Genomic DNA, 72,089 nt, shown 5'->3' with positions numbered 1-72,089 from the left:
CGGGGACATTTATGGGAGACGCCGTGCTTTTGTGCGAGCGTGAAAGTTTTCCGCCGCACGATTGTCCTATTGGGGGTTTGTGCATAGGTGCGTGCGCGTTCAGCGGAGTGCGTCTAACGCAGTGCCTCCATCGTCTGTTTCGACAAGTAAGTGTGTTGCTGTGCATGATGTTGCTTTATAATTTTACAGATACCCCCATTCAACTTGGCCGCAATTGATTGGTTATGTTTGCATGGAGCAGTGGGCTAATATGTCACCAATCACGACCAGCGATTGATTGATTTTGACTTCATTGGTCTCGAGAGCACTGCTCGTTCTTTATTCTTCAGCCGGGCTCCCATTGACTGAGCTTTCTCCTTCTTACTTCTCTCTTGCGCTCTTGCGCAATGGAAAAATGTTTAAAAGACGACATTTCTTTTAAAAACTTAGCGCATATCTTTGATGACTGAGAATGGATCAGCTTAGACTAAAGCGCTCCCAAAATCGGCGAGAGGGAATTTTCGGCTCGTTTTAGGCGGGAAATTACAGCGAGCAGGCAAGGGCCGGCAGGGTCTACAGTGGTGTGCGTTAAGCCAAAGCCACGGCTCTGGTGTTTTTGCGAGCATTATGGATAGGTTTAATGAGGCTTGCCCCTTACGAGACACCAAACGATCAAACTTCTCAACACTCACAATCCCTCGGTCCCACTCATACCGCTAATTGGTCCCGACTTGGACGGGGGAGGAAAAACATCGAGGCGGATCAGGCTGGGCGCAGGTTCTTGGCCAAGTTGAAGTTTATTTATTTGGAATGGGACCAATACTCGACCTCGCATCTGTTAGAGAGAATAAGATAACACGCGCGTCCAGCTTTAAAGGAGCAATCAGAAGCGAAGACGCATTAGTTTTAATGTGTTAACTAAAGCTTCTACTGTCAACATTTTAGTCAAACATTTTGTTGATCTACAAAGACGCAGTATGCTTCACAGAATTCAACATCATGTTAAGACTGCCCTCTGAAATGTTTTGCGTTTTGTCAGAACCAACACTGTCAGTTGTTATATTCTTTATTTCGACTCAACACCTTGTTACGATAAGGGGAAATTGCGTCCAATTGTAGAGTATGCAGTTGAAAAGCTGCAACGTCTCCAACCCAACCAAAGGTGCATGTCTAAAGTTAGTCATACGTCGACGCAAGGCATTTGATTATACCAGTTCAGTAACATTATTATTTAATGATTTTTTTAGATTTAAAGGTTGCTTCTGACAACGTGTAAGCTTGCCCATGGTTTGCCAGAGTTGGAAATACATGGTGAATGCGAACTGGCTGCAATGCTGAAAAAAGACGTTCTCAACATAAGACGAGACACAGACCCTTACTAGGTCTTCTGTACGGAGAGAAAAAAAAAAATGAGTGAACTAATCGACTAAAATTATTCAGTATTTGCTATCCACTGGAAATATCATTCGATAAAAAAGTCCAGAGCAATGTATGGAAGTCATGCTAAAATATTACATGACCACTGCGCAGATTCAAGTATGCCTACATTTTGTATTGTTCCCTAATTCCATAGTCATGATAGTACAGAACGACAGTGGCGTGTACTCGTCTTCCATACTACCGTAGAGGGCTCACTACAATATCTGCAGACAGAATGCACTAACTTCATTCAAGCTAATACTAAGTAGCGTCTCTGTCACCAATCATCATACAGACAACATGAAATTAATAGAACAGATGATTACGATGAGAAAATATGGCAAACAATCATCATTAAATGAGTTTTGATTTTATCTCTAGCACACATCGAGGACAATAGGTAATGGGTACTCCTTTCTTACACAAACTACACAGTTGCGCTCAAACTTTTGCTAAAAGTGCAACAGATATTCCAACATAATACGTCAGTCATTACTCAAAAAACATGAACAGAGAGTCGGCAAGACAAACAAATCAGACATACTTGTTAAAGATGGAATCGAATGAATGAAAGAATAGTAGATCGATAGAAAGAATGATGGATATTAAAACTCTAGAATTTAAAAAAAAAATGTTAGAAATGGATCGACATCTAAAAACAACAACAAAAGGAATACAGATCTAGAAAGTCATAAACGAAAATGAAAGAGAGAATGCATTACTGGTTAAATCTATAAAGAGAGAAAGAAAGAATAAATGAATGAATGAATGATTGATTGAGTGAGTGCATGCACTACATGTGTCATTCAATCAAAAAAAGAGGAATGAAAGTGAAAATGAAATGCAGACAGATAAGATAGTGTGACAGACAATTATTTTGCTCCACAGATTGAAAATCGATGGAGAATATTTCCATCATCCCCTCTATACTCGTTACCATGGCAACATTCCTCTGACAATCAGCCAACAAACTGACGATAATTTTTCACACACCATCACTCGCACGTTGATGTGGTCATATCAGTCTGACGTTTAACACTCCACGCAATAAACAACCCACGAGTCGAACGCTAAATTTGCGATGGACTTTTTGAGGCTGATTTGTACTCACCGACGTGTCTTGTTCTGAATTCTACTCCGATTGCGATTCGGGTGAAGACAATCATGCCGAGACCTTTGTTTCCCAGCCCAAATCCTTTCAGCTCCGGAGCAGCGCTACATTTCGGATCTTTCGTTACCATTTAATTCAATTTGGGATGAACCAGTTTCTGCGCCTGCATAAATCTCCCCGTTTTGGCTTCCTCGTCTTTTTACCCCTTCTTCTTTCTTCTCTGTCTTCATCTGGCTCTCTTCTTGATGAGTCTTTCACCCTCTCCTTTCCACTCTTTCTTCTTTCTTTTCAATCTATCACTCTCTCCTTCTCTGTTCTGTAATCCCTCCCAGACTCCATCTCGCTCTGACCTCCGTCTCTTCCACTTGACCTAAACTTTTCTCTGCTTCAGGTATTTTGGCGCTCGAAGAATCAAAGCAGGAAAGTCGGCTGCCTGCATGGGAAACTCGGACGCGCAGGTGATTTGTGTTATTGAACATTTCAACAGACTTAAAGGCATCAGCAAACACCTGACGGAGCTACATTTCCAGGCCTTAACTCTATATTTACGATGAGCTACCTGTTTACACACGATGTCAATGACATCTTATGGTTCTGATTCGAAGATGACTAACGGGAAACCTGAATGAAAGACGATCATTATGCCACAGCCACTATCTATATCATGTATTTTTTGCTAATCGAAGAAGTATTTTGACTTTGATTAAGGTTTTGCTAAAATTTGATATATCTTCAAAGCTCACACAAGAAACAGTCTTTAGTTTAACCGCCATACAGATTTAGTTTTTAGACGATCAAAAACTTTAAACTTTGTAGCTTTATAGGATCCCATGACTTTTCTTTAAAGGGAAGATAAACCCCAAGAGCAATGTGGATTGAGTGAAAGCAGCAACATTAGTAGAACACATCAGTGAAAGTTTGAGGAAAATCAGACAATCGATGCAAAAGTTATGAATCTTTAAAGTTTTGGTGTTGGAACCGCTGGATGAGGAGACTACTAGAGGATATGACGTATGAGTGGACAACAATACAAAGAAAATATAAAGAAAATTCAACAAAAATTCACTTTTCTAGAATCATGAAAGAGCAATGGACCAAACTCTTTCAGAAAGCAGGGGGAATAATTGCTACCCTTAACATATGTCAATATCAAGTTGATGGAATTTGTAATTTTCATGAAAAATGGATTTTTGTAGAATTTTCTTTATATTTTCTTGGTATCGTTGTCCACTCATACGTCATAACCTCTAGTAGTCTCCTCATCCAGCTGTTCCAACACCAAAACTTTAAAAATTCATAACTTTTGCATCGATTGTCCGATTTTCTTCAAACTTTCACTGATGTGTTCTACTAATGTTGCTGCTTTCACTCAATCCACATTGCTCTTGGGGTTTATCTTCCCTTTAAATCATAGCATTGAGAGCCAGATAGACACAAGCATGCAACATTTCATTTCCCACCTGGGATAGTACACCTGCAATTAGAATGTTACAAAATTGCTACAATTAGTGGCAGACCATGCTAAGAGAAGATGATGCTGTCAGGACGAGCAGCATGAGAAAGTTAAAAAAAAAAAAAAAAAAAAAAAAAAAAACATAATCGGCAGTCAGTGGGTCGCAGTTGCTGCTGGTAGCTGCACTACGACTAAACCGTATCCGGGCAATTACCCCCGGAGGGCAATTACCCCCCCCCCCCCCCCCCGGCCAAATACTGGTTAGTGGTAAGGTGAGAGTAAAGATTAGGGTTAGGGTTAGGTTTAGGGTTAGGAGTTTGGGTTAGTGTTAGGGTTAGGTTCAGGATTATGATTAGGATTAGGGCCAGGGGAAGGGTGCGGGGTAATTGCCCAGGGGGTAATTGCCCTAGACCCAATTTTTATGAGACATCTTAGATGAGAAACAAACATTAATCAAGAAAAAAAAAACGACAGAGGAAAGGAAGTTGACCTGCTGAAAACCTGTCAAGAGGAAACAACCTGGTCATCGGGTGATTCTCTTGAAGTACCTCTAATTTTGTCTCGCACAAGACATCAACAACATCGCTAACAATAGAAAACGAACAAACACAAAGATTACCAGAAGCACTCGGGGAGCTGTGCTAATATCCTTTAAAAATCCTGGTTCTAGATTCTGAACCGGATCAACAATAATATTGAAAATGATATTGACAGTGAAACAGTACAGTATGCATACCGACAATGGCAATACATGCTAGCTAAATCGAATCGTTATTCTACACTCTTTCAATGAAATAATTAGATATTAAGACTCCATACATTACAACATTCACTGTGGAAACCACTATTTTTTTTTCTGATTTTCATCAAATGAATGTTAAGACCACAAAGCCATGTTCCTCGTCTTCCGTTTGTTACATTTCTTGTAACTTTTAACTTAGTTTCTCAAGTGTCTTTTGCTGTTGCAATGCTTTTCTTTTAATGTGTTTTTCGAGACACGAAGTTTGTTCGTCTTAATCACTCTTAAGAGTGTTTCTCTAGGACTAAAAGTCCGGCTGATTAGTTTTCATACAGGTGAATTTCCCCACTGAGAATGCTTTGAGTAATGATATAAGTTCCCGTCAGAAGCCTTCATTTGCTTGAAGGTTGCGGCCACCTGTCTGAAAAAAACGATCGTATCCTATATTGGCTTAAATTACGTAGAAAATTAAGAATTCCTCTGAACAGATATGAATTAATAAATTGATATTAATGATTTACGAAATGACTGAAGAGCTTATAGCGCATCCCCCCCCCCCCCCAAAAAAAAAAAAATGTTCAACAGAATTTTCAACAAAAAAAAAAAAAAAGAGTTTGACTGTAAGCCCCGTGACCGCGTGAGTGACAAAGAATTACAAATAATTATTTGCGTAGATGTCTTATGAATCATGAAGAATGGATTGACCCTCGCCGAGACGAGTTGTATTGAGGCTGATTGGGGGCGCTATAATCTGTTTTCTCGAGCTATCCTGATGATATCACTCTCAGAGCTGGACAGGGCGGGTTTGCCCAAGAAGATTCATGTTCGCTCAAAGATTCTTATAGACATGTGTATTAATAAAAACTGGTGGTAGCATTCGCAGTGAACGAATTATGAACAGTTTCCCTGAATGAATGCAGACGACAACACGTATAATTGACAATCACGTCACAATACACAATGCACACAACGTCAGTCTTCAACAAGCCCACAAAGAACCAGCACACGTGGATTTGTTCTTCTGACCATCTCTAAGTGTTGGCGTTGATAAATCCGTGAATACTTCTGGACGTGACCACTTGAACGGTGTAGATTGCATGCGATTTAAGAAAAAGGGGGACACAGGAGTGCTGATCTTACGGAGATGGGGGATGTTGGTCCCCCCACACGCACTCCTTCGAACAAGAAAACAAAAGGACGAACTTTTCAGCAAAGGAACTCGGTGAGATCGACTGAGTAAACATCAACATTAGTTCTGCGATGGTTTATGTTGGCTTTCGCCCCCTAGTCATACCAGGCGAGAGGTAGACAGGGCGAAAAACGGGAGCACAGGCCCTCTCTGGATGACAGTGCCCGGATGATGTTGCTATGGAAACGCAAGGAGGCCAGCCTCTTAAAGGCACTGAAGAGACACAAAAAAAAAAATTCTACATAGAAACTGGTACTTCACTTATATATGCATTATGAACAATCTATATAGACTTTGTATACCATACCATTGTTAAAAAAAAAAACAACAACAACAACAACAACAAAACAATAATAATAATGATAATGATAATAATAAATAAAAATAACGCCTGTCCCCTGCTGATTTGCCATATTGAAGTTGCTACACTTTAGAAACTGATCAAGTTGAAATACTGTATATATCGGGGTTAATTTGAAAATACATAGTTAATTTGAAAGTTACATAGTAAAGAGAGTATTCAGACTGCATGCATGGAAAGTATAGCTCCATTTCCACTACGCGCACTTTCTAAAAAAAAAAAAAAGGAAAAGTTTATGTTTCCTGTAAATATTTAGAAAGAGCGAGAGGGGAGAGGGGGTATGTAAAAACTGCCGGTCTATCCAATCCAGCCCTACTCTACACTGCTGCAATGGAATCTTTGCCTACTACACGGGTAAGGTACAACTGGTCCAAGTAGGCCTATTCACCACCAGCCTTCAGAGTTGTTATCTTATCTGTCGCCATGATTACACCATCTTCTGAGTGTCACTAGATTGAACCTAAAGAGGTGATAAGATTCGAATCGATAACGCGGATCCATAATAAATGGAATCAATCGTGACTCTTCCACTCACAAAGGTAGAGGGTGGTTAAAACATGCTTCCATTGCTGTTGTACTTGTAGTTACAGTGGTAGTGAATTTAGTGGAAATGAGGTGTACAAGAGCAGGTTACTTCGATCGAGACTCACAGACTTCAATGTTAGTATCTTTATCAAAATCAGATATGAAATACATACATAATTCAATTTTAAATATATACACACTGTTTTACCAAATACACTAATATTGCTCACTAGGAGAGGAAGATGTCAGTATTTAACACTATAGATTATACTGAAATCATATTTTATAGATGACTTAGCTGATTTAACCTTTTTTCAATATAGACAAAAACCAAATCGTTGATAAATTGATAGCAGACCACAATGATTTACTATAAAGGACACACCTTATAATCTTATTGATTTCATGTCTGGAAAGGAACTTGAGTGAAGATGTGTGTACAAATGGGAGGCTTGTGAAGTGATTTCATTCCATTTCATTTCATTCCATTTCATCTCAGGTCCTTCATTTCATTTCATTCCACTCTATTTGATTTCATTCATTTCATTTCATTTCATTTCATTCCATTCAATTCCATTCTATTCCATTTCATTTCTTTTTTAATTTCCAATAAAGAATATACACAACATGATTATCCAAATACAAAGTATTTCATATCATTTATTTCATTTCACTTCATTTCATTCAATTCCATTTCATTCAATTCCATTTCATTCTATTCCATTTCACTTCTTTTTCCATTTCAAAAAAAAAAATATATACACAACATGATTGACTGAATACTAAGTATTTCATAGATTTACTTCTGCACAAACCAACACATAACAAATAGAGAGATGAAAGAGAGAGAAAGGAGTATACAAAGCGATGTGTTTACCAGAATGACTTTGTGCCTATATGCGAGGACCTACTCACACAGTAGGTTACAGCTGGTGCAATGTGGTTGTCTTTGTGGCTGATATAACTTAGAAGACTTCAAAGAGTTTTCTCAGTAATGTTTTCTCATTCAAGAAGAGAATAAAATACCACTGAATTAATTTTGGTCAATTATATAGTTGTCTGAAAAAAGTTGAGCTCATTATATTTTTTTATTTGTCATGCAATCAATATCATACAATCAGTTCAATGCTTGACTTTAACACCGTAGCTTACAACATTCTATCATAAATATGAAGAGTTTGATAGCGTGTATTAAGAGCAGATGGGCATATTTTCTGTTGGCTGGCTGGAGTGAATTAAAACTTCCGAGAGGCAAGGCGATGAATTGATGAAACGGAAACCGTTGGATGCATTTCATGAATAGAGGCGAGGAGGAAAGATCTCGAATATTTCGAGTGTAACGCTGCATGGTTAAAGCGTTCCCGGAGCTGGGTTACTGGCTCTCATTGTGCCCGGTGTATAAATCTAGGGTTACGCATCACCCCACATTCTGTTCCACTCAATAAAAATGAACCGTCCTCGATTTTCTCCTCATTTCAAGGTCATTTAGTCTTCTCGAGTTTTCTCTCTCTTTCTTTCTTTCTCTCTCCTCTCTCTATTTTCTCGTCTTTCTTTCCTCACACCATCAATGAAGCACATTCAGAAATATTGTCTGACACACGTGCACCTCAATTCCGCACAGCGCGCCGTTTATCAATCGCCCGCGCGCAGGGCTTTTCCCGCTGTCTAACGCTGCGGAGCCTCTCTCGCCGCGTGCACTAGGCGGCGGATGGGCAAAGTTCGTTGGGCGAGCCGGGATCGGGTGTTGAAAGACGCGGGAGCGTAGGGGGAGCGACACGTTGAGGAGTCGGCTAACTTGCGCTATCGTCCTAGCCTTACGAGATCTGTCGTTGTGCCACCCGCACGCTAAATCCCCGGATGAGAATGTGTTGACACCGTGGACTTATGTCTCAATCACTCTGCACTTGTGTTATCACACTTGTTTAAATGTCAAACTCACGTGCGTGCTGCATTCGATCCCGTCTACACCACGCGAGAATAAGAATTTCATCGAGTGCCCTCTTGGCAAGGTATAAAGGGAATGATCCTTAATCACTTCCTATTTCTATTTTCAGGCAGCATTGTTGTTTTGGCAAGCTTCGGTCAAGTGATGGCGCTGTGGCAAACTAGCATAAGACGGTTATTCTCCAAGATATGCGCATTCTCGTTAAACCTAGACATAATAACCAAGAAACCTGGAACGGCTTGTTATCAGGAAAAAAAAATAGTATTCAGTGCGTGAAAATACTTTCTATGAGTTGACTTAATTCTAAAACTTTTGAAACTTTGCAAAAAGAGACGTGTGAGGAAACGCTCAGCACACACACACACACACACACACACACATAAATATACATATATATATATATATATATATATATATATATATATATATATATATATATATATATATATATATATATAATTATGATTTCAATGAGCCTAAATTTGTTAACACTACTACAGTCACTATCAAAGTATTTGAAACTGTTATTCTAACAATATGGGGGTGGTGTTTGATATCTCCGGTCACACACAGATTTTGAACTTCTCGGAGCATTTAGCGATCAATTTCTACTGCAAATTTCCATGGCTCATCATCTCACAGTATCTAATTTACCTGAAGCATATAGGCCAAAGACCAGGGTAGTCAGGTTTGTCTGGTTTTTTTTTTTTTTTTTTTTTTTCAAACTGGATGGAAACGGATTTATAAAAATGTCTTTGTGAGCCTACAGGAAAATATGAATAAATCACCAGAAACAACTGTTCTTCCTTCGTCACCCTCATCCCTTCCGATTTCTGACAGCAAATCGTCTTTCCTGACAAGCGATGAAACATTCATTTTCCTCTTTTTTTTTTCTTTTTTTTTCTTTTCTTTTGTAAGACGCCTGGCTCTCGAGCATTTAAGGCAAAGAAGGATGTTGAGCAGATCTCTCAAAAAGTTCACTGACATCATAAAAGCGACACTCTCATTCCAATGAGCTATCGCCTTTCTTGTCGAAGGTGTTAAGACTTTATGGATAATGTTAATCGAGCCTCCTACTCATTTGTGTTACATCTTACCGCTCTGCGCTACGTCCGAAACCAGACAACGGACGCTCGTAATCACGGCATCGACGACTCGCAACGCGCACGGCGCCGTCCGAACCATTATCAACCTCCCAATAGCTTGCAATAGTCACGTCCTGGCGGTAGAGTTGGCGGACGAAAGCGCCGTACGAATTACTAACTCGCCGCCGGAATCACCCCACTGGGGCTCATATCAATTCTTGGCTACCCCCGCCATCGGTTCAGCCTCCTTTTTCTCCCTTTCTCCCGAGTCTTGCAATGTCCTGCAACACTGCCCTCCCACGACCGTGTCAATAAACACATCAAACCTAGTGGAAGTTGACTTTATTGGTACAATGGCCGCTAACAGGGACAAGCAAATTTAAAGTTTTATAGATTTGGTAATTGCTCAGCCACTTTCATCTTTTTTCGTTAGTCTCCGTCAGGCCAAAATTGAAGATTCTAATCCTGTAGCTTTCCCCTAGCCAATGCGTTAGACGACCTTTGTTCGACAGGTTGAATGGAAGAAAGATGAACATTTGGTTTCGGTTCTTGTTATTTCTTCCATATTTTTGTCTGTATCTAAACAACACCAAAGAAAGATAAAGTTATCGGGTAGAAGAGCCGAACTCATTGGTTGAAACCCGGTTGTCATCATGTCGTAACAACAGTGCGGCATCACACAGGACGAACATCGCATCGTCAAGAAGGTCTGAAATAGTTGAAATGCAATCATAGTCAGCATCAGTAGCCACCTTCGTTCTATGCCATTCATTCCTTCATTTCTCTTCTTCTTTCCAATTATACCACACCGTATTTTTGTTCGCTCGTTCTTTTCTTTGTTTGTTTTATTGTTGTTTGGTTTTGGATGCAAATAGAGGAAATACAGTAGTGAATTTATAATCTAAATGTGAACAGTCATTAACCGAAAGTATGAAATACGTGTGAGATCAAATACTGTAGGCCTACATAACGATGATGTAAATGATATAAACATATATTATCTTAGTGATTATTCTCATTAAAAGAAACAAACAAATTATATCAGAGACAAGATTTGACAACAACAAACCCATAAAACAGACGCTTTCATGTTTGTTGTGTGCATTTTTTTCATAGCAGAGGTTTTCAACTCCTCATTTTCTTATGCTGCAGTCTTCTGCATCAGTCTCGTTACTGATTTGTGCTTACTTGACATCTCGAATTTATCAGCAATCACACGATAGTAAAGTTGCGACCTTGTGCAGCGTCATCTGTCCGTTTTCAAAATCGGTATACGGAGTTTATTTTATTCGGTTCATTTTGGTCTTTGTACTCAAGCGGCTTCGTACAATTCAAATCTATAATTATGCCCAACCACATCCAGTTCACGAAGGGATAATTTCTCCGCATATGTCTTTTATGACGCGATCGCCAGACGGTCAGAGGAACCATAAATCTAATCCACGCCTTTTCTTTTGGTGCGTCAATAAATAAAATGGATTCTAATTTCGCCCTAATCAGTTTGGTGTGTTCTATTGTCATGGAGCGTTTGACCAAAGCTGGTGGTAATCTGTATCGGAGTGATATATGAATGTCGACAGTTGCCGGTAGCGTTTATCGTTCGGCAGTCTAATAGGAAAGTTTTGGCGACCAATAGCAGTATCGCAATAAATATTCATTAAGCTTTCTAACCTTTTTTCCATATCTTCCTGGCTAACTGAATGTTTACCTTTACCTATCTACCCATCCATCTATCTACCAACCTACCTTCCTAGTATCTATCTATCTATCTATCTTTCTACCTCTCTATATTTCTTCCTATCTATATTTCTTATCTATCTATGGGCCTTATTCTCTGTTACCGAAGAAAGTGAAACTTATATATACGTTCGTGGTGAAAATGAAAAAAAGTTTTATATTTATCAATCAAACTATCTGTATGACTACCTGCCTATCTATTTGTCTATTAATCTATCTATCTTATACTCATCTATACTTGTGTATCTATTTGCCTATCCGTCCATCCATCCATCTGTCTATCTATGTTTATATTTATATGTATCTATCTGTCTATTCACCTTTCTATATCTATCTGCCTATATATCTGTATATTTCTCTTCTAGGCCTATATATCTGACTATAAATCTTAATGTGAAATTAGATTTTCATTATCCTTCTTTCTTTCCCCCTATCTAAATATTCCTACATTATCCCTAGGGTTTTTTTTCAGCTTATTGCTGAAATTCTTTTCTTTTCTTTTATTTTATTTTTGTACTCATAATTTAGGCCTAATACTATAATTTAAAAGGAATGCTTCTTGTTTTTATCTCTATTTTTTTTTCAGATCTAGCACTGCGAAAAGGAATCTATATACTGCAGATAGTTTTAAAATATATAAACAGTGTTTACAACAAAGTTCACTTGTCTCAACATGCTATTATCGTAATCATTATTGTTATAATCATCATCACTAGTATTGTTGCTATTATTTGTACTTCTCTCATTATCTGTGTTTTCATAATTTCTTGCTATTTATAAATTATTTTCTTCTTCGATATGCTCATCTCCTTTTTCCCCGTGAAACTGAGATCCCATCAAAGACTTCCACAAGATTTCACCTCGCCCCATGCCCCTACTTGTCATTGTAAGTTCTCATTGGCAACCTGTCTATTCCAATTACCGAGGCTCGTGCGCTGCCTTTTCGTGATTCATTGCCTGATAATTGAAGTCTCCCTGCGCGTACTCACAGCGGCACACGCGCGCACGCGAGTCAAGTGCGACTATCATAGTCTTAGAAAGTAAACCTTTGCGTTAAAGTCTGCGTCAGTCTAAGTTTTGAAAAATATATTTACAAATCCTCAAATTTCATTTAACTTTAAATATATGTAGCAGTATTTGATGAAATTATATTTGTAGAACTCTTGGACGGTATTTTTGGTAAATAATGTTCAAATTGTGACTGTGAATGACAGCTGGTATGACAATAAGGTCTTTGTTTGCAGACTAAACCATCTTCTGCCGAAGCGGCCCAAATTAAGTTTAAACTCTTCGTTATTCATCAAGTGGATTGCCATGATTTAAGACTATCAAAGTCAGAACTGACGTGAGTACCACTTGAGCTCTATCAAATATCGATTGGTTAACCATCTTTGGGCAAGGGATGCGGAATGGGCGGCTGAAGAGGCGGAGAAGTAGGAAAGGAAACAAGATGATGATGATGATGATGATGATGTCAGATGGAGCAAAAGAAGAGCAGATGAGAGAGGGGGAGAGGAAGAGGAAGAAGGGATGAAGAAGAGAAAGAACAGATAAGAAGAAAGGAAGAGGTGGAGAAGGATGGATAGAAATAAAAGAAAGGTTGATGAGGGGAAAAGAATGTGAAGACGAGGAGGAAGAAAGAGCAGAAGTAAAAAAAAAAAAGAGAGAGAGAGAGAATTTAGTGATAAAACAAGAAAAGGAGCAGAAAAAGAAGGAGTAAAAAAATATGACAGGAAGAAGACGACGAATTATAAGAGATAAAAACAGAATGATATACAACAAAATTGTTAATCATCTGTATACTTACGTGGCAGACTCGTTTAGTTTTTCCGATATGATTTTTATTTTATTAATTGGTGTAGTGTCTCCATCATATTACGTCTTTGTTTTGTTTTGTTTTATGTTTTGTCATGTATTTTAGTTTTTATTATCATATCTAGTGTTTTGTAAGAGCTTAGAATGTCATTATTCGAGCGCAGGACAAACAGCCAGCATGACCAGAGACTGCGTATACACTGGCCATCATGAAGACACACACATACACATAAGTATACCTATGTATAAGATATCGAAGAGAGAAATAAAAAGAGAAAAAGAAAAAGACAGACAGAGAAACATGAGATTAATCTATATTCTGAAACGGATAATGATTAAGTGTTTGTCAAAACCAGAATTAAATGATAGCATTTACTGCGTGGTTTAGACGTCTTCCAAAATTTAATGAGAATTCGTCCTACGACGACTCTACTTTGTCTCAGAATATAGTGCGCGATCCGGTGCATCAGTGAAGCCTCAAAAACTAAGGTCATTCCTGGATTTTTTTTTTTTTTCATATCCTATAAATACAGATACAATCTTCTGGAAAATCCCATCATAAGAGTTACCTGAAAACAGCAATACAAAATTTACTCACTTTTACCTATACATCAAAACGAGTGATGGCTGATTCAACACATTTTATCAGAATGAATATATGAGTATTTTACATGCATAAACAATACGAAAGACCAACAGAAAATCTGTTCAACATATTTGTGTGTAAGCCCCAAACTCATATTACCATTTTTTTATACGGGGAACCCTCATTTTCTACCACCATTGCAAGAAAGTCGAGTTGCGATTAATTGCAAATATCTATTGCAACTTTGCAATAGATAGATCTATTGCAACTTGCAATCAATCGCAAGTTGCTGTTGCAAGAAAGGAGCTTGCAATTAATTGCAAGTTTCTTGCAACACCCCCTAAGTCAGTTCTATCCTTGTGTAAAGATACAAGTTTGTACTGAATTTTCCTTTTGACTTCTCTTGACTTGACTCATATGGAGAAAACATTTTTCATTTGATCAAGAGTTCGTTGTAAAGAAAAATAATTTGATCTAACACTCAAAATTAACCCGTCCTTAGTCTATAAGACATTGACCTGAGAAGGACTTCACTTCCATCAAGTCACATGATTCAATTTTCATCTTGGAAATTGATAATCATCCTCTCAAGCATGAATGTAATTATACTCACAAATTGTCCTCTCGTGAGTGTTTTCAAAGAGTGAACATTCGATTGAAGTTCCCAACCTGCTCACTCGCACAGCTTCCAAAGTATCGCCCTCAACGAGAAAACCGCAAGAGGAGATCGAGATCATATCTCCCTATATCATACTACTCACAGTATTTTCCCGATGGCCATTTAAGGGAGTGTCTTGGGGAAGGATGCCTGAGGTCACTTGGGGTTAGCAAAAGTGAGGATGCATTTGATGCTGGTGACAGAATGTTTGGTGACGAGTCGAGGGGTCTTTTTTTCGGTGGACAGTCCCTGGTGTACCACAGATGCCCAAGCTTAGGTAGAAAACATAAAGAGGGAGCGCGTGGCGGGAAGGAGAACGACAGAAGTCACATTCCTTTCTTCAAAAGAACCACAGCCATTAGACATAAGAAACATTCAACAGTTCAACGAATTGATTGCTAATCCCTCGCTTTTTCTTTCTCCTTTCCTGACCTATACGGACTCTCCCATTTCACTTTAATTTGGCACTGTTCTCGTGCTCTTACTAATCCGCGCAACTTGAACTAATGCACGAAAAGGTCTCGTTGCCGACTTGCCCCACTCGTCTTTTCTTTTTCTTTTTTTTGGGGGGGAGGGGTTTGGAGGCTTTCTTTGTTGTTGTTTTTTGTCTCAGGGTGGCGCGAGAGGTTTAGAGCCAAAAAGTTACTCCGTCACTGGTCTGATGTTACGCCTGGGTGCACGGCTTGACTGGTGGCACGTTCCCGTACCAGTATCCTGGAGGAGCTCAATCGAGAAAGAATTCTGAAAGACCGACTGAGGTTAGAGGGTGCTACGACCATGTCGCCCCCGGGGCCTCACCCCGAGAGTGGACGGCGTATCATAGCTCAGGGTACCGCCCTTTGTATGGTATCCAGATTCTATCGCTTTCAGCTCACTCGGTATAAAAAATAGGATAATAATGAGTGGGAACGAATCTGTCAATATGTCTTTCTTCTTTGACGATTTTCCCGCCAATGCGTCGTCTGCATCGAGTGTGATGCCTCACCAGATCGGGATTCTGATAACACCCAATTTGGGGATGCTAAGTCTTCGAATCTATGGCGAGCGCAATCTGGAGGATTTTCAAAAGTTCAAAGCGATTAAATAAGAGTGAGTGCACAAGTTTGAAACATAAGGCTGTAAAGAGGACCAGTTGGCGATTAAGGGTCAAGCACCTTTTTCTGACTCAAGAGGTAAACATTTTGCGAGATAATTGCGCAGGCACCACGCAGCACAAATTGTGTGTAATTCTGAAGCATGGTATCTGTTGAAATGTGACGAGAAATGCCACTGAATGGGCGTGTGATGGGTCAGTGAGAAATACATTGCATGTCCTCGTGCTATAAAGTGATTCGAGCAGAGTAGTGAAAAGGTGCTGAATGAAAAACGACAATTAGTATCACAATTTCGAAGAGAAATATAATCTAGAAATACAAAGAGACACTAAACACAATGCGCACATTTTTCCTTCCGCCCTAAGACGATCAAAGCATTTCATGTTTGTCGGAGATGCCCAGGGATATGGGCTTACTTTGACATCAGTCTTCACATTATGGACCAAAACATCGGCTTGTGAAAACCCTAAATCTCGAAAGCTCACCATCTCGCCCAATAAAGGCTCATTCCTCGCCAATTTCGCCTTGATTAACGCCGAATTAAGCGACCTGCTTGGGAGTATTGGTAACAAGGAAAACACCGTCGCGCGCCACCCCTCGCTGCTAAGTGCTGAGAGGAATTTAACAAGCTCCACTCTGTCGGAAGGAGGTGGGAGGAGATAAGTGAAAATGGAGTGAAAAAAAGAGAGAAGCGCAGCGCAAGAAGTGTTATCGTTTTCTCCTCCATATGTCCATCTGAGGAATAGAAGGTACAATGTTTCCCATCTCCTTGACTACGTACACTTCTATAAAGTGAGAACTACTGACATACGAACTTTTTAATTGGAAGACGACATTTCCGGAATGATTCTTGTTGTTGTTTTTCTCTATGATGATCAGGGGGTCTTTCTGTTGATAGCATGGACGTCATTTATACCTCATTCAATTTCGACTGTGTAATCTACCCCCAGAAACATCATGGTTCTATGTCCCTATATTTCCTGTACGTAATCCTTCCCCCTTTATTTTTCTCTCAGATCATGAGTAGACTGCGATTGTAAATTCTATAAATGGATTTTACATAAAGTTCAGATATGCAGACTCGCGATATATGGCAGCATGATGAGACATTGGTTGCCACTATTTCCCCCTTACCATCATCATTTTCTCTCTCTCCCTCTCTTTCTGATCAGCGCGCTCCTCCCGCGCCACAAGTTCTCTGCGCCCTGCCCTGCGTGTGTCCGAAACAATCGAGATACAAGGAGCTGCGTTGACGTTGAAATACGAGACACCGAACGCGCACACCATTTGGCGCGCACGTCCGACCGACGGCCAAGACTGACGACCAATTTACTTCTGATTAATTCAAGCTCAGCCGTCGATTCGACTCCATTTCTTTTTTTCTCTCCTCCTTTTTTTTTCTTCCAATCGCGAAGGGAGATGGAGAAATGTCGAAGAATGAAATAATTATGCGTATTATGTAGTTCGCTGGTGAATCGCAATATGGAGCGAGAACGGATGAGTTAAACCACGTGCCTCTTTTTTCCCCCTCTGTCTATTTTTTTCTTCTTCTTTAACAAGCTCTTTCGGCGGTTCACGTCTCATGTTTATTTAGTATTCATAACCCTGTTTCGCAGCGCACCTCCGCTGTATTCAAAATGAATGACCTTTACACACAAGTACCAGTGGTGCGCACGCCAACCTCGCGCGCCTACAACATGTCGATGGGTTAAACGGAGCCGGGGAAAGAAGCACGCCCAAAGCCCGCTACCAGCACGGCGCTGACTTAAAACACGCACAGCAAGGGGAGAGAGAGTGGGCGAGCAGAGCGCGTAACAGATTGCGCTGGCGATGCGAACAGAAGTTTGTGGGTTTTAAGGCCAGCTCGCCTTTGGGGGATTGTTTTCGCCCCTCTTTTTTTCTTTTCCTTTTTTCCCCTTCTTTTCCTTCACTGGCTTTAAGAGCAACTCAGTTTGAATTAATGATAATGATAATAAAAAATGGCGCTTCACCGCTCTGCTTTTGAGTAGACTGACAGCTTTTTGAGCGTCGCTACTTTCTGGTCGATGAGCTGAGTTTTAACACCGTTGATGAACAAGACACACGCGCTGTATTGTTTTGGTATGACAAGTTATCCGCCGCCGCAATCTAATCTATTAAGCGAGATGGAGAATCGAGGGAGAATTAAACCCAGTGCTCCGCTGGTCCCAGCCCACCCTGCGGCTACAGCTCCGGCTTTAGACGATTGGTCAGAGACTAGAAATCGTGGAGGAAAAAGTTTTCAAAATATTTTGCTCTTTGAAGATGAGATTAATGATGAGAAGAGGTGCCTCTTTTTTCCGGAGATGTTGGTGGTTGTGGTGGTGGTCGCTAGATGATGCCCGCCACTCAGAGGACGAGCCCATGGCATCGATCGAACCGTTCGGTAACGGTTAAACGGCGGAGCGATGACATATGTCCTTGCTGCGTCTCATCCTACCACACGCTCCGCACGCTTCCTACATCAAGCCGCTGACGCAATATTGACGAAGCTGTCCTCTAGGGTGCTTTTAGCTGGGCCACTTGACTCTCGGTTCCTCCCCTCCAACAAAAGCCAAAGTCGCTGCAAATCCCTCTATTAGCGCTAAATTGGTATTCGATGGGCTGAGGAGGGTGCGGAGGCTCAAGTCAGGCGGGGGGATGCGGGGTGAAATCGCTGGAGTTGCTGACGGAAGGGTATGAGCAGGGCACGGGTGGTCAGAAATAGCTGTAAACTCAACTCTTAGCTCTAGGCTTTTCCGCTTTTTCGTGCCAAACTTGGGCTCTGCCAAACACACTCATAATGCGAGTGTAAACAAGGATACATTAAGATCCTATACCCCCGTAGCGCAATTATAATTGTTGTTAGAGTAACAGACGTGAAGTGACAACTTGGCCGGTGAATATAGTTTGTCCAGCATTCCCCGAAGCCCTTAAAAACAAAGAAACAATGAAATAAACCGTCACGAAATAACAGAAGCAAAAACCACTACCCCCCTTTTTCCTCTCTTACTTGAAAAGTAACAAATGCACGGTTCGCAAGCTAGAACAAGTGCCAATGAATAATTAATATTAGATTTTGTTCATATAGGGGAGCGGTGGACAGTGAGAGCAGATGGGGTGTATTTGTTCCGATTTGGCCCGTCTCGCTTCCTTACTCCCAAGCCCTTCTACGTCAATAATGAATAAATCATTGTCATCAGACCTTATCCATCCCCTCAAAAAGGGGGAAAAAATGACAGTCTGCTCACACAACCTGTGGATCCCGAATGACTTTTATTATACTATTATACTAATGGATTAAACCAATAAAATCATTGATTGTCGTATGGAACAGAGAGTATAAGAGAAAGAGGGGGATGGAGAAGGGAGAGGGGGAGAGAGAGGGGCGAGAGGAGAAGACACCCAGACACTGATAGGGTTAACGTTAACTGTTTCTGCTCTTACTGGTGGTTAGATTTTGGTCACATTCAAGGAGATGGCGGCGGTAGTTTTAGTGACAGCAACCTATAGCCTTCAGTGTAGGGATAGAAGTAGATATATAGTATAGAGAAATATAAAGTGACTGTCCCGATATATGAGGCGTAAGTGTTGGAATAGGTAGTTGCGATGGCAGTGGTGGTGGTTCAATTAAATGTAGGCCTAATAATACGTTGTGGTATTGTGATACTAGCGGGGTAATAGTGTTGGACTTAGCGGTGTAGTGATGTTGCTGGTGGTTATTGTCTTGTTGTGGTGAAGTGATGATGGCAACGATAATCATGATAATTATGTTGGTGACGATGAATGTGATGATGATGGTGATGGCAATGGTGATAGTGATGTTGTTGGTGAAGGTAATGGAGACGGTGATGGTGATGGTGATGGTGATGGTGATGGTGATGGTGATGGTGATGGTGATGGTGGTGGTGGTGATGGTGATGGTGATGGTGATGGTGATGGTGATGGTGGTAGTGACAGTGATGGTGATGGTGGTGATGATGGTGATGGTGATGGTGATGGTGATGTTGGTAGTGCGATAGTGATGGTGATGATGATGGTGATGGTGATGGTGATGATGATGATGGTGATCATGATGGTGATGGTGATGGTGAATGTGATGGTGGTGGTGATGGTGGTGGTGATGGTGGTGGTGATGGCAGTAGTGATGGTGATGGTGATGATTATGGTGATGGTAATGGTGATGGTGATGTTGGTGGTGATGATGATGTTGGTGGTGACGGTGATGGTGATGGTGGCGATGGTGGTGGTGATATTGGTGGTGATGGTGGTGGTGATATTGGTGGTGATGGTGGTGATATGGTGATGGTAATGGTGATGGTGATGGTGATGGTGGTAGTGTTAGTGATGGTGATGGTGATGGTGATGGTGATGATGATGGTGATGGTGATGGTGATGATGATGGTGATGGTGATGGTTGTGGTGGTAGTGATAGTGGTGATGGTGAGGGTGGTGGTGGTGGTGGTGATGGTGGTGGTGGTATAATGGTGATGGTGATGATGATGGTGAAGTTATGGTGATGGTGATGGTAACGGTGGTAGTGGTGGTGATGGTGATGATGATGGTGACGGTGGTGGTGATGGTGATGGTGGTGGTGATGGTGATGGTGATGGTGATGGTGGTGGTGGTGGTGGTGATAGTGGTGGTGGTGATATAATGGTGATGGTGATGATGATGGTGAAGTTTTGGTGATGGTGATGTTGGTGGTGATGGTGATGTTGGTGGTGATGGTGATAGTGGTGGTGATGGTGGTGGTGATGGTGGTGGTGATGGAGATGGTGATGGTGATGGCGATGGTGATGGTGAATGTGATGGTGATGGTGATGGTGGTGGTGATGTTGGTGGTGATGTTGGTGGTGATGTTGATGGTGGTGATGGTGATGGTGATGGTGACGGTGACTGTGATGATGATGGTGATGGTGGTGGTGGTGGTGGTGATGATGGTGATGATGGTGGTGGTGATTGTGATGGTGATGGTGGTAGTGATGCTGATGGTGATGAGGATGGTGGTGGTGATGGTGGTAGTGCGATAGTGATGGTGATGATGATGGTGGTAGTGCGATAGTGATGGTGATGATGATGGTGATGGTGATGGTGATGGTGATGGTGATGGTGGTGGTGGTGGTGGTGATGGTGGTGGTGGTGGTATAATGGTGATGGTGATGATAATGGTAAAGTTATGGTGATGGTGATGGTGATGGTGGTAGTGGTGGTGATGGTGATGATGATGGTGATGGTGATGGTGATTGTAATGGTGATGGTGATAATGATGGTGATGGTGATGGTGATAATGGTGTTTGTGATGATGGTGTTGTGGATGGCAGTGCTTTTGGTGATGACTTTGTTGGTAATGATGCTGTTCACGATGGTGCGTTGATGATTGCGATGGTGATGACGATCATGTTGGTTGCAATGATGAATAATGATTGTGGTGATGATTATGATGATGGTGATGAAGATAATGATGGTATCGATGATCATGGCAGTGTGAATATTGATGGTGTTGATGGTGGTGATGATGGCGATGTTGAAAGATGATGGTGTTGATGATAATCATATTGGAGATAATGGGATAATGGTTATTTGTGAAGAAAATATATACTACAATTTTTTTTTTTTGTAATAGGAAAAGTCGTAGGGAGTTTGGTGGTTGCATTTGACATTCCCTCTGCTCTGTCTTATAACACTATTCATCCACGTAATGCATATTACAAAGAGCGCCACCTGCACCCTATTGCATTCTAAACTTTTCGACGTGCATGACTTAAAAAAAAAAAAAAACGTTTTTGGCCATAAGATCACTATAATATACATGGTATGATATGGTGTGAGAATACTCAAACGCAAAAAAAAAGAAAAATGAGTGGCAACGCACGATCACACATCAAAGTCAAATACAACTGAACCCCAATCAATAGTTCATCATCTCTTTTGAAAATAGGGCGCACGTGTCCGATGATCAAACAATAACTACAATACATCACGTGATTGCATGATTCTCTTCTGTGATTATGAGGTCAGCATGAGAAGGTCGCCTACATAATTCCGCTATGAATTATTCATTTTTATTAACTTTAAATGCATAACTTGTGCAAAGCCCGAAACGATAGAAAAGGGCATATCAGTTTCGCACACAAAATCAATATCAGGCAACCGATATTTTGTTTATCTTTGTGCTTCTTCACAACTTTATTATTTTTTTTCTGTAATGTCCACTGAGCACCCCTAAAAAGATTATGTTCATGGCTAATATTGTACAATGCTATGACAGGATAGAAAGATTCTGGTCCAACGAAAGCCTGCCCTGAAAAGAGGTAAACCAGTCAAAATTTACGAGTTCGTAGACAGCATATTGTTTAAAGGAAACGTTTTTACACTCTTAATAGAAGGTAGTATTCGTCTGATTGTTCCGTCTACGAATATCTCAGTGAAAGAAGTGCGCCTCAAACGAACAAATTCTATTCACTTTGTATTTCATTTCGTTAAAAAAAATGATGAATGGCTAAAGATGTCCCCATCAACATTCATCAATTTCATCTGTCGAAGGAAAGAGAGGGAAAAACTCAACGATAACACTGAAGGTTAAATTGCCGTAGAGTACCTCATTGATGCAAATAAGTGTCAACACGAGAGGCTATTGATATGCTTGCTTTCTTCTTAACAGGTTGCTCCACTATAGACGCCGTCGGCGAGGCGAACCCTGGATGTGCGATTGCGTCCAATTACCGCGAGGTTTAAACCCTAATAGCTTCGGCTCAAAATTGATTGGTGCGTCTGTACACCAGGCGTTACCACATTAGCTGAAATATGTATCTCCCTCAATCTCCGCCTTCCTCAGAGATGTTTGAACTCATAATGCGTCTCTTTACATACGCACATGACTACCACTATTGCACGAAACCGCTGGATTGGGCCCCCAGATGTAGGCCTACATAGTTTCATAATGTAGCTTTCGGTAATTTCGCATCTGTATTGAATGAGGAATACTTCGTTTGAATATGCATTGACAATGATGAGTTATTATCTCTTGATATCAGCAGCGATTAACATTCAGACTATCATAATTCAGATCGTCTGAGAGATATAATGGGAAGAGTGTGGAGCCAAGGTATAAGAAGCTCTGTTTTGCGATCCTCCAAAAACTCCTCCAAGGCTATCTCAAGATGATGATAGTTGGTCGATCAATGACGTCAGATATTGACTCTATTTTATGGTAATTTCGTCTTATGGCTTTAAGGAAGACACTAGGTCTTGAAATTCCTGCAGTTCTTTACTGCCTCGAAAGAAACCTCATAGAGATTATATAGTAAAGGAGACGTATAGAAGGTAGGTACTCATCTCAGTAAAATTGAGGCTGAATGAACGTAAAATAAAGTGGTGGTCCAGGGGCCTGTCTTTCTATTCCAAGTGGGAGAAAGGACCAGGGACACCCCTCTCCCCTCCGCCCTCTGGAGAGGAAAGTTCACTCTAAAAAGTCCCGGGTCAGAACTGACCCGGAACTGTGTCCATTGGGGTCACACACCGTTCCGGGTCAGAAATGACAAGGAATGGGGTCAGATATGACCCCATCCAGAGTCATGTATTGGGTCAGGGTGACCCAATTCTGGGTCTTCATGTCCAAATTCCAAGTCATTTCTGACCCGGAACGGTGTGTGACCCCAACGGACCCAGTTCCGGGTCAGTTCTGACCCGAGATTTTTTAGAGTGTTGGGCAAAACCGCCGCAAATCCTGATTTTTTTAGTAAATGGAATCGTAATATTTCCCCGACTTTTTTTTAATCGATAAAAGGCAAAATGGGGGTTTCTGTTATTTTTGATTAGCCACGAGTATGTGTGTGTATGTGTGGGGGGGGGGTCTTTGTGTGTGTGCGTGTGTGTAAAGTCCTTAGCTCCCTGTCTCTTCTTCCTATGTGTTTGATTTTTTTTATTTCAAAAAAGACAAACTTCGTTGATAAACTGAGAGAAACTGTAAACTGTACCCAAAAGCCTGAATAAGACAGACTCCTTGCTCTTCAAAACATTTCGACATCAACAGTGATCGAGGGGAAAAAACAACAACCAAAAAGCATACGTTACAGTCAACGGCAACGAGAAATAACACAAATCATAGGTTTCTTTTTCCATATACTTAAAGACAAGCAAAACGTTTTCCTCGTGTTTTAGAGCATATTTGAGCAGTAAAAGAGAACCAGTCTGAAAGGAATTGATAAAACAGGCAGAAGGGTGATGGCGACTCGCTGAAAACCTGACCGACGTTTGCTCTGCGTGAAATCTGGTATTAGAGAATGGCGGAAACCAACCAGGCATTGTCCAATCCATCGCTCGCTTATTTGCGGTACACTTCCGACGTTAATAGCGCCTCGAAAAGTGGAGGGGAGGGTGGAAGGTACACCTACATTTACCAAGTCAATTCACAAACGAGTAAATAAAGAGGTAGCGATTCCGCCATTTCCCCTATAGAATTGGGAGTGTTGATAGCGCGCGGGACCCCCAACAGCGGGGCGGTGCGGAGGAGGGCCCACTCGCGTGCTCGCTGCTAGTACCTCGGCTGGTAGATCTACAGCCTGCCTACCACTCCCGCGACCATTACTTGATGCGACGCCGTGTAGCATTCTTTTATACAGCGTCACTATTCGAACGTACCACATGTCACATTTCCCCCCTTGCTCACATGCTTGGCTTCCTGTATTTGCTCAAGAAATATCCAATTCTTATATGTCCTTTCGACGGAATAGCTAGATAATTGAAACCCACCCGTGCTTCAGCGGGTTTGACGGCTTGACCGCTCCCGCGCTGATAGAATATTGATCTGAAGTTGAAGACTGTAAACTATGGGTCCCATGCACGGACAATTAAAGCAATTCAATATCACATATGTTACCGACTAGCCCGGAGACTGAATAGTCCGTAATGACAAATGAAATACACTTTCATGTCGATGCAGTGTAAATGAAATCTTTGCATGTCTCTCTTTATTCAGAACGGAAGCACATTTTTTTCCTTTTATTCAACGCACGTCGACTGCGGAAAATAGTCGCATTGTGCACAACAATCACGAGTTACAACACCAAACTGTTCACATTGCAATGTATTGTATCACTGTTACAACGTACAATGTATTTTTTTCACAGTTTAAATCATTGAATGAGCAGACTAGCTGCACATGAGATATGATTCGATGACTTACGTCTTTTATGCATTGCGTTACTTTACTGACAAATATAAGTACTAGAATTCAGTGCCATTGAACTGAACAGAGTTTGGATGTTCTACTTTTGTTTAGAATTATATTTGCTGGTCTCTTAAAATTATGTCTGCTTCAGTTCAGTTCAATTCAATTCGATTCTATTCAACTCAAACCATTTCATTTACATGTTATTTTATTTGAGCTCCATTTGCAATGACAAGTGGATACTTGTATAAATGAATAATTAAAATAATGACTGCATGCATGACAAACAATTCAGACGCGCTACGAAATCAATCAATAAAAATTACATTTTCTTGTTCGTTATCAAAACTGCGCGTCAAATGACGTCCAATTTCCCGTAGAACAAGACACATTTACAGCTGATAGTTATGAATTATACACGACTTCATGTCGACTTTCGTAGCTTGTCACAGCGAGACTTGAGCTTCCTGTTTGATCACTTTTACCTTTCGCACATGAAAAAAAAAATACAGTAAGAGAAAATACAATTATGGCCCCTGTTTGGTGCTACATGAAATACATACAATACAATAATGCTATATACACGGTGCCATAAGGAACACATTCCAGAGCTCCAAAACCATTCTGTAATGATAACCAGAGTAAAAAAGGGTTTAGCAGTCCACAATCTTGAGCCCTGTGTGGGCTAATCACACAAGGCGCACGAGCCGACACTGGGCAAAAAAGCCCACGAGACCGACACCGCGTACATTAAGCCCCATGATGTAATGAGTTTCGGACTCGTGGGCCTTTTTTGCCTAGTGTCAGACTCATGGGCCTTTTTGCGTAGTGTCGGACTCGTTGGACTTGTTTGTCTAGTGTCGGACTCATGGGCCTTATTTGCATTTGTCGAGATCGTGGGCCGCATGACTGGTGAGTTGTACGACTCGTGGGTGTCGCACTCGGGGCGTGTCTTTATTCTAACATAGACAATTAACTAATTATTTCTCTACCATCACTGAGCAAATCTCTTTAGTCTGTATTGTTCATATGCGTTCATTTGTATTCTACAGCCATTGAAGGAAGCCATACATTATTTTCCTTTAGATATATCAAGGAGCTTAAAAAACAAGCTCCTTGGATATGTAATATCAAGGAGCTTCAAAAACAAGCTCCTTGGATATATAATCATCTTTGATTCTTGTGTAGCAGTCATGGTATTGTATTTTACTTTTTCTTGCTGATGTGCAGTGCGTGTGATTATTTTGTTACTGTGACAGCGGTACCAGCTTATGATATACGGTACTTGTGTGTGTTTGTGTGTATGTGTGCGTTTGTGCGTCTACTTTCTTCTTCTCAACAAAAAGGTGAGAGGAATACATTTTGAAGTGGCAAATATTGTCCTCATTTTTTTTTTTTTTTTTTTTTTTTTTAGGGAGAGGGGGTGGGGTTGCTAATAAAAGGTAGTGGAAGAGACGTATAGGCAAACGTTATTAGATCATGAAATGTGAAATTCTATTAGTACACAAAGACGTCTGTTACATTGCCTGGCCACGCCTTGACCAAACTACTTGTATCTCCGGCTCGCTGTTCAGAGCTACACGTGCGTGTATTGGACGCACCGTGTGCTGACGTGTGCAGCACACTCGACGCCTACCACCTACGGAACATCCACCGGACCGAAACCATGGCAACCTGCTGGCCATTATGTCTTCACTCCACACATCTCTTACCAAATGTTGCTTTTTGGAGGGCGCATGCATACACCTCTACATTGTCTATTGGGTTTTTGTCATGCTACTAAAACAAGCAGAACATACGATACTGTTTTTGCAACATTCTGTCATTTCTCTCTCTGAATTTCGCAAAAGTTACTGAGTAAATTACGGAATCTGAAATCAAATTCAATGAAAAGTTAATGGAGAGATTAATTGAAGGTGATATTGAAGAAATCAAAGCAATCGAGCTTGAAGAAAGTTACAACAGCTAAAAGTGCAGTGGCAGCATGTTCAAGTCGAGTTTGACAGATAGAGTGGAATGATACAAACAGAATTGTAGAAATTCTATAAAGATAATTCTATGAAAGACATAGGAGTAAAATGAAATGAAATAAAGAGTGTAAAGTTTTACAGTTACAATTTAGTATTCATCGGAATACTGACATTAAAGTTTGTTTTTTTTTATTACATGGAGCGATGCCCTCAACATATCACTCTCAACGCACCTACTGGTAATTGGTTCGTGCACAAAATATTATGAAAAACACTTTTTGGTTGATAAAGTCGCAACGACAATTCTTTGCGCCCCGGTAGCAACATTGTTTGGTTATTACAACGTAGAAATGAATTTATGTAAGTGAATCTTTGTGATTCATGTAAAAAGAGGAACTTCAATAACTTTGTTGCAACCAAAAGTGTCCGTACAATAACATTTTATAGAAATCTAAATTCATATTTTCTTGTACTTAAAACAAGTACACGTATAAATTTATGATATGATTTATATCCCTAGCATCATATACATGTATATCAATTTCAAATGTTTTAACGGAACATAATTAGAGTATTGTCGTTGTTGTTTTTTTCAAGTGATCTACATTTTAAAAGCTTTGCTTTTTCAATAGAAGATCACTCTTTTTCATCGCATTATTTTTTTTAATGCAAAGTGTGCATTGTTTTCCCTGTTGTAGTTATCCGTGTATGTGCTACTATATTTTATGATTTGTATTTTTCCAAATTGATCATAATTATAATACGACAAATGGATACTTTGCATTATTTATTAGATTTTTTAAAAGGAAATAAACTGAATTGAACTGAAAAATTGACATTGCAATACATATCATTTTGTCGCGTATATGAAACGTCCTCTCTGTCGCATTCTCTCGAAAGAAACCAAAAACGTTGAACTTTTGCACAGGTTGAGTGATAAAGGATGTTAGTATTTTTGTATGATGAGATTTGTACTAAGAGGGAGACTTATGACGTCATGACATAACTGGCGTATGATGTTTCACATTGTGAGGAAACATGTCTAACAACCGCGTTATTTCATATTTTGATGAAGCAACTTTCCTTGTTTGCCTGAATTTACGCTCTTCATTACTAAGTACTTAGAGGAATTGGACACATCGGTATCGGTCTCGTGAGAGTGACGTCATGTGTTCAGAAGTCCTCATTTTATTTTCATTGTCGCAGAAGGACAAATAAAAATGATGTGTTCTTCTTCAGGGGTGGGTTTTTTTTTCTTTTCTTTTTGTGCACATCAATTCCAAATATTCAGCATCCTTTATCGCTTAACAAGAGTGCACACTTTTGGGGTTTCTTTCGAGGAAATGCGGAGAATGTGACATTTCGTATACACAACATTTTTTGTTTTTGTTTTTGTTTTTTTGCATACAACTTCATATTCGTCAGACAATGAAAGTATTTTTGTTTGTCTGATTGCTTTTCTTTATTTACAGAGGCGTGATATTTTTCAAACTGTTTCAATCTTTTTCCAATCTTATTTGAATTTTAGTTGATGTCCGTCTCACTGCTTTTGAGGTCTCTCAATGACTCGTGTTGCTTCTTCCTTTAACACGACCTATCCCAAGCATGTGACGATCAAGCAGGGAAAGCGCTCATATGGTTCAACTTTTGCAGGTTTTTCAAATCCTTGTTGATATCTCATGAAGACAGCAAAACAAAACAAAAAAATACCACGATACATGATTTTCAAAGAGAATGAAAACTTCTTAATGTGGCAGACAAGCAAGGATGCAAACAAACAGGATATGAAAAATCTACTCTTTCATTCGATGTTCGTGGAGTTTACAAGCAATTGAATAACAGGTACTAATGAAATCTGGGAATGATGACAAATATGACGGGAAGGTGGGTTCGTTTTTATGGGATAATATGGTTCAGGTATAGCGGTGGTAGTGGTGATGATGAGTTTGATGATGACGACAGTGACGATGATGGTGATGGTGATGGTGATGGTGATGGTGGTGATGGTGGTGATGGTGATGGTGATGGTGGTGTTGGTGGTGATGGTGATGGTGATGGTAACGGTGACGGTGCTGGTGACGGTGAAGGTATGTTATAATGACAGCACCACTACACGGATGTTTGGTAGATAAACTGGTATTGACAGAGTGAAGATAATCAGATAATAATGCTGGTGGCAGTGGTGATGTTGGCGATAAGTGTCAAGTGAAAGCAATGGAGACGGGAACAATGATCGGATGATATAACGGTCTTCAAAAACAAAAACAACAACAACACGAGCTGACATGACACACAGTGGACACTGACTTAAAAGGTATGGCTAGTAACTGATCAGTGGGAATCAGTGGGAATGCTGGGGGATGATTGTTCCAATCCTTGTGGGATTCATTTAAGAGTACATTATATATCTATTGTTGTGAAAATTATATGCTTCAGAATGGTCTCATATTCAAGTAATGTGCAGTTCAATGTTTCCAGGTTAGCATGCCCGTATAAAGTGTCAGAGCGATCGTTAAGAGCCCATTAACGATCGCCCCGTCACTGTACAGGCATGCTAACCTGGAAACATTGAACTGCACATTACTTGAATATGAGACCATTCTGAAGCAAAACATTTTCACACAACAATAGATATATAATGTACTCTTAAATGAATCCCACAAGGATTGGAACAATCATACCCTAGCATTCCCACTGATCAGTTACTAGCCATCCCCTTTAATTTCCTCCAACAGCGAAGTCTTGGAATCTAGCAGCATTAAAAAGGAGAAACTGGAGTTTTCTACTTCTTTTATGCATTTTTTGATATGACGCAGTGCACACATAATCATGCATCGCGTTTTTGTCTATAATTGTTATGAATTAAGATTACAAGTGTAAATAGATGTGACAGAGCCGTATAACTTTGCAAAGTATGTTTTAAATTTTATTTTCCAGGGAGCGGACAGACGCTGTATGAGTACGGGACAAGTAATCGAGGCATCATCATGGGGTGTGCATGAATGCCGCGCCGGGCAACTGTCTGTCGTGTCTCAGCGGTACGCCGATCAATCACACGGGCCAGTTGCGGTGAGGGAGGAGTTGAAGATCATCAGCGAGAGTTTAACATCGTTTAACACGGAACATGAACGGCGCTCCAACACTTGCTCATGTGATCATCCAAGGCATGATTTTGCAACAATATCAACTGCATGACAATGGCGACATGTAAACCTTCGTGGGAAATATTTGCGGATAACCCGACAGAAGGTCTTTTCTTGATTTGAATGGAGAGGGGAAGACAGGAATAGAAGACAGAGAGAGAGAGAGAGAGGGAGAGAGAGAAGGGAGAAGAGTTGAGAGCAGTATTAGAAAATAAAGCAAAATCTCCCGTAGTTGATGGTGAGATAACGACATAATAAAGTCTTACACCGACCCCTCCCGCCCAGTTAAAGGACGGGTCCCTTCCCGCGCTGTACGCGCGTATCTCAAGAAGGTCCAATTGACACTATTCAGTATGTCCCCCAAAAATTACAATCGGATTTCCGCATTGATAACCTTTGATATATGATTAAACTGTCTGAATGTTATTTCAAGGTCTGAAAATATAACGTCTTACCTACATTTTGCAGAAAACCCCATTCAATTTACTTAGGGGGTCACAGAGCAATGTGAATCGTTGTAAAGCATGTCATGGGTATGTATCTTCCAAATTCAACACTTGGATGCTCTTTGAACTGCATACTAATGTGTGAAAAGACTGGACAAAACTTGGAGGGAAGGGATTCCTGACATGCTCTACAAAGATCCTCATTTCTCTCTGACCACTGAAGAAAATCGCATGGGGTTTTCTGTAAGATGTGGGTAATAAGTTATAGTTTCATACCCTAAAATTGTATTTGGATTTATTCACTATTTTTAAAGTTATCGTTGAGGAGATTCCCGCTGGGTTTTTCTTTTTCTTTCTTTCTTTTTTTTTTTTGGGGGGGGGGCATACGGTATCATACGGTATCAGACGGTACTAAGCGTAAAATTCGGCGGTGGCGCTTGCACCCTAGATCTAAAAAGATCAATGCCGTGGGCGCTTAATGGCTACCTGTTCAACCATTGTGAAATTGTTTTTAAATACAGCTAGTTTACAAAGCACAACATCATGCACGTTCAATCAGACGTAACATTTTTTTTAATTTATATATTTGGCAGCATTTTCCCTTGACAAGACTTTGCTGGAAAGATCTGCAGATTCTGACAAAGCGGCATATGTCAGTGTCTCTTTCGCAAGGCTAGTGGTGCGTGTGCGTACGCGCTCGTGGATACACGAGCAAAAAGTACCGTCGCACTATTGGTACGGAGATATTTCTCCTTTAATACAGGAACTCCTCATCATTTTCCTTTAATTTTATTGTCGGTTGTCATACACACACAGACATATAATGACATAATCATGTCTGTTATATACTATTACATCACATATATGTGTATTATACATGTGTGTGTGTGTGTGTGTGTGTGTGTGTGTGTGTGTGTGTGTGTGTGTGTGTGTGTGTGTGTGTAGATAGATAGCCAGACAAACAAGCAAACAAATAGATAGATGGACGTATTGACTGATTGATTGATAGAAGAAACAGAAGAGAGAGAGAGAGAGAGAGATGGAGGAAGATTGTATAAAACAGTGCACATAGTTGGGATTTTAAATTGAACCATATTTTAGGGGAATAACGGATCTTATATATGCGGAACCTTGCCTTCTTTTACATGATAGGTCCTCAAAATTTGAGATGTGGAATGATCCAGGATATTTTTTATTCCGACATATGATGGCAACCTGTTAAATCTGCGCAAATGAAGCGAATCCCAAAAAGACAAAAAGAGATGGAACAGAAAGATAGGGAGAGAGATGGGGTGAGAGAGAGAGAGAGAGGGAGATAGATAGTGTTGAGGGAAAGAGAGGGAGGGAGGGGTGGATGGGGACGTGGCGCGGTGTGCGTAAATGGAGTGTATCGGGCCAGAGCCGCCCCCTTCTCACCACCGATCGGCCTCAAGAATTGAGCTGCAGGCTGCAAGACCAGCGACATGAATGACCAGAGTGACAAAAAACGTGGATTTTGCCGGAAACCCGCCTGTTTGCGGTTTCATGCACGATTACGAGAACAACTTCACAGCTTGTTGAAGGTTCCGTGACAAAGATAAATGAATTGTTTTGAAATGGCAGCCCGTCTGTTGGGACATAAAATCAAGATGTGCATTTTGGGGAGTTTATGTTTTATTTAGTTTTCCCCCCTGTTTTTTGCCCAGTGTACGGTTGAGAATGTATTTGCAATATTATTAGGAGACAGTGTCAATAGCTGAGGTTGGATTTCTAGACAGATGGTGTGTCCTTGGCAATGAATTCGTTATTTTCACTGATTTTATGACTAATGGGGATGATGGATGGGAGAGGACCCATGATTTTGACAAACATTCACCAAGTATTACTCATTGTCAGGGACGTTCGACCTACGCAGTGATTTATGTCGCTGAAAATGTTGACCGCACAATTAACATATGAGTATTCTTCTTGTAACAACTTTAAAGGGGCATATTCCAGACAACTCAGTCACATCACAAGCATATAAATCGATTTAGCAATGTATAGATTTGTGGAATTTATTTTGGTCCTTGAGTAGATAATTAAACCAACCCTGTGAAAAAAACCTTAAACATAACACACTGAACAATGATGATGTTGAAGGAAGAGATGATGAAAGAAGAGGCTCTCATATTCCAGTGATACCGCTTGCTTCAACAAGTTCACCTTTGTAGAATTTATTCATGCTTTCTTCTTTTGTGCTGCCTCCTTGAACACACAATCATGTGTCTTTATGTGAAGCTGTTATGTCATCATCGTTGTTCTTTGTGATTTGTTATGAATTTTGCAAACATAATTATCCCTCATCCCAATCTCTACAGATTCTGAAACTCAGCATTAAAAAAAAAAATCTAGAGATTCAGAGGTCTCCTTTAATATCAAAGATACTTTCAATTCACGGATTCCTACAGCAACCACCATGTAAAGACCAGGAAGGTGCAAAGTTCCACCTTTAAAGGTACTCAGTGGTCTGAAAGGTACCAAGTTGCACTCGTAAAGGTGCTCCCGATGTGACACTGGCAAATGTGCAAAGTTGAACCTATTTTCCTTCGAGTGTATTCTAAAGATAGGATTAGTCTGCAGAGCTGAGATAAAACCATAAAACAGAATGACGCGATTTTCAAGCAAATTCAGATAACGGAACACTTTTCCCGGAAATAGTCACAACCACTTATGCAAATCAAATAAGGACCAGGTTGTGACGTCAGGACCTCTCAAGTCTCCCATCAACCTGCACTCACATCTTTACTAGATCTCCCTTCTTAAAATGATATTTCATGGACAACATTTGCATCAAACCGTCGTTATGATGATTACAAATTAGGAATAACGACATGAGGAGGGGATGCGCATGTAGTTGCTTATAGTTAGCAAGTAACACAAATTAAATCAGTGTTTACGAGTGAGCACCTCCGTCGCAATCACTGAAAATGATCCCACATTGTCCTCCGTCACAATTTATTATGTTTACGTTTATTGAGAATCAACCTACAAATTTCCGGATTGATTATAATGACGAGAGATGTTGAGCGTCTTTTCACATATCTACGAGTGTAATCTATAGTTAATGTGATGTTGCGAAGCTTTTATAGGGTGAATGACGTTGAAAGAGCCATGTCATTATTTTGTTAGGCAGACGTTCTGTTCTGTTGCCTTCCTCACGGTCATTGCCTGCTCGCTAGGAAGCCATTCTGTGTCGACACGGTCTGTGGCGAGTGTCGAGTATGTGAAGAAAATACCGAGTACTATTTTTGAGGCGTTTTCATCCGGTGGCCCAGAATTTGCGTCATTATCCTTACAATTCCGACCATACAAGATACGGCTTCATCGACTGAGGGCGGAATCCCGCATTCGCGCAGCCTTCTAGACTGAAGGTTTTCGAACATAAAATGGACTTCAGATTTACGACTTCAGGACAACCCCATGCGTAAACGATATGAAATATCAACCAATGCGTTTTGCCGTTTTCTTGTAAAGTGGTGACGAGGTTTGGTTTCAAGTTGTACCGTCTGTGAAAAGAGGGCGCTATTCACCAATTCTTACCAGAACCTTTCGCTTTGATTCTGACAATCTGAAACTGTATAGCCACAGCATCGTACTTCCTTTGGTTTTGGGCAAGTGTACTGTAATGCAGTGCTGAAGGTTTGTTGTGGTTGAATTATTTCGACACTAATGAACATAAACCCTATGATAGTGTTCACATCATTTGTATCTCCCGGCAGTTCATCTGACTGAGTTTGTTGGGTGGTTTGTTTTTCTACAATCATTTCAAATGATTATGAAGAATTTTACTTCAAACAGTGGTGTAATGTGTAATAATAAACATTTTTTTTTTATTTAGTGTGCACACTGTATCTTTCATACATGAGATTATGTGTTATTTCTATGCTACATTTGGAGAAGTTCAGGTAGAGGAATTAACATGTTGGGTTTTTTTTTTGACAATGTTATATTCTGTTCATCTATTTCTTTTCTCATGACAATGGAATCTCTCAACAAAGAAACGTCTCTTCATCCTACTATGAAAACTACTGAATGAGTAATTTTCATAGTACGACAAAGAGACATTTCTAAAACTCATCCTCTCCACACCCTTCCAATCCCTGTTCACCCCAATTCCCTTTCTCCCTTCCCACCTTCCTCTCCCCTTCTAAATACACTGCCCACTGCTTCCCCATTACCACTAACCCTCATTCCTCCCAATTCACATTCTCTCTTCCCCCCCCCCCCATCCACATTTCTCTCCTATTCCCCCCCCCCCCACCCTTCCTTCCCATCTCTTCTGTTCCCTTAGCTCTCCCCACCCTTCATCTTTCTCCTCCTCCTCTACTCACATCTCCCCATCCCTATGCCCCTCCCATTCCCTCCTCCCTTCCCCCTTTTCCTCCATTCCCCTCCCCATCCACTAACCCATATACACCTAGTCACATGCCCCATATCTTTATTACTGATCTGACTTGATATCAGAACCAGGCAGTAATTATTGCAGAATGTTGAAAAAATCAATCATTCTCTCAAAGTACAAATATTCTATATGAGGTGAGAATATCATATAAATGAGCATATTCATTCCACTTTCAAAACTCAACGTTCAAAAAACAAAATCCAGTTGGAGGCGTTGTCAACATGTTTTATGGATTTACTGTATGTATTTTTCTCAGCAGTCACAAAATGTGATATAAATTAACATTTTTGACATAAACATTGCACTCATAGATATCACTTTTCACATCTGATGACATTAGAACAGTATTCACGACCCTGGACTAGTGTACACATGAAAAAAAAAAATAGTACACGAAAAACATGTATGAAATATCTGCATTAATCAAAAGCATCAAGTGTTTGCATGAGAAATGATACTAAGCAGCATCACAGCACCTTATGGATCACAGCTATGATAAAACAATATAGGCTTCTTATCACCATATGCATCTATGTGAATGATCATGCATGGTGACCCTGGAATACAAAATTAAACTCTTGATCAGCATAAATATACAGTAAGTCAAAAAAAAAAAAAATCTATCGGATTTTCGCATTGATAGCTTCCAATATGATTAAATTGTCTGGATGCTATTTCAGACTCTAAAAATATAACATCTTACCTACATTTTACAGAAAACCCCATTCAATTTGATTAAGTGGTCACAGAGAAATGCGGATTGTTGTAAAGCATGTCATGGGTCTGATTCTTCCAAGTTTAGAACTAGGATGCTCTTGGAAATGCATTTCAATGTGTGAACACAATGGGCAGAACCTGGAGGGAAGGGATTCCTGGCAGGCTCTACAAAACTCCTCATTTCTCTTTGACCACTTAGGCAAATCGGACGGGGTTTTCTGTAAGATGTGGGTAATAAGTTATAGTTTCATACCCTGAAATTATGTTTGGATTGACTCACAATTTTTTTAAGTTATCGTTGCTGAGGATCCCGTTGTAATTTTTTGGGGGGACATACGGTACATGTAATCCAAGCAGAGATTTGAAAACGAAGACAAACTTAACAACAAACTGTCTTTGATCTTGTCTTTCCTCTTAGGAAGTAAAATCACACTTGCAAAAGGTCATGAGCTGCAAAAGCTGGTAACACAGAATTAAGTACACGTTGCAATGTGTTATGACTGAAATCATTACAATTCTTTTACACGTATGTGTACATTGACATGAATATAGAGACAGTCAGACCCATAGTGAAAACTTCATACGTGTATTCTTCTATGTTTGTTTGTTGGCGTAAAAGTGATGGTTTCAAAAATATGTTCATGCCAATTTTCAGATCTAACAAATCAAATTTATGAATGCTTTTCCCTTCACTGGAAGTAAATAGGCAGGGAAAGGTGTTCTTGTAATTTTTGTATGGTATCTCCTGAAGACAGTGGTGGAATGAAGGTAGCAGCAGCTTAATGCAACTGACTATGGTAGCCTCAAATCTCACAGACTGCTTGGAGTTAAACACTGCAAACTGAGACCATGCTGTGAGATAAACCAAACTAGGTTTGACTACATTTGAAAAATATTCTGCTCTACCAATATTATGATGTATGTCTTCAAATAGAGCTTGCACAGTACCTCAGTACATCCTGGTATTTCAGTCCTAATCACAGACACATTCACAATATCTTTTTAGTATGTCATGACTGTAGGAATACCTTTGCTATCATATAGCACCATACAACATTGACAAAAAAATTATGAAAAAAAAAAATCTTATACCAAAACGAAAAGCTTGTTCGCAGAAAACTTGTTGAACCCTTTCTGTTTGATTTAGCTCAAACTATTTCTTTCCTAAACCTTAATGGGACACCTTGCAAAAAAAAGAAAAGAAAAGAAAAGAAAAAAAGAGACATTCAGCTTCAGACCGAAGTAATTTCATGATCTTTAAGGGTAGTCTGAAGGCATCCCCCCCCCCCCCCAATCCCATCCTCCTCATACTGGGAGAGAAGCTTCGACTGTCATTATGACAAAAGACTTACAGGCTGAACGATCATCCCACTATCTATATCATCATATTTCAGCATTTCAGCAGAGAACATAGGAGAAAAGCTTGAAAGCTGATGAAAATTTGCAATTTCTGCAGGAATTCAAAACTTATTCACTTCTTGAGAGTGTTCAGAGAGATGTACAGTGAGTGCAAAGGTGACAATTTTAAGCGACAGATCTCTATTAGGGAAAAAAAAAAATGTGCATAACTGCATAATCAACAGAAGGATTGCTATTGTAGGGTCTTGCCTGTCTATACTATTTAATGTATGTAATGTAGTACATGGAGTGCCAATTTGTGAATCACATGTGATACAGTACAGCACAACAGGCAATTATTCGCTTGCATAGTGATTCTATGTTCTACATACTTATTTGGCACAGAATAACTTCCTATAAGTCTTTTCATCAGCATGACACATTTTAGTTAAACAATCCAAACAGTGCATCACGTTGCAGAGTTGTCAAATTAAGTTCAAGTTTTTACCCAAGCAACTTTGGATTTGAGCTGTTCGTATTCATAATTCAATTTAATGACAGCCAAAGTGCTGTATGTCACACAGTCTTGAATCACTTGTGCTCTTCTTCTAATTACAGCACAGAAACCACTCAGTGTAGTACTTAATTACATTTTATAGAACGGTTGAGAAAATTCTGCAATCTCATTGGTTGAGAGCAGGATGTCACTTTTTACCAGAAACACATTTGACAACAAATAAGCAAATTTATGATTACTGAATTTAGCCACCATAAAGATGCTAAATTATGCACTTGTTGAAAAAGTTTGCACATTTAGCAAACGGTCCTGCCCCGAGCTAGAGATGATTGGTCGTGCATCCAGTAAATTTGCCATGCACTGGTAATTACTGGATACATGATTGAAAGAACTGTACTCCTGGCAAAAACTTTGTCCACCGTTCTTTAAAACAGATGATTTACATGTAAACGTTTTTAGTGCATCGATTGAAATAGTGTGCATGCAGTAACTATGGAAACTAGTCTAAACAATTCTATAGTAACCTTTGTGCTCACAATTTCTACTGACACACTCAGATCTGTGCATCATTTGCATACTGGTATTTAAGTATTTAAGTGCTGTCTCCACATAAACATCATGAATAGTGCCATATACTTCCTCTTGTGCTGGCAAAATGCTGATGCTGCACAATACACAGTCAGTCAGTCATAAAACTATAATCTTTGATATCTTTGATATGTCAGTAAGTTATCCGTTACTCATATAATACTGGCAAGTTTTTCATGATCCACTGGCAATAACCTTCCTGGACCATGCATTCTGAAAAATTACACCCATCAGTACAGGATAGCTGTCTTTGAAGCCAGCAACAACAGATGGCTCCAGAGAAGATAAGGTTCTTGTCAATCTTCCGAGAGAAACAGTCATCAATCAGTCAGACAATGATGAGATGCCCTGTTACTATGGCAACAGCTTGATGCAGTTCCTATAACTCATAAGATATTCTCAAAAACTGAGACTACCTACAGAGTTGATTGTTCTTGTTGTTTGTAAAAAGACACAAAATGAGAATGAAACAGGTTTGGGCGTCTGTACTCAGGGTAAAAGCCTGACCTTTCGAGTTCTTCTCCTTCTCCAAGCAAGCACAAAGTAGATACAAACGATCAGCATGATGCAGCTAATGTTCAGCATCATGCACAGACTTAGATCAATGCTGTTGATCCCGAGACCAAAGTACCCCGCCCGCTTTGTCTCCACGGCGAGCCTGATGTCCATCTCACGCTGTCGCAGCCGAAAGAGGACCTCTTGCCTCACTTCATCGGGATTCAGCGTCACTCGAGTCCTTGCAATTAGTAAACCATTTTCCACATCACCCATATCCTCATTCTCTTCCTTCTCCTTTTCCTCCATTAAATAGAGCCTGGAGAAATCAAAATTCCTCATACTGTAGAACTCCTTGAGGAATCCAAGCACCCGACTCTCCTCCCAAAGCTCCACGTTGGTGCTGGCGTAACACGAGGCACACATCTCCCGCGGTGGGAACGACACCTTGGGATGCTCGGGATCCTCGGAGGGGTCGCCACGGAGACGCTTGTTGACGCGGTTGTGAGTGCGCCACAGCCAGAGGATAGCATCATCCAGGGAGGTGACAGAGGAGTCGAGGTCGGCGACTTCCTTGCGGAAGTTCTCCCGGCAGTTCTGGCAGCTGAAGAAGGAGAGGATGTAGCCCCGCATCGCGTGGAGGACTTCCATGTAGCTCACATTGTCATCTTCAACAGGAGAAAAGTATATTCATAGATTGGCACACTGATTCATTGTCTCCTTGACAACACAAGGTTCAGTGTAACAGGTTTAAAGATTTCTAAATAAATCTCCAACTCACCAACTCTGAAATATCTGAGATGGTTGATTTCCTCTCAATATATCTTGCCCTATTCTGACAAAACAAACCAGGCAGCATATTCTAAGAATCTAAGTTATAAAAAGATTCTAGTTAGGATTTACAATATCCGATCTGAGGCCAGGTTCTCAGCAGAAACACTTGTTACACAAAAAGATATCTACAAAAAGATGTCCAGATGACATGATATTGCCTTGATGTCAGTGTGTGATATGCTAAACATGTCTTTGGGTTATATATATATTCACAGAAATAGAGGGACTTTCACCTTTTATACTGTGCTCTGTAAGCGGACTAACATGCACGCTGGAGTGCTGTTTGCCAATTAGCACAGACGTCTGGAAACTAAGTGTCAATGAAGAGAGATTACCTAATCCCCATAATCTCTATTCCCTCTCCATGGCCTTCCTAACTTTGAGATGAGGTCATGTTTGGATGGATTACCAAATGCTGATGATAAGGCTTAGCTAGTTAAGCCAAGCGCCTGGGCAAATAGAGGGTTAAAAAGAAGAATGTCGTAACCACCACCACGTTAGAGAAAGGTTAGACTTACATCTCCTGGTGAGCGATGCTTGTGAGACGGTGAGAGTGTGGAACAGTGTCCATAGACCACAGGGGTAACCACGGAAGTGTGGCTCGCTTCCACGGCAACCAACAAACTCCAGCCGATTGGCTAGGCCGCTACCAGGTTTCTGTAGATCACAAACAAAAGCCATTAGCAAACAAAGTCCCATTCAGAGAAACAAGCTCTATACACTGTGAGATTATACACAAGGTTTAGAATGCAATCTTACTGCTGTCATAAGGGTAGAACAATTTGGGTATATTTGTACAAGAGTTCACAATTACATGTAGTTACTGTCAAACCAGAAATATTCTCAGCATGAAACTTTCACGAATTGGAGCCTTTAAAACTTTCGCAAATTGCTGATCATGAAAAAATTATGAGTATACTACTGTATAAGCAGTTAAATTTTCACGAATTTCGCTTATCACACTGTTGGTCTGCAAATTTAACAATGTGCGAAAATGTCGCCATGCGCTAGGGTAATAGTGCACTTGAATATCCTCAGTGTCAATTCGTGAAAACAACATCTCGTGAAAATGTCCATGACTCCCTCATTCTCACAAATATCTGTACACGAAAATAACAGTTTATACAGTACATGTACTAGCATTCAATGCACCGTGAAGACAAAAACTTTCATGACTTTAACTTTGTGAATCTTGGCACCGCGTGAAATTCACAAAAGTGTCATGCATACAAAAAATTCTGGTTTTACAGAAGTCATCTAACTCACAACACTGTAAAACCGCAAAGTTGAGTCCACGCAATGTAATCTTGTGTCGTGCTTTGACTTTTTATCAACACATTCTACATTATTTCTACTTACAGAAATGCTTGTATTTCATATGCTAGAAGGCTCTAAAACATGACCCTTTGAGGATGGGCTGATTTTGTTAGAACACGTATTTCCCACAGACACCTACCCGAGTGTACTTAGGAGTAGGCTTCAACAAATTAAGACAGGGATTGTACAGTGTGTTACAACACTTGTTGCTGAGCATCACATATCGGAAATTGCCTGAAAGATGACATAGTAAAAGATGAAGTTGAGACTTGTACCTTGGTAGGGTCAACCACAGCCAGCCAGTCTTCGATGGGGATGCTTGAGTGTTGTCTGTCTACCAGCCACTTGTGGGTGGTCTCCAAGAATGAGGATACCTTCTTTCTAAGGGGCAGGTACTGTGGAGTCACAGACATTGAAATAACGGATAAATGCATGAAACATCTGTTTGTTTGGGGGGGGGGGGGGAGGGGGGTTGAGAACTGACCAATATATCATTGTCCCCTGAAAGGAGGTTCTGTTTTTGCCAGCTTATGTTTGTTTGTTTGTTTGTTAGTAATTTTACTTAAAAAGTTATGAATTAATTTTCATGAAATTTTTCAGGCTTGGTCTGTTTCAGGAATATGCAATTTTATTTTTTGGTGTTGTCCCAGGTCAAGATGTGAATCAAGGTTGCTTTGTTCTATTTTTAAAAGAATGTATGTCAAGTTTTACAGTCCTCAGCAGAGATTAGCACTCTCCAAATGCTTCTGCTTTATAACCGTGTAGAGATAATCACCAGAGGACATTTCCAATTCAGGTAGGAAAACAGAATTGGTATGTAAAAAGAGAAAAACAAAATTGGAGTAAACTGTTTTTTTTTCTTTTTTTAAATAAGTTTAAACAACTAGTATATTGATTTTAAAAGGACAAAATGGTATTTCTCATGATTTGTGTTACGAACCATCACACAATTACCAATTATTTTTCCTTCCTTGGGACCATTACTTGTTGTAAACAGCTTGATGTATGGTGAAAGAGCATTCTTTCATTAATCCCTGAAGCAATACTGAAATCAATTGTTTCCTACACATACAATTCATGCAAGATCTTACTTTCCTTCAGCACAGTACTTTCCTCAATCTCTGCTGCCAGTCTGGCCACTGTCCAAATGTTTACTTCATTCTTGAAGAACTCTGAAATGGTTACATTACAACTTAACTGTTTAAACAGTGCCAAAGTAGACATTGGCACACACTGAAAAAGAAAATAGAAAATTAAGATCTCCTACCTTCTTGAGAACTGCTACATAGTCAATGAGTGCCTGGAGAGCAGCGCCCTCTATCATGCTGCGGAGGGAAACTTCCTGTCGCAGGGAATACTGGATGACAGACTCCAGGTCCAGCATATAAACCTTAGGCCTAAACAGAGACAAGTTATGGAGTGAAGAAAAATGTTCAGATTGTGTAAATGCTTAAGTTTGTTTAGAGAGCAAGATTGGCAGTTTGCATTTGCATTACATTATGCAATATGTAATTTTGCTGTTGCTGTTAAGAGAAAAGTCTTGACAGCTGAATTTAAAGGAATTGGAAGACAAGGGTACAGACAAACAGTAAAACATTTAAATGGGCATAATAGTTTCAAGGTAATTGATGGAAAAGATTTGTTTTCTATGCAATTAATATGGGGTATCACACTTTCAACTAATTTGGTGACATGTAAATTTCTTACAGCTAATTGGTCATTGGTCTACAGTTCCCAAAGTTACTGCAAGTAATATCAGGCTGCCAGTGTGCAAAAGCTTCTTAAGACAGGGTACATTATGTAGGGCAGTTTTAGTTTAAAGTGTAAGATCAATCACATTGACATCATTGTAAGGAGGTCCTAAAGAAGGATTATGATATGAACACTTTTGAAATCAAGCTGAAGAAGACAGGAGCCGTCTGTGGAATGACAAGAATACAAAAAGACAGCTCTCTGTTCACTGGGTCAAAGTAGGACACACTTTGTTCAACATTTTACCACAAGCCATTATGAAATTTCATTAAATGTCATATGACCTCATGATGATTTCAGAGCCAGCTTCAACTTATACATTCAAAGAGTTCTGTCTACAGCAAGAGGAAGTACTGTAAGCTCTGTTTTCTTCTTCACATGAATAGATTTTTGTTTTGCTCCTTTAACTGTTTGTATTTGAAGTGAAGTGATGAAGTGGAAACAAAGTGAAGAGAATGTTTCATTACCATTCGCTGGGTCTCTGGTCCGACAGCCTCACGTTGGTCTTTTTCTGCATGGCTTTCTCCCGGTTCTTGGCCTGCATCCTTTCCCACATCACCTTCTCATCGTTGGTATCTCCCTCTCCATCCATCTCTCCTCCAACTCCTCCTCCCGCTCCTCCGGCATCGCCCTTGGCTTCATGCCTGGCCGCCTCGTAAACTTCACCCGCATCACCACCGTTAGTGTCTCCTCCAGCGGCACCACCGGTATCCGCACCAAACTCCGCCCCTTTCCCGTCTCCATCTCCTCCTGGTTTCAGCAGCAGGTGGACTCCATCCTCCTTCTTCTGAGCCCCGCCTTCTTTCACTTGCAGATTTCCCTCGTCGTCGACGTCCCTCCCGTCAAAGTCACTCTCCACCTCGTCCCCCTCGCTCTTTCTCGCCCCTTCTTTAGCGCCCTGCACGCCTCCAAGAGGCAGCAGGAAGCGGTCCTGGTCAGTCTCCTCGTTGGCATGGTTACCATTGTCTACCTCTTTAGGAGGCTCATTGGCATCTTCCTTCATTTGGTTTGCCTTGATGTACTTCAAGATGCCGTCTGTGTAAGATTTTCTGTCTGACCTTTAACAAAACAACAAAAAAATCAAAGTTTTGATTTGGAATATTCAAGAGTAACATATAATGTGATAATAATGACATGAAGCATATTTAAATAAGAATGCAAGTGCATTCCCCTCAATCAATCGCTTTTTCCCTTTCCTATCTCTTCCCACTGGGAGTCTGAAGTCAAGCAAGAAGGCTTGATGGTCCAGCAGATATTGGATGGTTCAAAATCATCTATGCTCGAAATGGAACAAAGGATGGGATATGCTAATTAATGCATAACAGAGAAATGCTTGTGATGAAAAATTTGGGTCATTTACTCAAAGCGCAGAGTGAGCACATAGTTTGTGCTGTTCTATAAATATTTCTTGCATTTGGCAAGCATAATACATTGTTAACAGTGAGCAGATCACCTTTCAGATTATTATGTATTTTTAATAACATGTATTTTCAACTTTTTGAGCTTCCACTGACCTTATATTTGGACTGGCCAGCCTTTTTCCAATTCCATACTAAGTATATATAGTATATAAGCTCTAGACGTACCTAAAGAAAAGATAAATCCCCTGATCTTTTGTCTGCTTATTTTGGCCACAGTCTTTGTGATATCATATCTAGTTGACAACTGAATGATACAGTGCATACCCAGATATGCACATGCGGGACTACATAGCAAGCATTGTTCAAGGATGTTCGAGAGATGAAGTTACAACTGACTATAGTTATTCAATCAGCTGTCAGTCTCCTATGGATGGACAAAAGAATTCCACAGGTGCATTTGTGCCTTTGATGTTTGATGCTTGAAGCCGCCATCTTTCTGAGCAATCTGAAGATTCATTTTTAACGCTAACATAATATCGGGTATATGCTGCTCGTTTATATGTCAAATGCAATGAAATTTCACCTAATGATAAGGCATATAAAGCAAAAGTCAATTCCGTTTGAAAATATGTGTAAAAGTGTAAATCTGAGCTGTATTTTGTGAAAGTGTTTGAAATTTTACCCTCATGGAAAGCTGGTTTTATCACTTTTCTCCTTATTTCCGCCAAACGAAACTAATATGGTATCATCTTCAAGTATAGTTCTTTATAAATTAATATGTCAGATTAGCATACAGACACGTACAGTCGAGCAATTTTGATATCTATTTCAGCAATATTTGAGCAATTTCTATTCGCGAACCCCCGTGCCTTTACCATTGTCTGTAGGGATAGCGAAAAGTAATTACCATCACAAAGACATATCTTCCTTGGAAAGTGGCTGATGATTATGCAATGAGACACGAGTCAATTGTCTTCGCATCTGAGCAGCAGATCCAGTTTGACACATACTTCAAATATTTTTGAGTGGCGGCTTCGAGCATGGGATCAAAGTGAATAAGACCCCGTTTACAGTGCGGGGCTGGGCCGAGCCCAACCTCAATTGCGAGGCCGAGCCCCGCAATTTTGTCCGTTTACACTGCCGGGCTTGGCCACGCTTTTAATTTCAAACCTTTCAATATTTTGTCGTAGTGGCGCTCTGATTGTAAACAAACGCAATTTGGTATAGTCTGGTTTTCAGACCCTTTGCCAACTGGATTCCGTGGCGACGAAGTTCCGTGACGACGAAGTCGCCGTTCGGGCAAAGGCCTTTGCCGAAGGAACAAAACCACCTTAAACTATACTAGTTTTTGACGTTGAGGGGGTTAATATCCTGAATAGCGAAATAGTACAGGCAGAGGGTCTGGAAGCCAGACTAAAATTGGCCGCACATTTGGCCCAGTTTGCGTTTACACCAAGAAGAGGTCGGGCTTGGCCGCGGCTCTGCCACGGCCGAGACCACCTCCAGAGCGGGGCCAAATTTGCGGCCTCGCATTTGGCCTCGCATTTGGCCTTTTGCGCGTTTACACTGAAGTGAAGGAGGGCTCGGCCGCGGCCGAGCCTCGCACTGTAAACAGTGTCCTGTCAGTGTGACCTTGCAATCGGAAAATTCTAAATCTGCTGTGAATGTCGACACTGTTTTTAACAATTCTCAAAACGCTGCAGTAGACAACGCAGTTTTAGATTCACAGCCTAATGAAAGTCAACGTTATTTATTATTCCAGTGGAGCAGTGACAGCGCTGCAATATTTAAACAGAAAATCAAGGACTCGGCTGAGCTAATGTGTGAAAATGTGGAATGTTTAGATGGGAATGCAAATCAAGATAGTATTGATTTTTGTTACTCACAATTATGCAATATGTTCGTCAGTGTTGCACAAGATGTTGGCATTTGTAAGTGGAGACAATCTCGACATAATATAAACAAAAATGAGACTGTCAATAAGGATAAAAACAACCATCAGCCTTGGTTTGATGCAGAATGTAGAGCTGCCCGTCAGGAGTATTTGAATGTTAAAAATCGATTAAAGAGGAAGCTTAAATTTCTGGGCAGGTCAGGGGCTACTTGTCTATTGAATCATTATGAGTCTACAGGAAAGCTTTATAAGAATTTATTAAGACATAAAAGAAGGGCATTTCATAGAGATTTGAATGAATCTCTCCGTTCATTACAGGCATCAAATCCGAAAGAATATTGGCAATTACTCAACAGTAATAACGAACGCAAAGTAAAGAAAACAGGAAATGTTTCATTAGGGGATTTTGTTAATCATTTTAGTCGTTTAGGTAATAGCCAAGAGGACCAGCCCACAGGCCTGGAAGATAGTATGGGTACTTCAGAAATTGTTGAGGCAGATGGTCCCTTGGATGCCCCAGTCACTTTGGAAGAAGTGGTACTAATGATTAAGAAACTTAAAAATTCAAAAGCTTGTGGAAAAGATTTCATAAGAAATGAATTCCTTAAGAATTGTCCCGTAGAGATGCTTCATGTGTTGGTAAAGTTCTTTAATGTGGTACTGGACAGTGGTATTGTTCCAACTGAATGGTGCATAGGGATTATCATTCCTATTTTTAAGAATAAGGGTATAGACACAAATCCTGATAATTATAGAGGAATAACTCTTCTCAGTTGTCTAGGAAAACTTTTTACTTCCATTTTGAATCATCGAATCTCAGAGTTTTTCGAAGCAGCTAATATGTTAGGTGAAGAACAGGCTGGCTTTCGTTCTAATTATTCTACAATTGATAATATTTTTGTTTTGAAGACTATAATTGATGTTTATCTGCAAAATAAAAAACGCTTATACTGTGCATTTATTGATTACAAGAAAGCATTTGATCTAATTGATAGATCATCTTTATGGTACAAAATGTTGAAGATGGGGCTTAGGGGTAAACTGTTTACTGTCATTAAGAATATTTATGAAAGTGCTAAATCATGTGTGGCGGTTAGGGGGGAGATGTCAGAGTTTTTTACTTGTAACATTGGTGTACGACAGGGTGAAAACCTTTCCCCGCTTTTATTTGCCATTTATCTGAATGATTTTCAAGAATACATAAGAAATTCATGTGGTGGACTTAAATATTTGGAAAGTGAGATTTCTTACCACCTGGATTCTGTTAATGTCAAAAAAGCTTTAAATCTTTCTTGTTTACTTTATGCAGATGACACAATAATTTTAGCAGAAACTCCGGAGGAGTTGCAAAAAGCTCTTGATGCTGTAGATAGTTATTGTCAGACATGGCGCTTGACTGTAAATGCAAGCAAGACTAAAATTGTTATTTTCTCCCGTGGGAAGGTTAGAAGTATTCCTGAATTCGTTTATGCTGGTGATCCACTCGAGGTTGTAGATGACTTTGTGTACCTTGGAGTTAAATTCAATTATAATGGTAGTTTTAAAAAGGCAATTTCTAAACAAGTCACACAAGCTAGAAAAGCACTCTATAGCATGTTGGTCAAGGCTAAAAAGTTACAGCTCTCTGTGGACACACAGTGCCACCTATTTGATCATCTTGTTTTACCTGTTTTACTCTATGGTTGTGAAGTCTGGGGTTATGAGTGCATAGACCAAATTGAAATTTTCCATAGGAAATTCTTAAGAAAAATTTTGCTTGTGAACAAATGTACTCCTGATTGTATGGTTTATGGTGAAACTGGACGTGGAGTAATTTTGAACCATATTAAATGTCGAATGATTGGATTCTGGTTGAGATTAGTCAAGGGAAAAGAAACCAAACACTCATGTACAATTTTCAAATTTCTTCTGCATTTACAAGGAGACATACACTCCCCGTCAAAATCACAATGGTTATTATTTATCGCAAATATTTTTTATTATGCAGGGCTAGGGAATGTGTGGTTAGCACAAGGGGGTGGATTTAGTGCTGCATGGATTTCACACACCTCAAAAGTTAGACTTTTTGATATGTTTATTCAAGAGTGGAGAGCAGCAACATGGTCAAATAGAATCTGTACAAATTATAGAATGTTTAAGGATAATTTGACGTTAGAGAAGTATTTACAAGTCTTGTGTAAGAAAGATTATATTACATTAAGTAAATTCAGATGTAGATCTAATGGATTACCCGTTAATAAGGGCAGGTTTGATGCAAGCCTGACAGATGAATTGCATTGTACTATTTGTTCATCCGATGATATAGGGGATGAATTTCATTATATTTTTGTTTGTCCCTTTTTCAACAAAGAGAGATTATTGTATTTACCAAGTAGCTTGACGGCCAGTAGACCAAGTGCATTACATATGGCCAAATTATTCAATTCAACTAATGCTTGCCATTTGAAAAAACTAGCCAAATTTGTCAGAATTATTATGTTTCAGTTCTCTTCAATACCAAAGAAGAAAGACAGTATTTTTGTAGAAAGTAAAGTAGATGTGAATGTTTGTACACGTAGTGGTAGAGTAGTTAAACGTCCTTTACGCCTTGTTTTGTAAACATATTTATTTATATCTGTTATTTTCACACGTACATGTACATTATCACTTATATTTTTGTATTCATATATTGTAAATATGTTTGTACTCTCATACCCCGAGAGGGGGTCGATAGAGTCAATAAAATCTTACAAATCTTACAAAAGACTGTTGTGACTCCATTTCTCGAACTTCCTTGCAATGTCACTGTCCAGCATTCTACTCCACCCCATCCAACTTCAAGGTCCAACATGAATGACATCTTGTTACACTCTCTGATATCACCATTTACATCGCAAAATGCTGATGGATGCTATTCAATACTTACCCCTGGATCCCAGTACGACCGCCGGTTCGGTCCAGAACGTAAACAGAAGGAAAGAACACAACTCCCCATTTGGCCACCAGTGGGTTGTCTGCCTTCCTCATCCAACAGGCATCCACACCGGGTGTGGACATCACGTCCAGTATGATCTGGATGATAATGTAATGCCATGAGTTTAAAATAAGAAATATAAGGTCAGTGGTATGCACACAGTACCTCTTCGTCGATGGTTTCACATATTTATCATTGGGTGGTTTCACAGATACAGGTGAGGCATGCAAAGGAATATATATTTTTTGTTAATATTGTATTAGTGATTACTCTCTTTTGCTTTTTCCCATGGTTTCCTAAATTGTATGGTTAAAAGGAATCAGCAGGTTTATCTGCATGAAATATCCACTCCTGATTATCAAATGATCCCTTTCAGCATTCTTAGTACTGAGCATTAATTTTCCAGCCATTTTTTTTTTTTTTTTTAACCTAAACATTTTGTTGCAGTAACTACAATCCGGAACAAGTGGCGGGTGGGATGAGGGATTGGAAGTAACGGATGAATCATACTTATTGATCCTTCAATCATTTGTGATATTTTACTGGTTATAATAAATGTATACTGTTACTTTGAATGTAAGCTGTAATTTAATTTTACATTGTTATATGTTCTATTTACCTAATATCATTTTTATTCAACTTTATATTTTGATTATTGTTTGAACTTATTTATATTTTGTATTGTATTGAATGTATTGTATTGTTATAGATTGTAACATTGTATTGTTCAAATTTTTTTTCAAATTGTAAATTGTATTTTAATCTTTTTATGTTATACAGGCTTCTCTTGTAAAGCAGTTAATATGTACTGAAGACACTACCCTGTGTATAAAGAACACAGAATAAATAATAAATTTAATAGTAAGTACACTATGTATGTACAATTAATGACAGTATTTCTTTTATTATGCTTTCTCCAAAACAACTACATGTAAAATGATTATAATTACTCCTTATCATGCTGTCAACATTATCATCATAGTTGTGATGATAATAACGGCAACAAGAATAACTAGGCACGTCGTCATGGCAACTGGTATACCTTAAATATCATCCCACGCTGGAAAGTTAGTTACACAATTAAAAAAGACACACACACACACACACACACATACACACATTTCACTCCTGAGCAAAGAAATATATGCTTTACCTCTTTCCCCATGAAGTTGTCCTGGCCTTGAAATATGACAACCAAGAAACCAATGTCTGAATGGTAGGTAAAAAAATCCGCTACCCATGGTGCACTGTCAGGGAAATGAACCAAAGGTCAAATATGACTTCGTGGTTATTAAGAGTTCAAGGAATATCAATGAATGTGATCTACCTCTATAGGTTTAAACCATTGACAAATATACATGTGATTATATAAAAGGCTCTTTGACTACTGGTATATTTTTGGGCATAAATGTCCTTCAACAACATTCCGGTATCCAAAGGTGATGATATTTGTACATCATATTGGATGCAACTAAATGTGATGCAGGAAAATGGATGGCCTAATATGGATATTTTCAGGATTTCAATGCAATGAGATCATCTAGTGAAATCATCATCATCTAAAAGATCCAATAATACCCCTTTAATAGTCAGTATTTACTCATCTTTCACTGCCTGAAATTTAGACAATTGATTTAAGGAGTACAAGGTGTATAATGTACTGTATGCGCATGGGATGGCAATGCCAAAGTCACATCTTGTGTTATCGCATCGTTTCAGAGAAAGAGAGAAATGGTCATGTTGACAAGTCAGTTACTTTAGTTGGTTTGCACTAGACACAATGAGAAATATGCTCTAATATTGGACACTCTTGTACAGCAGTCTACTGTGTGTGTTTGAAAAAAAGGCATTGTTACTCCAACCATATTTGATATACTGGTACTGTGCAATACGGAGAGGATATAGAGTAGCAGAGGACACAGCACAGTGAGTTTCCATTGTGTACAACTAAAAATGACATACAAATGCGTTATATAAATAGTATTCTGTGTTATTAGGTCTCAACAAAGCAAACATTCAATACATTGTACCAGTAAGATCTAAGCATCTCATACAATATGGCATCAAATGTAGGTGTCATACTGTTTAATCATATGGCAAGGATTCATGTTGCCTTTTCATAAAACAAATATCACACACAAAACATTCTCTTTTTTGGTACTGAGTGTCCTTTGAACAAATTCAGTATAACCTTCTTTGTTTAAACTGTTCCCCAACTACTTACAAGCAATAATTTTTCCTACAATGCTCACTGAGGTGCTTTGTGTTTATATGTGTATTTTTCAATGTTGCAAACTCAAATCATAAGAATAGCATATTTGGTTTCTCGATCTGACTGCTACATTGTACAAGAGGTCAAAACTTCTTAACGAAAAAAAAGTATCTAAGTAGATCACATACATGTAAGCACCATTCTGAGAGATCAATAAACTAAGTATATACAAACTCATGTATGCATACAAGAAATAGCAATCTTTGAAACTGGCCAGGCATGGATACTGTACGAGCTGAAATTTTCGCGTACAGATATTTTCGCGAATTGCTACTTGGAGGTCATTTGCGCGTGTTGTTAATTTCGCGGTTGAGACGGTCTAACTGAACGTAACTATTTGCGCGTTGTTATTATCGCGTGTTGTTATTTTCGCGGTTCAAAGGCGATTCGCAAAATTCGCGAAAATAAAACCATCGCGAAATTCGGGAAAATAAAACCACCGCGAAAATTTCAGCTCGTACAGTACATTGTAGGTGACAATAATTATGTACAATGTATTTCTTATGTGATATGCATCAAAGGTGAAGGCTGCTTACTCGACTGGATTGAGGTCTGGCCAGTGAACAGACCGCAGAAGATGATGAGGAGTTTGTTTCTCTACCTGGGCCGCTATCGCTTCTCTCATCACCCTAACATCTCGTGCTCCTAGGGAGAAAGCATCCATGACAGCAATGCAATGTGTGAGATGGTTATCAGTGCTTGTGATTTCAAATGATTAGAACACAATACCATGGACTGGAAAAAAGAGGTTGGGCACAAAGAGGAATAAAAACAAACACACAAACAAAAAGAGGGCAATGGTGTACATAGGAAGAGCTAGATATTTTATATCTTACATCTAATACCGTTTTTTTTTCCCGACCATCTGATGTCCTCCATCCTATCATGATACCATATTTCCCACTTCTCATACCTGAGATGCATAATGTACGTAACTTCATATACATAATGTAACTTCATAAACTCATATTCTGCAGTATTTTACGCATTGGAAATCTTACTGTACTTTGTCTTCAAGAGCAAATCAAACACCAGAGACCAAGCTTGATGTACGTGCAAAATGTTAATGAGTACTAGATCACACAGTCTGGAATTAAGATTTAAAGATTCAAGGCTTGGCAATGAAATGTGCTCTTCCACTGCTGAACTCCTCGCCATATGTTGGATTTTTAATCACACATCAACCTTGGGTGGGTCTGAGAAAGCTATGAGCCCAGTTTACCCTAAGCTCATGGCTATTTGCTAAACTCGTATTCGAGCACTAGTTAATATCTGACTCATGTCCACAGGAAGGCCGTGGATATATGTCAATATTTGTTGTGATAAGTGATACTGTGATTATCAATATGCTACAATGTAGTTTATGTATCCTCAGAGGTAAGACAATATGTTTTTCACTCTCTATGCAATATGAAAAAAAAAAACACATAATAGTACATAACCCAAGTTATTTCATTTTATCATCATTCACTATTTGAGGCATCCTCTAAATGCAGTATACATGTTCATATCTTATCAATTTGTGTTCATATCTTATCAATATGTTTTCATATCAATTTCCGTCCAAATTTACAATATAACTACAAATGATATCTTGGCATAATATGCAATAAACGTGTGATCATTTCAAGTTAAAATCTAATTTGTTTTATCCTAACTGATGCCTTCCTCTCTGATTCAACAGATTTCAGTCCTTCCATGTTGATGAATGGGCTGTAAAATTATAAAATTGTTATTTCATCATAAATAGTCCAAACATGCTCTTTTACTACATTCTGGGCTTTATTAAACTTTACTGAGTCCACAGAAAATGCAATGTGAGAGAGGAACCATATTTCACTTGAAAATATCTTCAATTCCATGAATTGATTTTGATGACTGAAGTTTAAAGGGACTGTACAGTACTGGTTGAGGTGGGGATTCATGTCTTGAACATTCCTAAGTGAGATAATGAGAAACTTCTTATGAAATATGAAAGAGCATGTAATTTTAAGAAGGATTCAACGTTTATTTGATGAAAATTGGTTTTCAAATGGCTGAAATATCAAAAAAAAAAAAGTGATAATAATAAAAGGCTACAGGCCACGCATTTTATTAGGATCTCTTTGTTTTACTTTGTTTTTGGATATCTCAGCCATTTTAAAACCGATTTTCATCTAATAAACTTTTGATACCCCTTAGAATTACATGCTCTTTGACATCTCATAGAGTGGTTTCTGAACATCTCACAAAATGTCAAAAGCTAAATCCTCACCTCAACCAGAACTGTACACACCCTTTTATACACTGTACAAACTATATCCAGTATAAAATGAATAGAATAAAAAGTAAAAATGAAATTCTATGGTTTAGAATATGAAAATCTGTGAGATTGGTACACTACATGTGTAGAACAGCATTGCAGCTGCCTGTGACACATTAGTTATGTTCAGATAGTGATACTTAATCTCGAGGATAGCTAACCTCAAGGATAAGTTCTATGGGGCACCAAGTGTCGCACGGTTGATTCCGCTGGCGGTCAATTTCAATACGAAATCAGTCATTTTCTCAATGAAAAGGCCATTTTGTCACAAAATCAGTAATTTCATCAAGATGAAATGTTTGATTCTGTAATGAAATGGAGCATGCAACACCTGGCGTCCGATAGAACTTATCATTATCATTATTATTATTATTAGATTATTATGATCATTATTATTATTATTATTATCATCATCATCATTATCATCGTCATCATCATCATATTAATGTTATAGTATTATATCATTTTCACTACTTTTACTACTACTATCAGTGGCAGATCGGGGGGGGGGGAGCATCGGGTGCGCACCCCCTCTTTATCTATTTTCAAACAAAAGAAATAAAAAGAAAAAAATTGGGGGGCACACTTGCCCACCCCCCCCCCCCTTTAATTTTGTAAATGCACCTCCCCTTTACGAAATTCCTGGATCTGCCCCTGACTATCATCATCACCATTACTATCATTATTGTCATCATCATCAGTATAACAACAGGCTTAGGTTTACACATACTATACCTTTATAAGTTGAAGCTGTTGCATTTTCTGGTTTGGTAAAGACGTCAAAAAACTGTTGAAAGATCGGACAGAAAAATGCAATATATTTATATGATCATGAATAGTATTTAATGTAATAAAAATTGGTGATAATAATTACTTTTTTACTAACATATTGGACTAGTAGGCCCTGAGGATTGCCAGAAAAGAAGACATTATTGCCTTCACTGATCGCAACACAAAAATCCCTTCAAACTCCTCTATTCACCTGCTTTTACAAACTGATATAAAACAATTTAGGAATATGATAATGGAAAACATCAAAAGAAACATGTACATTATTCTTCATGCCAGAATTGAAATAAATCCAAGTATTATAGTGTACAGTGAATAAAGATTATTTTAGGTGGAGAATCTGTAAACATGCATGTTAGGATTTCATGTTCCATAGTCAGTGAAAGTGGGTATGAAAATTCCTGCTGTAGATATTATTTACAAAATTTTGTATAATGTTCAAAATGAAGTATTCTTGTATCTCATGTGTCATATTTGGCACATGATTTCAGCTCCAGTATTTTGTTCCAATGAATGTAAATTTACACTTGAAGGCAATAAATTCATATCCAAAACATGTTGATTCTTACCTTGATAGAGGGATAGGCATGCACATTGTTACTCCGGCACACCTCATTGTTTTTTTGCTCTGCGCAATCTATGGCCGCGATCAGGACCGCATGTTTCCAATCTGTCACAATGGAGAGTGGTATCAAGGAGAGAATTAGATGCATTAGCAAAAGGAATGAAGGTTGGGTGGGCAGCTAACAGCATACTATAATAGAAAGGGCAGTGTTCTAGCTCAGGAACACCAGAGAGCTCTTTATACCTCCGCTGCTATTAAGCTAAAAGCCCCTGAGGTTAGTGTATTTTCAGCATTGTTTTTTCAGTCTGATTAAATTTTTGTTTGTCTCATCAATTACACAAATTACTACACGGTCATGCTCACTGAGACAAGCATATTAACAATTAGGCTTTGAAACTCAGCTGACTATGTAGACAATTAAGGAACACGACTATGTGTAGGTGTATCAAGACAATAAAAAAAAAGAATATTTAAGCGTACAGTGTACGTACACTTGTTTAGTCAAGAAATTGATTATATCTGTAATTCAGCTGTCTTTTAATAACATTGTTTATTTCAAAAGTTTACATCTAGTGTTACCCTTTTATCATATTTTAGAGAAAAATTGAGCAAAGAAAATGGGATTTTCACTAATAAATTATATACACCTGTACATTCATTTCTGGTTAGTTTCCCTTTGTTTGCACTTACTTCATTTTATCATCATAGTGTATGATGTCTTATTAGGGAGCTTTAGATTTTAGACGCACGGATGTTCAAAGAGAAAAAAAACATGATCTGAGCGTGCGCAGTAACTTTATCCGCGCTACTGCGCACGCTCAGATCATGTTTTTTTCTCTTTGAACGTCCGCGCGTCTAAAATCTAAAGCTCACTATTGTCTGACTATATATAAGATGATCATTTACCAAAGACTTTTGTGCAACCGATTGACAACTTGCCGTACAATGTACATCAACATAATAAGCACCGAATTGATCAGTGTTTAAGTAGTAGCCATTGTGCAACTGATTGACAACTTGCCCTACAATGTACGTCAATATAATAAGCACCGAACTGATCAGTGTTTAAGTAGTAGCCATTGTGCAACTGATTGACAACTTGCCCTACAATGTACGTCAATATAATAAGCACCGAATTGATCAGTGTTTAAGTAGTAGCCATGATAAAAGAAATCATGGGCGTATGTACTTGAGCAGGATTCGAACCTACGACCTCCTGATCTCCAGACAGGCGTCATTTTTACTAGACCACCCAGTTCCCACAAGACAGCAAGTGTTGGTTCTAATCCTTATACGTACATAGTAGCATGCAGCGGGTACTGCATAATTATTCAAGTGGTTTCTAAAGAATATGAAAATGTAAAAAAATATATATATATTGTAGCTCTTTGATACAATCTGTCATGTCCACTACTTCAAAATGTACAGTACAGGTGTATATGTACATAATGCATAGCAGTGATTAAAGCGTCAGAATCTTAAAAAAAAAAAATATTGAGAAAATTTGTACAAAAGTAATATCAAGCATCATTTTACTCACACATGATTTCAAACAGTGATCTTTATTTAAGTTTTCAATTTTGTTCAGATTGAAGTAGAATAGATTAAAATTGAATGTCCAATGTTTATTGAGCGCCATTATATGATGTAAACCTCTGAAAAAAAAAAAACTACCATACTTACAGTTTGTGATTTCAAAAAAGTGTGTATTCCTCTGGGAAAGTCAGTCCACATATACCTGAACACTCCATTTCTATTACAGGCATAATTTACCATTTGCAGGTGAAACAAAAACCCAGCATTAGTGCTTTAAAATAGTTTTAAAATGTGAGTTAGGGATAGAAACAACCTCTGTAAAAATTTAATTTGAATCTGTATTATTGATGTTAAGTATTGTTAAATACAAAAAATGTGAACAATAGTCATAATAAAAATGTTTCCAGATTAAACCGTCTACAGTTATAATGGTTTATTAAGAAAAATACTGATCGCCTCCTTATATTTTTGGCTTTATTGCAAAAATTCTATATGGTACAATGTTTTGTGATCTACAACAGACCTACACATATGCATCAAATGTGATATCTTGAAATTTTTTTAAATCACTGCTCCTAAAGGTAAACTGGACCTTTAAGAGGGAACAACTTCTACACTGTACCTGTCCTTGAAGATAAAAGTGTTTATAGGTCCCTGATTTTTTCTTAATATCAGTTCTTATTCACATTGGTCACGTACTGTACAAGCACATTAAAGCTCTAAAAAACAACGACGAAACCACATAGAGAGCATTTGAGGAGAAGTGATGTACAAATGTATGACACTGACAATGCTAGAATGTGGCTCTGCCTATGATTTCATTGTTGACTAAATGATGTTGATAAAGGCTTTACACCTCAGTGATTACAAAATATCACAGAGGCTGTGAACATTCTTGACTTGTGGATACATGTAGATGCCTGTATGAGATACTGTTAGGCCTAATAAGGTCTTGTCAGGAGAACAAAACACAGGCTTAATAGAAATATGTCCCAGTCACAGCCACCAAGCATGCATGCGTGATAATGAAGCTACAATATCTCATAATAATAATACCATAAATTTTTAATACAAAATTGTGATGTTTCTAAGTGCATATCTCCTGTATAGGAATGACATGCAGCTGATGCATTTTAGCAGGGAGAACAACTCCCTGCTATTAGTGAGATAGAAGACCCAATAATTTAGTCAAGCATTGTAATGTCAAAATGCACTTAAACAAAACAGTCATGGACAGAATTGAATCAGTGTACTTGATAAATCCGTATCACTACGTGCATGCCATTACCTTGAGTATTTCTTGGTTTTCTCCTCACAGAAATCATAGCCATGCTACAAAGTACAGTACAAATATTTCACTGGCATAGTGTTTTTCAAACAAATCAAAACAAAAGTCTTCCTTCACCCAGTAGTTCCATTTAAGTTGTTCTTTTTTTTTTATTGTAAACCATTTTCTTTTTATTTCAATTGAGTGTTAACATGCTAACATTGTGCTCTCCTTTTGTGTGTGTGTGTGGTTGCTGATAAAACAAGGCAATACATAACATGGGGGAAAGTATATCTCTGTCAATGTATATTGTACAATTGTAGTGCACTACATCAGTTTTGAATAATTCAATAGATGGAATTCCACATACAACGATGGCTCCCACTCCTGAACAAAGTATTGAATTACTAGTAAATTGATAATACAGCCACCACATCATTTTTCCATTTTTTTTTTCTTCTTCTTCTTTCCAGCACCTAGCTTTCTACACTCAAACTTTCGATACACATCTAAATGATACCAGAACATTATGTCTCCATACCTGATGCAGAAAGAAACATAAAGTTATGAGCTATGAAGTATCACTTAAAACACCTAATGAAACAGCTGCTACAGGACTTGTGCTTTTGCTCTGCAAGGGGGCTCCCCCACTGCATAATGGCTCAATTACTACTCTAAGACTTGGACAGTTAATCAAGTTTCTCACATGAAATTATCACTAAGTCACTTTAATCTTTCCTGCACAGAAAATATTCACACATCCTGTCCCAATTAGGAAAAAAGTTTTAGAAGAGCAATCAAACTCTAGAGACAAATATGCTTTAAAAACCTGAGAGCTTAAGTTCCATCAACATCTGGAAATATTGCTGCAAAAGCTGAAAACTTATGGTGTGTTTTGTTGAAATATTCAAAACTTACAATCAGCTGCTAGTTCCAAGCATGGATATTGCCAAAGTGAGTACAAAGTACATTGTAACTAAGGACAACCAAAGTTCGTAAAGCATTCAAGTGTATAGCATACTCTTTACACTATCCCAAACGAGCTCCGCAACCAGCAATCTCTCATCATTTTCAAAAAACATCTAAAAACTCACTTGCTTCATTAATGATCGAAATGTAAAGCCCATTTGAACATGTATGTTTAAAATGGAAAATGTGCTATACATTTTATGTACTATATTTTATCATTATTATTACTATTATTATTATTATTATTATTATTATTATTTTCATTATTATTATTATTATTATTATTATTATTTTCATTATTATTATTATTATTAGTTATTATCATTACCATTATCATTATACAGGGCTACAACAGTATTAGACCCCGTTTACAGTGCGGGGCTCAGCCACGCTTTTAATTCAATCCTTTCAATATTTTGTCGTAGTGGAGCTCTTCTTGTAAACAAACGCAATTTGGTATAGCCTGGTTTTCAGACCCTTTGCCATCTGGATTCCATGGCGACAAAGTCGCCGTTCAGGCAAAGGCCTTTGCCGAAGGAAAAATCCTTTGCAGGACAAAACCACCTTAAACTATACTAGTTTTCGACATTGAGGGGGTTGATATCGTGAATAGCGAAATAGTACGGGCAGAGGGTCTGGAAGCCAGGCTAAAATTGGCCACGCATTTGGCCCAGTTTGCGTTTACACCAAGAAGAGGCCGGGCTCGGCCGTGGCCAAGACCACCTCCAGAGCGTGGCCAAATGCGTGGCCAATGTTGGCCTCGCATTTATTTGGCCTTTTGCACATTTACACTGAAATGAAGGAGGCCTCGGCCGAGCCTCGCACTGTAAAACAGGGTCTTGGACTCAAAACAAATGTTAATACTTGGTAGATCTATTCAATTCCTAACTAGGCTTGCGCACTTGTACATAATTGCATATTTTCCAGGTGTACAGAGTACACACAACTTTGCCAGGACTTTCCACCCTGCTAAAATCTTACAATCAATTAATTAGTTTCAGTAATTCGAGTGACTCTGCAGCATTCCATGATTTTAATCCATAAACGACGAGGTCCCGGTTTTTGTTGTTGTTGATGTTGTTTCTTTGTTGTCAAGATAATGTTCCACTGACAAGTCTGGCTTTACAAACCTCCTCATAGTGGAGCCAGGCAGAATTGCTAGCAGAACATCAATTGCAACAGCTGCCAGTGTACTTCAGTGACAAAGTAAAACTCTATCCCACAAGTTCATGGCATTATAATCAGTTAACAGAACATCAAAAGAATCATCATTAATAACATTACCGTCACATTATCATCATCATCACCTTGGTCATCACCATTGCCATAACCATCGTCACAGATAAATGCCCACAGAGTCAACACAACATTGCTGCAAAAACTGCATGCTGCACCCTCCCCTTTCACATCTGCCAAGTCATGTATCCGTTTTTAATTAGATATTATTGGGGAGGCAACAGTGCAATTAGGGCCTACATTAACTAACCGTTATGTAGTAAGGCCTACATCATGCAAGTGACATGGTACACAGCCGGCAGCCTCACTTCACCGACACTGTCGTTACTAATACTGTGTACAGCCACAGCACAGGTTGTGTAGCGAGGCGATGTCTAATGTTAGTTAGAATAAATTTACTAGTGTGTGTGTGCAACCAGGAAAACAGATTTTCAGCTGATCAAGCACTTATACGTTAGATCTATAGGCCCTAATAATATAGACAAGTGAATGCTATCACTCAGTATCACGTCAACCTGCACAGACACCAACGCAACAAACAGTGCAGCTGCACTGGTTTTAACACGTAATCAGTCTTGCACAGTGCAGGTGCACGGTCCAGACACTACGAAATACTCACGCCGGAGGTCTTCCGCAAGGGACTTCCACGTTGGAGCGAAGTGGACGCAATGTCCGCACCAGCTGGAGAAGAACTCAATGATCCAAACTTTATCAGAATTGTACACCGACTGAGCAAAATTAGAACCGTCTAGTAGAACGACGTGGTCGTCAGGACTATACAAGGCAGCTCGCGTACTTGTCAAAATCGCAAATATTACGATAATGTTTGACGTTCCTAAGACAAGTTGAAGGTTCCGTATTGCCATCTTGGACAAATCCAGTAGAGCGACTGGTCATCAAACCTCGGATCGGTCTCTCGTCACGAACAACGAAACCGTACCGACTCGGCTAGCTGCCGCTAGGTGGTGTCGAGCCTGTGCAAGTGGTGCAGTGTATGCGATGTGTATCAAACGCACACTGGTTGTGCGGTGTGTATGTGGGTGGCGCAGCAGGTGCGTCGTCTGATATCGTTACACCGTGTCACTTTGTGGCTATGGAACGCTTCATAAACAAACGCTCAGCTGGTCAGAGAGAGAGAGAGAGAGAGAGAGAGAAACAAAAAAACCCAGAACAGACCAAAACAAATGGATATCTACGGAACGCTATCTACGCACGTTCCCGACACCTCCCGCTGACGGGGTCAGTACAATAAAAACAAACGAAATGAAAGAAATAGATATAATAATTGGACGCACAAAATGACGAAAAACAAAGAAGAAGAAGGAGAAGAAGAAGAAAAAAAAATTTACGTCGATGTTGGGCAATTTGTCAATCAGCTGCAATGAAAAACATCTCGACGGAAGAATTTCATTAATTTGAATAAGAAAAAAAAAAACCTGCTCAATTTGTTCTCCTTATATAGTCTTGTCGTTTACTTGTTGTTTTTTTTAACAATCCTGATGGAAACTGCAAAAAACAAAGATATACTCAACCCATCAAAAGGCAAAGCAAAATATCCCTTTCAACCGAGTCCTTTGTCATGTCATGCAGGGGCGCCGGGTGGATCCAGGAATTCTGTAAAAGGGGGGCAACTAATATTTCGGGTGCCACTTCCGGGTTTCATTTCATTTTTTTCTTTTTATTTCTTTTGTTTTTAATGAAAAATAAAGGGGGGCGTGCACCGGTTGCGCCCCCTCTGGATCCGCCACTGTTGTGGTTTATATATTATATAAACAGATACTCAGTATACACATACATACAAACACACACATGCATACACATAGAACATATAAATATACTGATTAAATCTTATAAGCACAACAACAAAATTTAGATGAAATTTTATAAAAACTAAGGAAAATGTGAAATTCATTTTTGCTAATTTTTGCAATGCCTCTTGAACAGTCAATATGTAAATGAGTAAGGTGATGATGTCAACACCTCACAACTTACCATAGTTTGTACACAAAAACTTAAAATTCTAAGTTTGAACATTAGTTTAATATTGTTTGAACAATATTTAATTCAATATTGATCAAATGCAATTATTCCCCATCTCAAATCCTGATACAGTGTATATCAGACTAATCATTATTTTGAAGTTATGCAACCAGTAATCACATTCTTTCTTACACTTTTACAACAGCAAGATTTGATTTTCATCAGTTCTTTGAGGTTATACCATCATCAGCTCACTCATTTGCATATTCATATGAACTGTTCGAGAACTGTTCTGCAAAAGTTAGCAAAACTTCAAAATTCCCTATAACTAGCTTCCCTAAATTGTATCAATTTTTTATTCAAATTTTCACTGTAGTATTTATAAAGTTTTACTCTTTCTTACCAGACTGACTTTAAACTGGTCAGGAATTCCCTTTTAACACACAACCACATTTACGCATCACAATGTACAGCACCAATAAGCACAATACTGAAGCAATGGATTGCTTTCATACCAAACACAACTTCCATTTTAATCATAATGTCAAATATTTCATTTAACATCAGTTGGTCCACACAACAGAACATGGGAAGATCGGTCTGCTAAAAAAAAGATAATAATAATGACAATAATAATAATAATGATATTGTGATGACAATACAATAAGGAAGTACAGGTTTTCTGTTTAAGTTTAAAACACTGGTAGATTCAGGACCCTCTCACCGCTTTTGCGAGTATTTTCCACTTGGGGTAGAGCAAATAAGGACAGTGAGCAATCAAGAAGTTCAGAGATTAACACCATTTGCAGATATACACAAAAGAACTACAATGACATGAACCCTGAATACGATCTACAGTGTGCAGGAAATCACATGCATCCAAGAAAAGGTGAACAGTAAAGATACTCTTCATTCATTCTCTCGTGTTAAGTTGGTTAAGACTAAAGAACAGAGCTAAAATATTTAATATAATGTGCAGTGCAATACAGCTGATGAGCAAAGCTAGGAGTTACATGAAGAGCTAAGCCATTGTTTTTATTCAGAACAGAATGACTATACAATACAGCGTGGTCATACCATTCTAAACAAAAATCCAAATTCAAGAATACTATGAAAAAAAATTCCAATCTTTATATATACTGTATACGCCATATATTTCGCGAGTCTAAATTTTCGGGAATCGGGAATTCCTGATGATTTCGCGAGTGGTTAAATTCGCGAGTGCGGAGTCCTGTACTAAACGGAAAAATGTACACGCATACATAACATTCACATCGGGGTCAGAGTCAATATTTTCGCGTGTCTTTAATTTCGCGAATATCACTCGACTCGCGAAATTCGCGAAAATAAAAATCTCGCGAAATATTCGGCGTATACAGTACTCTTTTAAGAGACTTTGGAGAGAAGCTCATTATTTCTTTTCCAAACACTCACTTACGTGCCACAAACATTAAAACTCCAGTTTAGTTTTGTCTTCATCTCAAATATTGTCACTCAAATATCTCATCTATTACAATACATGTTTAAATGTTATTATGTATGTTGTGTAATATGCCACTTTCTTACACCAGAAAAACTACCCTATATCTTCATGCAATGGGATGTGAAGTCTTCTAGCAGTTACAGCACATTAGTATAATGCTGATTGATGATATTCACATTAAATATATGTAAATTAGATGGTTATCTAACTTACTGAACTGAAAACCAACCAGTGTCACTCCTTACATGAAATTATTTAAACCAGTAAACTGTAAGACATATGAAGAAAAGGATACAAGTATGAAACTTGTCTCCAACATCATAGTTGTAAACACTGACTGGAAATCTTGAATGAACATTACTTGCATCTGCACAAACAAATCCCCCACAACAAAAAGTTAAGAGAACATAATCAAACACACATAATCTCCCTTCATGCTATTTCAATCATGCATGCACTATGACACTCAGATGTACTTTACAAATCAAATTATTAACATATTCTGTACCTACTACTGTAAGCGATACAAAAAGCATATTCACATATTGCACAAAATTTTGCTTGCAGCTCACTACAGCACATAGAGGCTGACAATATCACCACAGATTCTGAAGTTACCCTAAAAGACATTTATATATTTATATGCCAACAAAACCTGTTATTAAATGTGAAGCCAATTATTTTTTGTCCAAAAAAACACTAAGCTTGTTTTGTTCATTAAACAGGATCATTTCAATTTGGGTTTGATATTCATGCTTTTATGAACATTGATTTGTAAAAAAAAAAAAAAAAAAAAAACCAAACAAACAGACAAAAATCTAACAGAACTAATGCCTGTATCAAGCTTGTACAGTGAAATGAATGTACAACATAATATGCATATGCAAAATACAAGCATAATAGAATGAATATGAAACTAAGCAGAATACTTCAAAAGAGAAAGTGAAACTTTTCTGCTCCACTTTCTCATTGGTGTCTCTGTCTCCTAACTGATCATTTGAAAACATACAATGCTTAATAATCAAACATAGGAAAGAGTTTTGAAGTTTTGGCCAGATGATAGAGATGACAGCAAGCCATGCAAAATCTTCTAATCTGCACAAAATCATGCAAACCACTGAAACTTTCCTAGTTTGTCGACTAAAAATTGTTGCACAATCATGAAGAGCTGTTCTTATTGAAATCCACAGCATTATCTCATCCTTAACAGAGAAGGAAAAATGCAGATAAATCTAATTAAATGCTGTGTGGTGTGTGCGGGGCCAGCTTGGTCGCTGTAGGTTCTACCATCCCATACTATAGGGAAATTCCAGACCAGTTTAAAGTTAGTCTGAGAAGAAAGAGAAAACTTTTACAAGCACAACAGTCAAATTTTGATCAAAATTGGTTTAAAAGTAAGGAAGTTATCAACTATTAAACATTCATTAATTTTTGCAAAACAGTTTTCATACAGTTGATATGAATATGCAAATGAGTGAGCTGATGTCATCACCTCACAATTTTCCATTGTTAGCATACAAAAAAAAAGATGAAAATTCTTCTGGTTTAAAAGAGTTAAACATGTTATTCCTGGATGAATAACTTAAAAATAATGATCAGTAAATATGTTAAGATCTGAGCCTAGGCATACTTACATTCGAAAAAAAAATGGAAATTTTGAGATTTTGTGTATGAACTACACTGTATATGGCAAGTTGTGAGACAATGACATCACCAACCCTTATTTACATATTCTTACTGACTATTAAAAAACTGTTTGTGAAACTCAACAAAACTTCAAGATTTCATAACTTCGCTAATTTTGATCAGACTTTTACTCTTCCTTTTCTGACTAACTTTTAAATAGGTCAGAATTTTCATTCAACCCCTTTGGCTCCAAGACATGCTAATTCACCCATATGGTGAACACACAGTTTACCTGGTTCTCGCATGCAATGGGAATGTGTATCATTTTACCATTGCAGTGAACACACTACCATAGCTTAGTTTAGCAGTACTGTAGCAAGGGCATGACATTATCAAATATTTTTGTAGACTTCTTTGTATTTACACACATGTATAAGATAAATTATGCAAATATACAAATAAAAAAACATTTGAAAATTACAAAATCATCTAAACCATACAGGAACTGGACGGCTAGCATGTTAAAGTGTAGCTTTTAAGAAAGCGATCCCTATTGTACATCTTTTATGCAGGGAAGAGATATAGCGATATGAACATCAAACTATAAAAAGAAAGAATACTCAATCTACTGATCTAAACACTCAATGCTTTGCTAAATTCATTCACTACTTGCACATATTCTTGCAAAATCTGAAATAAATCTCTAAAATTGCAATTGAAAAACTCTTTAACGCATTAAATCAACACACAGATAGCACTAACATTCAATAAAACATATCAATGTTTGCAACAGCACATGCTGTAAATCAACTTTTTCAGTACAACGAAAATGGTGGGGGAAAAAAGATAAGTGCATTATCCTCAAACTTGTGTTGCTTTGATACGAGTCATGGCCAATCAAGTACATTGTGTACACACTGAAAAGCTTCTGTGATATCAACTGCCAGAACTAAATGCCATTTGAATCAAAAGTCACTTCAACTAAACACACTGTATCAACCCATTATAGTTGTGGTAATGAACATTTTACTTGTATGCTTTCATTCAATTTGGGGATAATAAGAGTAATGTTTAATCTTTACATTGCTGAAGAGGATTAATCTTGAGCAGATGTTGAACAATCTGGCCCTCCAAACCTATGCTCACCGACAGGTGATTTCATCTCATTTATTGAGTACAATTATCATAATCATGATAAAATGTCATTAATTTCCCAAAAGAGACTATTTTTATTACAGTTATCATTATCATACTGTAGTTGATTTTCATCATAAAACTATACTGTAAAACACAATATATTCGCGGCATGAATTTTTCGCGAATTGGAGCTGACAGCCTTTTTTTGCGGCATGAAATTTTCGTGAACTGCCACTGGCATTCGATCTTTACAGTGTAGACCAGAGCTTTCGCGTGCATTTTAATTTTGCAAATCTTCGCACTCGCGAAATTCGCGAAATTAAAATGCACGCAAACATTCCTCGTTTTACAGTACACTTGTTTATTCTGAACTGAGAAAATATGTAGATTTTATATCATCATTATTATTATTATCATTTCCATCATCAATGCAATTATTATGATTTTACTTATAATTCCTCTCACTTGTAAACAATGTTTCCTGGTGTGTGTGGGATCTACGTGTATGAATGTGGCTCAGGAACATTTGCTGCCAATAGATACAGTTGTACTCATTGACTGGTTCAATGAAAAGTAACACGAGACTATTAACCCATCGAGAACGGACTGATTTTGCCACAACACGCATTTCCCATAGACACCTGCCCGAGTATACTCGGGACATGTCCTCAACAGGTTAACACTGGTCAGTTGCTAAACTTCTATGATTTACACTCAGGGAACTCAGGTACACTTTGACTGAGCAGCTTCCATTAGACAGGTATGTAAATCTGGCAGTCTTTTTGTGTTCACATTTCAACTGGAGCCAGCATCATTGTTGAAATAGGCTGTTTACCCTACATACAATCTGCCCATATCTCTTACCACTCTGCACTTACTGGTAGTACAAGCCATCAATCATTAGTGTACAGACAAACGGCTCTTTTAGCACACACTTCTGACGCAGACATGAAGTACATTGCAATGTGATTAACCCTTTTATTATGTGCTATGAGTGCTGACTTAGCAGTGAAAACCTCATAGCATTGTATGTATCCCTGGCACAGAATAGGTTAAATAACAAATACTGCCCAATATGACATAGAAGTGTACAGAGCTGCATAGAGCTGTTTTGGTAATGGAAATTCATTCCATTTAGTAGAACTAGCTTGATATCAGCAAAAAAAACCCTCAAGCATTAAAACATCCATATATCCTTCACTGCGCTGACTGCCATTACCACAGAGAAATATTATGCTCAAAACCTTATCGTATACAGTAAATGTACCAACATGCACATGGAAGCGTTCTGCAAGCGTTCTAACATAATAATCTAGGATAAAGAGCAAAGTTTATTTACCAGGGTATACATAACTTGTTTCATCCACCCCCCCCCCCCCCCATGTACTACAAAGGGCTGCAAATAATATTTGAGTGCTGAATTAGATTTCTTGCACATGCATAATAAGCAGTGGGTAATAAGCCATGTTCATTTCTAGTCGGAGTAAAAATTAATCGCACGGCAATTAAAATTCAAATTAATGCATATCTTACCACGACCCTTGTGTCCACACGATGGTCGTGGGAAGAAACTCCGACCAATTTATGTGCGAGGGTCGGTGTAACTTCCGGAAGTGGTAGCGCCGCGCACGTCGACCATGCAATTGTTTTTTTACCAGTGGCATTTGTCTTCTCCATTCTTGTTGAGGGAAATTTCTGCACGATTGCTAGCTTCTTCGTCGCGATCAACTAGGTTAGAATTGCGTTATACACGCGCACGTATAGTCGCAAAATGTCAACATTGCGATTTGACCCAGGAAATTTTACCTAGGTCGTAAGGTATGTAAGTTCATAGATACTCCGAGGGCTTGTCCGCACGGGCAATTTACTCCGACCGGCTAGTCATGGTAGCGAGATACTCCTGAAAAAACTCAGGAGTATCTCGTTCAGAGGAAGAGGTCGTGGTAAGTTCCTCCGATCGGAGGAAGTTACCACGACCTTGTTCAGACGGGCACTACTCCGACCTATCCTCCGAAGTTACTCCGACCAAACTTCCTCCGACCCTTCCTCCGAAGTTACTCCGACCAAAACTGCCTCCGTCTGAACACAGCTATTAAGTCTTGATAGGCATAAACAATGAATCAATTACTTAATACTGACTTTACACTTCTTCAATTAAGAATCTTAATACTGAATTGTAGTACATACAATGCAAACAAGGCTCCAAATTGTAAGTTGACAAACTCGTGCTAATACAGACATCAGAAACGACACTTGCTGGCTTTGCAAGTATAAGTATGCCACGCTCTGGAATGTTGACATAACTGGTACACAGATGTCAATATTTGAGAACACTGCCCTCTACAGTTCATATTTAATACAACCTTTTGTATTTACCTTCACTCTCCTTTCAGCAAACTATTCTGATGGCTTTCTGCACAAACAATGGCAGCAGTGAAATAAGTTTTGAGTCAGAATTTTACCACGTTGAGTTTTGGCCAAGCAAGTTGCTTTTAATACCAGGTACCAGGTACTTAACCTACGATAAATTACATTCATATGGTGTGAGGGCAAAACTTGTCATTACAATACATGTATATCATTCCACACAGACTCACGGAAATACACCTACATGAACAATTCTTCCATTACACTGTTACGACTTTTTCTGTTCATATCACTCATGCTGTGAAATATCTATGGGTATACAACATTCAGTGACTTAAAGTATTAGACACAATCTTGAGAGAGTTGAATGTTGACCTTTTTACAAAAAGCAAGACATTTACAGCCCAATATTTGCTTGATAATGTGGAGATAAATTAGCTTCATTTTTTAAGGGAAATTTGTGATAATTTATGCTTTTCTTTCAGAAGTAGAAAAAGATACTGGAAGAGGTAGTCATCTGTATCAAAAAGTCATCCTTGAAAAATTTGGCGGAGTCAAGATGTTGCTCGTAGCATAGAAAAGGGAACCTGAGTTTGAACTCAAACTCTGACTTTATTAACTCTTTATGTGCCACGTTCGCATGTCTGACTCGGTCGACGGCGTGCCAACTTCGCACATTCTGCTCAAACCCACAGACCCATCCAAAGCGATCGATAAATCGCCAAATGCTGCAGTACAGTGAAAGCTTTTCTTGCGATTCAGTTCGTTTCACATATAGCTTGCATTTTATGTGGTGATTGACTAACAAGCGGTGCTCCCTAATACTAATAGATTTGCGTGTAAATTCTAAGTTTCTGTTACTGTTTTGTGTTCAAAAGTCATGCCTTTACATAATGTTGCTACTGGTCATTTCAAAGAAAAAACAATCAGCGATTTGTAATACAGTTTTCATCAAAGCATAGCTTGGTATATTCTCTACAACTTTGCTCACTATGTGTCCAGCTTAGCAGCAACATACAGTGTAAATTTGAAAAACAGAATGTTTTCTCAAAGCATGACTACTTTGGTGTCCTAGAGTAATGTGGCACACAGGGGGTTTCCACCAAGGCACATAAAGAGTTAATATAGCAGGCAAGAAGCTGATTGGATTCCCCTTGCAATGTTACTAATGTCCTTTGATACACATCAGGACAATGAGACATTGTTGGCACATTTTGTAAATTCAGGGCAGATTATTCTGGCCATCAGCCATGGTGACACAAGAAAAGGACTTTCTTGAATTAAGTTTCCTTAGAGTATTCAAATATTCCACAGCCCTTCATGTCTTGTACAGTTTGCAGTGTACAACCTGTGACCAAAATGTCAGTCTGTTGGATCACCCAATGTCAAAAGCATCACTCATAAATTACACTAAAAATGAAGACAAGATGATTCTTACGCTACACATACTGAGAGAAGACGATCGATAGAAGAAATAGATATCATTTCATGTACACATCCCTGATTTCTAAGAGCACTGTGGATAATCCTAGGCTTACTATAACACAGTATCTATTGATGTATCAGTAGTTAAACATTCAGCGATATACACCATGTACACACACATAATGAGCATTGCAGTACAGCTTTCCAAAGCTAAAAATGCATGGCGGTACTATTTTTTGTTTTACAGACACAACATTTGCATTCAATGACCATTCAACGACTGAGCAAGCATCTGGATTCTTAAAAATGACTTCATGCAGAGGTCAATACAATTTGTCAGATCAACTTGGCACATCCTAGCATGAAATATCCAGAACTTTGAATACATGTGAACAGGCTCAGTCTGTATACTATAATTTGTTTTTGTACACTCTAACTATTTAATTCCTGTTTTCCACCAAATGCACAAATGAGCTTCTCAATATGAAATACACTATCGTACATTCTGCAAAATACATTAAAACTATCTTCTCAAAGTTTATTACAGACACAATTCTTACAGTAATTTTTCTATGGCAGCAAAGTCACTCACCACAAAAATATCTATGATAAAGCTGATTTTAAAGGCATATTACAGAGACACATGCAGGAATGACTTCCACTAAAAGTGCAGGCAGCAATATTCAGATGCTTCGTACATTCCCCAGATTCTACACACCATACTATTCATGATTGTCAATAACAAAACATAACATTAAATTTACATAAGACAGCACCTCATTTCTCACTTCGCCGAGTAAAAATAACAGAACGCATTTGTTTTACATTCGATATTCATCACACACTGGACATTGTAAGCATACACTTTGTATGTCACCTACCACATACAGCCACAGAGCAGAATATTCTCACCATTGTTCCTGTTAAAATCTCTCTGTATTAACAGCATTCACGCCATGGCCCCGTTCACACTAAAAAAATAATAATGCACTCCAGTGAAGTATAATCAAGCAGACCGCTTCAGTCAAAGTCTGTGGGAATGGAGACTTTGAATGGGAAGGAGCTAACAGAGAGTTTCTTTGACCCTGCCATGTCATGGAATGACTTGAAGAAGGAATATGAAAAATTTAATCAGTACATCTATTTTTACATGTATGTAATGTATGCAAGTTATTCTCTTTTATACGTCCCTCTGCACCTCAGAATAGGCCACTAGATCGATGGCACAGAACAAATGCCGTAGTTATTATTATTATTATTATTATCATTATTGTTATTATTATTATTATTATTATCATTATTATTATCATTGTTATTATTATTATTATTATCATCATTATTATTATTATTATTATTATTATTGTTATTATTATTATTATTATTATTATTATTATTATTATTATTATTATTATTATTATTATTATTATTATTATCATTATTATTATACATGCATCGTTATATAATGAATGTATACACTTTTATGCATATTTTTTAAAATTTTATGCTCCGTTTATGTCATACTAAAGCTGTAGATAATATTAGTATTACACATGTATGTATGCCAGTTAAGGGCAAATTTTTGTGTGTTTTATTAGACGTTAATCTCCCTAATAATCAATTTAATTCAGTCAGAACAGTGCACACTAGTGATCTTTTCAAATCCTCTAAGAAACATGTTATCCCGACATCCTTTTTCATCAGCAATAACTCTTTGACAATTTGATGGATTCTCTGCAATAAATAATGAGACAAGTTTATTCAGCATAGATAGTACAGGATGTGAAAATGGAAATATTTACGATATAATCTCAGTCTCCACTTATCAGCTGGACAATGTTGAACAATTACTGCACAGACACTGCCTTTCTCTCTCTCTCTCTCTCTCTCTCTCTCTCTCTCTCTGTGTCCAGTATTAATGATCACTTCAATATTTCTTCAGGAAATATGGTGAAAACAATCATGAAGGCTGTAAGGCTATGAGTGTCCGGCTATGAGTGTCCATGTGTAAAGTGCTACATCAAGAACAACAGATGAAAGTTTTCTTCACTACTGAAGACTTGCACACTCGTACTGCTCACTCTCATCCATGCATGCAAACTCAATCAGGCGATTAGTTCGTTTCATCACTAATTTGAGTAATCTTCCTAGAGCACAGCTTGATTTGAGACTCTTGTACACACAGAGCAAATTGCACTGATACAGAGTGAAACAAAGTGAAATTTTCTATGCGCCTTGTGCAAGTGAAGACTGTTAGCACACTGCAAAGTCGCCAGGAAACATATGCTGAGGCTGACAGAGATCTCGGAGCACGCTGGAAGCCGTTGGATGCGCTGAGTCTTGGTTGGTGACTCTCAGTAGGGAATTCCCCGTCCCTAACCCACCCGCTCTCTTCGTCAGAAGATGCCGTGTGAGCTCCAGTGCTGGTTCCGGTATGGCGACCGCCCCTGTTTGGAAGGGCTCTGGTAGGCCGAGCCCCCAGTGAGGGGACTGTTCTGACTGGGACTTCCCCTGGTCTGTCCTCC

General features: G+C 38.7%; 2 protein-coding genes across 2 annotated transcripts in view; both read right to left on the bottom strand.

Moving 5' to 3' along the window:
* Positions 1-37,087: 37,087 nt before the first annotated feature.
* Positions 37,088-60,415, bottom strand: LOC140240682 (sulfhydryl oxidase 1-like). The gene is made up of 11 exons (XM_072320435.1): positions 60,169-60,415; positions 54,546-54,646; positions 53,923-53,974; positions 51,422-51,530; positions 49,767-49,860; positions 48,566-48,711; positions 42,873-43,463; positions 41,921-42,050; positions 40,929-41,048; positions 39,855-39,993; positions 37,088-39,170 (listed from the first exon to the last, which is right to left on the bottom strand). Exons 1-11 carry the CDS (start codon positions 60,413-60,415, stop codon positions 38,497-38,499), a joined length of 2,403 nt encoding a protein of 800 aa, XP_072176536.1. The 3' UTR covers positions 37,088-38,496.
* Positions 60,416-71,841: 11,426 nt separating this feature from the next.
* The window catches only part of LOC140241015 (alpha-tubulin N-acetyltransferase 1-like), a 20,441-nt gene continuing 20,193 nt past the window's right edge, over positions 71,842-72,089 (bottom strand). The window contains exon 10 of the mRNA XM_072320788.1: positions 71,842-72,089. This exon is cut by the window's right edge and continues 172 nt beyond it. Coding sequence (XP_072176889.1) covers positions 71,961-72,089 — 129 coding nt within the window. The 3' untranslated portion in view covers positions 71,842-71,960.

This window comes from Diadema setosum, chromosome 17, assembly GCF_964275005.1.
Source record: "Diadema setosum chromosome 17, eeDiaSeto1, whole genome shotgun sequence".
Classification (NCBI taxonomy): Eukaryota; Metazoa; Echinodermata; class Echinoidea; order Diadematoida; family Diadematidae; genus Diadema; species Diadema setosum.
This window is presented reverse-complemented; position numbering and strand designations above follow the sequence as displayed.

Excerpts from the sequence above, each read along its gene's own strand:
- LOC140240682 (XM_072320435.1), bottom strand. The coding sequence starts at position 60,415 with ATGGCAATACGGAACCTTCAACTTGTCTTAGGAACGTCAAACATTATC. Across the intron at positions 43,464-48,565 it reads GGTCGTACTGGGATCCAGGG|GTCAGACAGAAAATCTTACA; the intron begins GTAAGTATTGAA and ends GTTTTGTTAAAG. Across the intron at positions 42,051-42,872 it reads GACCAGAGACCCAGCGAATG|GCCTAAGGTTTATATGCTGG; the intron begins GTAATGAAACAT and ends GTCTCTGTTTAG.